Source organism: Oncorhynchus mykiss, chromosome 21, assembly GCF_013265735.2.
Source record: "Oncorhynchus mykiss isolate Arlee chromosome 21, USDA_OmykA_1.1, whole genome shotgun sequence".
NCBI lineage: Eukaryota > Metazoa > Chordata > Actinopteri > Salmoniformes > Salmonidae > Oncorhynchus > Oncorhynchus mykiss.
In genome coordinates this window covers 24,561,872-24,628,607 of record NC_048585.1, presented here as the reverse complement: position 1 = coordinate 24,628,607, position 66,736 = coordinate 24,561,872, and the positions used below count along the sequence as shown (strand labels likewise).

General features: G+C 43.3%; 2 protein-coding genes across 4 annotated transcripts; one reads left to right on the top strand and one right to left on the bottom strand.

The window, feature by feature from the left end:
• The first annotated feature begins 6,012 nt into the window (after window positions 1–6,012).
• Window positions 6,013–23,716, top strand: LOC110500110 (podocalyxin). The gene is made up of 8 exons (XM_036957393.1): window positions 6,013–6,482; window positions 19,712–20,449; window positions 20,657–20,871; window positions 20,974–21,000; window positions 21,945–22,077; window positions 22,288–22,331; window positions 22,466–22,588; window positions 22,749–23,716. Exons 1-8 carry the CDS (start codon window positions 6,407–6,409, stop codon window positions 22,941–22,943), a joined length of 1,551 nt encoding a protein of 516 aa, XP_036813288.1. The 5' UTR covers window positions 6,013–6,406; the 3' UTR covers window positions 22,944–23,716.
• Window positions 23,717–25,212: 1,496 nt separating this feature from the next.
• Window positions 25,213–52,800, bottom strand: mkln1 (muskelin 1, intracellular mediator containing kelch motifs). Of its 3 annotated transcripts, none has more exons than XM_021577280.2 (18): window positions 52,681–52,800; window positions 44,582–44,651; window positions 42,793–42,935; window positions 42,612–42,700; window positions 42,333–42,442; window positions 41,453–41,645; window positions 40,926–41,060; window positions 40,665–40,730; window positions 37,276–37,388; window positions 36,667–36,879; window positions 36,068–36,289; window positions 35,514–35,643; window positions 31,337–31,484; window positions 30,442–30,556; window positions 29,090–29,229; window positions 28,655–28,757; window positions 28,343–28,397; window positions 25,213–27,988 (listed from the first exon to the last, which is right to left on the bottom strand). In XM_021577280.2, exons 1-18 carry the CDS (start codon window positions 52,758–52,760, stop codon window positions 27,867–27,869), a joined length of 2,247 nt encoding a protein of 748 aa, XP_021432955.1. In that variant the 5' UTR covers window positions 52,761–52,800; the 3' UTR covers window positions 25,213–27,866. The 3 variants fall into 3 exon arrangements, with proteins under 3 accessions (XP_021432955.1, XP_021432956.1, XP_021432957.1); XM_021577281.2 differs by having other exon boundaries at window positions 40,944–41,060; XM_021577282.2 differs by having other exon boundaries at window positions 40,983–41,060.
• Window positions 52,801–66,736: the final 13,936 nt, after the last annotated feature.

Below are 66,736 nucleotides of genomic sequence, written 5' to 3'. Positions count from 1 at the left end.
TCGGTGTCTGTGTGTCTCACAACACTGCTTACACACACACAAAATCACACACATCCTGACCCCCTTGCCATGTCTCCTCTCTGTGTCTGAGGAATTATATTCTGCATATCCACCTTTCAAACACACACGCACCAACCTCCACCCTTTCCCTTTCCCTGTTTTCTCCAGCTTCATCCCATCCAAGACATACTAAAAATAACAAGACTATATCCATCCCATCCATCACACAGTGGGAAGCCTAGTCCAGGCCTCTCCCCAAGACACGTCCAGAGACTGCTCGCGAGTAGCCTCTCCTCAAGAATCTCAACCCAGAAAGGGAGCTTCATTGACAGTCAAATGGAGACCTGGTGTAGATATGGCTGTCCTGTTTACTATCTGTAGTGTCAGTAGTGATGTTTGCATACAGTAGCACCTCCAGATAAGCCCTGGGGCTGTAGGGGTCACCTGATACCTCCTCAGCTTTGATAGCTTCCTCTCAGACCCCAGGTCTTGGAAATGTTCCATGGGACCCACAAAGATGTCACCCACCCCTAAACTACTAACCCAACTCCTCACCCTCAGATACCAACCCTTCACCCCACTACTCGCCACACAGGTCATCCTAAGTCACATCCTTACCTCCAGAAAGAGAGGAGGGTGAGCAATTTAGCGTTCAATAGTTAGAAACCAGCTAAAAACATCCCTCACACATTCTTATGTATACCAACAGGCAGAGATATCAGGAGCGGCTCCGGTTGGAACCAGGCTTCTGATAAGGAAGTGTGGAGTGTTCTGTGTCCTGTCACTGAGCCTGTAGTGTACCTCCTCCACACAACGACACTACGAGCTCACACACACACACACACACACACACACACACACACACACAGTTGTCTATCAACAATGACAAGCCACTGGGGTCTGACAATCTGGATGGAAAATTACTGAGGATAATAGCGGACGATATTGCCACTCCTATTTGCCCATCTTCAATTTAAGCCTACTAGGTGTGTGACCTCAGGCCTGGAGGAAAGCAAAAGTCCTTCGACCCAAGAATAGTAAAGCCCTCTTTACTGGCTCAAATAGCTGACCAATCAGCCTGTTACCAACCCTTAGTAAACTTCTGGAAAAACTGTGTTTGACCAGATACAATGCTATTTTACAGTAAGCAAACTGACAACAGAATTTCAGCACGCTTATAGGGAAGGACACTCAACAAGCACAGCACTTACACAACATGACTGATGATTGGCTGTCTTGTTAGACTTTATCGATCATAGTCTGCTGCTGGAAAAACGTATGTGTTATGGCTTTACAACCCCTGCTATAATGTGGATAAAGAGTTACTTACAAACTACCTGCCCTCCAGGACACCTACACCACCCAATGTCACGGGAAGACCAAAAAGATCATCAAGGACAACAACCACCCGAGCCACTGCCTGTTCACCCCGCTATCATCCAGAAGGCGAGGTCAGTACAGGTGCATCAAAGCTGGGACCAAGAGACTGAAAAACAGCTTCTATCTCAAGGCCATCAGAATGTTAAACAGCCATCACTAATATAGAGTGGCTGCTGCCAACATACTGACTCATCTCTAGCCACTTTAATAATGAAAAATTGATGTGATAAATGTATCACTAGCCACTTTAAACAATGCCACTTTATATAATGTTTACATACCCTACATTACTCATCTCATCTCATTTATACACTGTACTCTATACCATCTACTGCATCTTGCCTATGCCGTTCGGCCAACGCTCATTCATATATTTTTATGTACATATTCTTATTCATTCCTTTACACTTGTGTGCATAAGGTAGTTGTTGTGAAATTGTTAGCTTTGATTACTTGTTAGATATTACTGCACTGTCGGAACTAGAAGCACAAGCATTTCGCTACACTCGCATTTACATCTGCTAACCATGTGTATGTGACAAATAAAATTTGATTTGATTTGTCTAACAGAACACAGAGGGTGTTCTTAAATGGAAGCCTCTCAAATATAATCCAGGTAGAATCATGAATTCCCCAGTGTATCTGTTTAGGCCCCTTGCTTTTTTCAATCTTCACTAACAACATGCCATTGACTTTGAGTAAAGCCAGAGTGTCTATGTATGCGGATGACTCAACACTATACACATCAGCTACTACAGCAACTGAAATGACTGCAACACTCAACAAAGAGCTACAGTTGGTTTCAGAGTGGGTGGCAAGGAATAAGTTATCCCTAAATATTTCTAAAACTAAAAGCATTGTATTTGGAACAAAACACTCGCTGAACTCTAAACCTCAACTAAATCTTGTAATAAATAATGTGGAAATTGATCTAGTTGAGATGACTAAACTGCTTGGAGTAACCCTGGATTGTAAACTGTCATGGTCAAAACATATTGATGAAGTAGTAGCTAAGATGGGGAGAGGTCTGTCTATACTAAAGTGATGCTCTGCCTTCTTAACAGTACAATCAACAAGGCAGGTCCTACAGGCCCTAGTTTTGTCGCACCTTGACTACTGCCACAAGAGGTCTCTTCACAATCCCCAAGTCCAGAACAGATGGGAGGCACACAGTACTACATAGAGCCATGACTACATGGAACTCTATTCCACATCAAGTAACTGACGCAAGCAGTAAAAGTAGATTTAAAAATCAGGTAAAAAAACACCTTATGGAACAGCGGGGACTGTGAAGTAACACAAACATTGGAAAAGACACATGCATACACACACTGACACGATAACATACGCACTTTACATACACGTGGATTTAGTACTGTAGATACAGTATGTGGTTGTGGTGGAGTAGGGGCCTGAGGGCACACAGTGTGTTGTGAAATCTGTGAATGTATAGTAATGTTTTTTAAATTGTATAAACTGCCTTAATGTTGCTGAACCTGAGGAAGAGTAGCTGCTGCTTTGGCAGCAGTTAATGGGGATCCATAATAAATACAAAAATACAAACACACACACACACACACACTAACTGAAACTATCAAGATGTCGCCTACAGACACGGCTGCCCTGTTTCTATTTCAGAAACGTTGATTTGGAGAATACCGTGTGTAAGTAAAGAAGGTGACTTCCCTTCAATTATATTTGTGAAACGTCCCTTTCTTCATTTACATTTAGTTTAAATTGCGTGCAATCCTTCAGCTACAGTGGGGCAAAAAAGTATTTAGTCAGCCACCAATTGTGCAAGTTCTCCCACTTAAAAAGATGAGAGAGGCCTGTAATTTTCATCATAGGTACACTTCCACTATGACAGACAAAAAGAGAAAAAGAAAAATGATTTTTAATGAATTTATTTGCAAATTATGGTGGAAAATAAGTATCTTGTTTTTAAGTGGGAGAACTTGCACAATTGGTGGCTGACTAAATACTTTTTTGCCCCACTGTATATGTAAAGTAAATATGTAAAACCTCTTGGATGCTGCACCAGCAGCTTTTTATACTTAGAAAGGCAAATACACACAGAGTTACTCAATGTGTTTTAGCCAAAAAGGACGTGTTTTCTGGTTCCAAGGGTGTTTGTTGTGTAAAAGGTTGTGTTTGATGTGTTGCGGATATCTTAACAAATCGTTACATTCTTGTGTGTCAGGGTGTCTCCCCCACCATACCAGCCCAGCTCTCCCCCTGACCTGCTCAGGCAGGGTGCAGTGGAGGTGGAATATTTTTTGGAGTACGTAGGCCTCAGATGCTGTCTCCCAACAGGGCTTTGGGATTCATCTACCCATGGAAAGGGGGGGGGGGGGGGGAAATCCAAGAGTGAATTATGTACTAAAGCAAAACTTCTTCCTACACATACCTCAGTCTCCCTGATGTTACCGCAGCAGAGGACACAGTGCCCAATTACAGACAAAAATTCCTGTTCTTAAAGTCTTCATCAAGTCTGATTGTTTGATCACCTTCTTTGTTTTCTGGATGTAAATCCGGGGGGAGTTCCATCACTTTAGGATTGGAGACGTCCTGATGGAGATTGAATAGGGAAACATGTTGATGGAGAAGCTACCAAATGAATCCATTGTTGTTAAGCACCTGTTGCGCAATCTAATCTCGGTCAGTGTTTTAAAAGGATCTCATTTTATGGGCTGATTCATTTCATTTCTATCACCAGTGGGCAACAGTGTCCACCACAGCAGCCAATATTCACATGGTCTAGGAAGATTAGGGGGGGGATGAGGAGGAACGTAGTGGGATGTAGGTGTAAGTCGGACTTAGGGAGTTGTAGGGGCGTTTGGGGCGTAAGGAAGGAAGGATCAAAAGGAGGTGTAGGGGTACAGGTGGAGGAAGGGACTGAGGGGGGTGGATGGGATGTAAGGGGGGAGGAGTACCGAATTGAGAAGGGTTGTTGGAAAGGTGTGAGGGAGAATTCGAGGAGAGAACCCGTGCACACATTCCAGGCATGCCCGCTCCATTGTAGGAGGCTAATGAGGCGAGTGAGTGCTGCTCCGGGGCGAGAGAGACAAAACCCTCGGAACGCCTTCCGGCACGGTAAAGTGAGCTAACGGGAGAGGAATTCCAAACACTGGACATGGGAAAGCATGGCTCAGAGCCAGCAGATCGCTCTCTCACACAGACATACAACTCATTGTGGTGAAGTAATCATGTCTTTAGAATGTGTATGAGTTCACATCAACTGGGTGGACACTATCCCTGGGTCGACTTCCCCTTTGTGACATAGAGATAGATGTTGGTACCAACAATCACATACATCACTTGGGACAGACACACAGTCACATGGCTAATCTGACAAACTGACAATGATCTTTGAGGAGTTTTACAATGTAGCTTTTTTCATGTAAATCTAGTTTTAGAATGAGTTATAGTATTTCTATAATGCACCATCAATAGGAGTGGCCAAATGAAAAAGATGAATAGATAATGACAGCTTTAATAAACAAAGACAAATTAAATGTACTAAATGTCCATAGGTGCTCACAGTCCTGGGCAACTTGGCACTGAAGGGAGCTGAGAGACAAAAATGACAGTTCATGGTTACATGACAGCTCAGTCAGCTCCATAGATTCGTACAGGTGTAAAAACACTTGTCGACTCTCTCTGCCACACGCACACACAGTCAGTCACCAACGAACAAGGGCACACACAGCGTGTATGTACACCACTCCACACTCAAAAACTACACTAAACTCTTAAGTGTTCTTTCAATCAAATAAGTTGTATATTGTTGAAGGTAAATGAATAACCCAGGCTGACATGGACCATGGGAGGGAGTACCATTATCATAGCTTTGAAAGCTCCACATCTAAACAGCTTAATAATGACCGACTATTTCAGTCCATAGAAACGCCCAGGAAAACCTCCACACCCCTGATCTTATCTCCACTATTTTCCCCCTAATTTCCCATCACCAGAGCAGCCACTGGATCTTATATCAGACATCATGTATTAAGTAGGGTTTGATGTCGAAGTTATTAAAGATATGAATTAAACATTGTCTAACACATGAAGCTGCCAGTTGAGGCAAATCAAGTATTTTTGCAAAAAAAATAAAAATAAAAATCACATTAACTTGTGGATCCAAATGTCTTTGACTGACTGATCTTTGAAGAGGGCATATCAAAAGCGCTTTCGAAGCAATTCCAAGGAAAGCCTGTGAATACCGTTGTCATGGCTTCTGAGTGGAATTAACTCCGCTCTCTCCTTAGGGTCAAACAGCCTGGCTTGGATCCCAAAATCCCAAAAACAAACATCACACCTGCTGGTTATATGCCACTTTCCCAAGCAAATTCATCTATCCTTGTTGGCTAATATGGTGAATGAATGGGGGACAATAGATATGAATGATTTGGGAAACATGTATTACCATGGCGTGTGTCTGAAAGACGCAGCAAGCTAAGAATCGTCAGTTATTTATTTTCATTGACCATTATTGGAATAAGGCAAACTGAAGGAACATAAGTCTTTGAGAGTCGTTTCCTTTGTTATTCAAAGTGTTGGTCAGTTTGAGAGTCCACCCAAAACGCTTTCTATTGGATCTCCCCTGGCCTCGCATGACAAGCTGGAATGGGCAGTGCCATGGGCCTGTGAGTAACAGCTGAACACTTGTAAAGAAGACTGGGGTCTGGACTGGCCACGGGGCTTGCACTTTGAAAGCACAATACGTTTTCAAGCCACTCCGGGAGAGGGAGCCAGCAACGACAACACAATCAGTGCAGCCAAGGAGACCGGTTAAAAACTTTCCCCCAAATTCCCGACTCAGAGAGGGGGAGAAAAGAAGGGGAGAAGCGACAAACAAAAGCATTCTTAGCTTTCAGCAAAACAATAACTTTGGGAAAATAATTTACTTCAAATACAAATTCAATGAGATAGGCGTGACGGACCGGCGTCTCCAGCAAGAATCCGCTACTTTTATTCAACATTCTGAATACCTAAAACCACGGATTGAGTGCTGCAGCAACACTGAATGAAACAAAGTTTCGTAAAAAAAAAAAACAGAATGGAAACGAAAATGCGAATCACGTGGGCACTTCTTCCACTTGGTAAGTGTCTATTCTTTGTATTTTATTTATTTTATTTCATTTGATCAAAGTTGGTTTTATTTTTGGGGACCCACAAGACCCCATCACCACCTTTCCTTTATTTGAGCAACTGAAGACATTCAATGAGAGAAGTTAACATAGGAGATCACATTTGGTATCATCATTTATCAATTCATAATAAAAGAAAAACAACTAAATAAAACAATGTTGATAATGAGAGTTGTCTGTGTTTCTCCTCAGCAACAGGTGCGCACATCAATAGCCTACAGTTAATGGTGCACGGAAGTTTGTAGCCTAATCAGTAAATCTGTAAAACAAAATGGAATGGAATTTCCATTAAAAATGAAATCGTTTTCGTTATATTCCGTCTATATGATTGACATATTGTTGCTTGGAAGTAATACAAAAATAAAAAAATGTAATTCCTATTAAACCATTATCTTATTAGCCCTCTATCCCACCAATACTAGTGAGAGTCTATACCAGCTGCGCGCTTTCACAACATGCTGCTCTAATTTCGGTATCGAGGAGTGAGTGGGGGTGGGGGGGGGGGGGGGAGTTGCACTGTAAGTGCGAGGCAGAGACTGGCACCTGAGGGAGTGGCACCGGGGAGTCAGTGCCAGGGCCGCGCAGCTGAAACATCTGCCCCCTCTTCACGCCCGGGTCCTCTCCTCATACTGTGCTCAAGAGCCGGGAGGCCGTGAGGGAGACGACGGGACCGCATAATGAAGTGCCCCCGTGACCTGCTCGAGACGACCCTCATGCCTAATGGTGAGGCAGAGTGTTATTCTTTAATTACGCGCAGGTCGCACCTGCCTCTTTCCACTGTAAATTAATGAAAAGTAGAGGCTTTTGTTTTTTGTCGCCGAGCAAAAACAGACTGGATGTTCACGGTCAGCCCTTTTTCCAAAACTTTTTTAGACCACATAATGAGTTAGGCCTAAAACTAACTTGACAAGCATTATTACCAAGCATTTAGGCACTAATAAAAATAATGTCCTCTTTGGATACAAACCAACCTCCATTACCATTTGATAGAACACAAACCATTCATTTATGATATAATGAAACATGTTCAATCTGCAAACTAACCATAGTGCTATTAAAAGAAAAGGTTGAAAAAAGTTAAAAGAAAAGGTTGAATATACCAGACCATATCCTTCCAGAGCCTACCCCACACACACCACTTCCCAGTCCTTTACATCCTCCATTTGGGCTCATGAAGGTCATGTCATGTGTTTTCCTAAAAGGTAAACCCAGCCAGGATCTTTGTTATGATCGGGACGCGGCTTGGCAGCCACGGCTATCCTCCCTATGCCTAGCTTATGGGAGAGCGCTAGCGGAGAACAATAGATAGGAAAAACCCTTTAACAACATCCCTGTTCCAAAGGAAGGTGTGGCACCATATTCCCATCCTGAGAGGAGTCGGCTGTGAGCTCCCACCGTCTCCTCACACGCACACACAGCCTGGTTCACTCAAATGCAAGGACAGGGAGACGGAGTCCTCACTCCTTCACTCCCCTGGAAATTCACCTAATAAAAGTGTGGGGAAACAGGACAATAAACAGGCTTTGCGTCTGAAATGACACTCCATTACCTCTATAGGCCACTACTTTTTGACCTGAGCCCTATGGACCGTCCATAAGTAGTACATTGTAATGTGGTCAGGGCCCATTACAGCGCTGGTCAAAAGTAATGCATTGTAATGTGGTCAGGGCCCATTACAGCGCTGGTCAAAAGTAATGCATTGTAATGGCCGGTGCCATTTCAGAGGCAGCCAGGGGATTTAGATCCACTATCGACATTCAGGGGATTGGGGTTTTAAACAGCAGCGTTGGGGAACAGTACAGGAGAGGGAGGCTTCCCGTTCCTCTAGGGAGTAAGTGTAGTAAAGCCTTGTGATTCATCACTGTCTGATGTGGATGATAAAGCTCCACCTCTATCTTCACCCCAGAGCTGCCTACACTCCTACATGTCCAGTGGCTGGCACCATGCATCACAGACCTTCACTCAGCTCCCCTCCTCCCTTCTACCGCCTCCCTGCTTCATGTCTCTCATATCACACATACAGGAACACACATGTACAAGGTCTCTCCCTCCCACCTTCACTCTCTCCTCACACTCCTTTCTCTGCCATGGCTGGCAACTCCCTTCTACTTTGCCTCTAAGAAAACAGAGAGCGGATGTTTCTTAATAAGAGCCAAGCAAACAAAACATGTGTGTATGTGTGTGTGTGTGTGTGTGTGTGTGTGTATATGTATGTGTGTGTGTGTGTGTGTGTGTCAAAGAGTTGGCCTTAAGTGAAGTGTCGGTGACCACTATATCACTCCAACCTCCTCCATGATGTCAACTATTCCACACTGTTGTCTACCAACATTCCTTGCCTAATGTATTTACTGACAATAGATTAATAGCATACTACATAGCTTAGTTTAGCTCAAAGCCAGCCAACACACAGGACTAAAGACAATAGATTAATAGCATACTACATAGCTTAGTTTAGCTCAAAGCCAGCCAACACACAGGACTAAAGACAATAGATTAATAGCATACTACATAGCTTAGTATAGCTCAAAGCCAGCCAACACACAGGACTAAAGACAATAGACGGGTCGAAATGAGTTCCTTTGATATTTTAAGTAGTAAAAACCTGTTATATTAAAATAGAACTTCTGGAAGATTTGCATACTTTTTACCCAGTAGTTCTGAAAGTAGCGCACAAGAGCAAAAATGGGTCCCCGAAAATGGTATACTACAGTGCCTTGCGAAAGTATTCGGCCCCCTTGAACTTTGCGACCTTTTGCCACATTTCAGGCTTCAAACATAAAGATATAAAACTGTATTTTTTTGTGAAGAATCAACAACAAGTGGGACACAATCATGAAGTGGAACGACATTTATTGGATATTTCAAACTTTTTTAACAAAAAAAAACTAAAAAATTGGGCGTGCAAAATTATTCAGCCCCCTTAAGTTAATACTTTGTAGCGCCACCTTTTGCTGCGATTACAGCTGTAAGTCGCTTGGGGTATGTCTCTATCAGTTTTTCACATCGAGAGACTGACATTTTTTCCCATTCCTCCTTGCAAAACAGCTCGAGCTCAGTGAGGTTGGATGGAGAGCATTTGTGAACAGCAGTTTTCAGTTCTTTCCACAGATTCTCGATTGGATTCAGGTCTGGACTTTGACTTGGCCATTCTAACACCTGGATATGTTTATTTTTGAACCATTCCATTGTAGATTTTGCTTTATGTTTTGGATCATTGTCTTGTTGGAAGACAAATCTCCGTCCCAGTCTCAGGTCTTTTGCAGACTCCATCAGGTTTTCTTCCAGATTGGTCCTGTATTTGGCTCCATCCATCTTCCCATCAATTTTAACCATCTTCCCTGTCCCTGCTGAAGAAAAGCAGGCCCAAACCATGATGCTGCCACCACCATGTTTGACAGTGGGGATGGTGTGTTCAGCTGTGTTGCTTTTACGCCAAACATAACGTTTTGCATTATTGCCAAAAAGTTCAATTTTGGTTTCATCTGACCAGAGCACCTTCTTCCACATGTTTGGTGTGTCTCCCAGGTGGCTTGTGGCAAACTTTAAACAACACTTTTTATGGATATCTTTAAGAAATGGCTTTCTTCTTGCCACTCTTCCATAAAGGCCAGATTTGTGCAATATACGACTGATTGTTGTCCTATGGAAAGAGTCTCCCACCTCAGCTGTAGATCTCTGCAGTTCATCCAGAGTGATCATGGGCCTCTTGGCTGCATCTCTGATCAGTCTTCTCCTTGTATGAGCTGAAAGTTTAGAGGGACGGCCAGGTCTTGGTAGATTTGCAGTGGTCTGATACTCCTTCCATTTCAATATTATCGCTTGCACAGTGCTCCTTGGGATGTTTAAAGCTTGGGAAATCTTTTTGTATCCAAATCCGGCTTTAAACTTCTTCACAACCGTATCTTGGACCTGCCTGGTGTGTTCCTTGTTCTTCATGATGCTCTCTGCGCTTTTAACGGACCTCTGAGACTATCACAGTGCAGGTGCATTTATACGGAGACTTGATTACACACAGGTGGATTGTATTTATCATCATTAGTCATTTAGGTCAACATTGGATCATTCAGAGATCCTCACTGACTTCTGGAGAGAGTTTGCTGCACTGAAAGTAAAGGGGCTGAATAATTTTGCACGCCCAATTTTTCAGTTTTTGATTTGCTAAAAAAGTTTGAAATATCCAATAAATGTCGTTCCACTTCGTGATTGTGTCCCACTTGTTGTTGATTCTTCACAAAAAAATACAGTTTTATATCTTTATGTTTGAAGCCTGAAATGTGGCAAAAGGTCGCAAAGTTCAAGGGGGCCGAATACTTTCGCAAGGCACTGTACATCATATTATGTGCCTCATTGGATAACGCTGGGCAGACCAGGGCCAGCCTTATTTCACTGTGCAACTTATGGGCTGGCCAATCTTGCAGCACTCAAAATGGTGCCACACAGCTTCCAGAAGCTTTCAAACTAGGGATTTCATGGCTAATTGAGATATAACAGTAATTCTGCTAATAGATTATGCATGCGTGAACTACACATTGGCACATCCAGCCCAAGGCGGGAGGTTTTAAAAAATACTTAGGTAGTCGACAAAGTTCCGGATGTCTCTTTAAAATGTAGTGCCTATTAATATAGACCACATGGAACATTCAATGAATTCGATTTTTATTATGAATAAAGTACCAAAATGTTGCATTTTGACATGTCCCTCAAGATTTTGACCCACTTAACCCCCAACATTTTTCCAAGCTTGGTAACACTTTATTTGAATAGTCCATCTGTAACATTTCAACTATCTACTAACCTTTAACCCTTAATAACCCCTATCCTAACCCTTATTCTAAAGCTAACCCTCACCTTAACAAGCAGTTGCAAACCAACAGATGGTTTGCTGATAGTATGATAGTATTTATTCATGTGATTAGTGAATCATTTTAAGGGGGGGGGGGGGGGGGGGAAACTGTCCCTCATTTCAAGGTCATCCCTGTTACGTGAACTGAACTCTCGTTTTAATACGGTGAAACTATTCCTTTGTGAATCTTTTCTAAATGAACATTTGTAAAATCATAGTGTATTTTCTAGTGGAAAAGCATGTTGAGCATAACATGTCTAGCCTGTTACCCGTAGATAGACAGGATAGAACTGTTTTAACAACACTGGCATTGGGATTTATGGCTGATTTATGACTAAATCGTCAACCCTGTTCATTTATTTGTCACTTAGTAGGCGCTTAATATATATATATATATATATATATATATATATATATATATTTAAATGATTTAATCTCAATTAAAACATTTATTAAATTGCTGTTCATGACGGAATGTTAGATTAGGTGAAATCAAACACTTTTTCATTCACTAAGTTACACTACCAAAAAGGAACTAATTTTGTGGAACGACCCAGACCTCTATAGACTAAAGTCCTGTACAAGTGCTGGACCATATGTGCACACCACAGCTCAACATAGACACAAACTAACCCATCACCCTGGCATCACAGCACTAGAAATGTGTCTATGTTTGGGTGTGTGAACCCACGCCGTGTGGCAACTAATAATCTTCAGAATGTCAGTTATGCTGTGGAGTCACAGACAGTTAAATAAAAGGTTAAACAAAATAAAAAATACAATTTACACCATCAGACAGAGACCAACACCCCTTTTCCACCCTCACTCTCCTCTACCCACCTCCCCTATTCCCCATTCCCGCTTTCTCCCTTCTATTCATACAGTGATTTTACATTCACAGCCCCTCTCCTTAACGGAGGAGCCTATTGGATAAGTACTGTGTAAAGACGGCCTCCCTCCTCTTTTTCTCTTCCCTTCATCTCCCTTCCCTCCCCCAGTTCCAAATCTGAATTACCCCTCTCAATGGGACACCCCAGGAAGGCGGGGGACTACTGGGCTCCTAAAAAGCCTGGGCCGCAGCAGGGGGCCGGGGTTGAGGGAGTAACCCCCTCCTGGCAGAGCCGAACGCGGGGCAAGCCAGGCTTTTGTGTGGGCCGTCACCCACTTAACAGGGTGGCTTTGTGCGTCCGGGGCTGGGGAGGGATAGCTACATTTATTTATTTACTCTCCTGCCACTGGCAGCACATGGTGGATGTTCACGCTCAGACGCACATAAATCTGGCCTTATTATGGGATGGCCTGGCTGGCACACATGCAGGGACAGAGATTAATACACACACAGCTAGACAGGATCACATACCCATGCCAGAACACAAAGTAGACCGGCAGACACACACCCTTAGGACTCAGCATAAAGAAAGGCTCTTTTTATTTTTAAGATGTTAACTGATGGTGCCCAGGCGGGTCGCCATAAGCCTCTGCTCCCCTCCCTCTACCAGTAGTAGTCTGTGTGGGGCCTGGGGCCCAGAGGTTATTTTTACAATATGGCTGTCAGGAAGGCAGGACAATTCAACAAGTCTCCACCCTCCAGGCCGATTGTCATTCTGCTTTAACTGTGTACGGATGGAGGCTCTCACACTAAACAATGATTGTGCTTGACGCCCGCCGGGACCCAACAACAGGACCCCCTGTGGGGAGGGCAGGGGAGAGGGAGACACCCCTCTGACCCCATTACTGACTCGTTAGTCACAGTGGGACAGGCCAAGCCGTAACACTGTCACAGGCATGAGTTAGGAACGCAAACACTGGGGAAGTTGAAGAACTCAACCCTATGGTAAATGGCATTTAGAGGCCTTATCATCATCTTGTTGCATTTCCATCTTGAAGATCTGGGAGTAACTGACTGTATTTTACTGGGTTTCTGTCTGTGTCTCTGTTAGTCTTGAGTCAGAGCAGGGTGTGTGTAGAGTGTTTCATGCTCTCTGTGTTTAAGTCATGCACACATGTGAAGGAAGGTGGTGTGAGTAGGGACACTTCAGGCTGAGGAGGAAGTTTCACACATTTACATTTTAGTCATTTAGCAGACGCTCTTAACCAGAGCGAGTGTTTGCTTTTATTCATACTGGTCCCCCATGGGATTCAAACCCACAACCCTGGTGTTGCAAGCGTCACGCTCTACCAACTGAGCCACACATCCCCATGTGCTACACACACACACATTGAGAGAGCAAAGAAGCCCATAACTTATTGCATAACAGAGTCAACAGGAAGGACCCTGGGGTCGGTTCTCACACCCTCTGACTACCGTCTGGCCCTGAGAGGGTCCGGGACACCGGGTCCCCACCCCGTGGGAGAGAGACAGGCCACTGTAGTAGCAGACCCAACAGGACGTAACCGGACCCAATGACCTAGCGATCCATCTTAATAATAGCCTGGTAGAGGAAGAGGCTAATAAGACCTGGCTGCAGGTCAGTCTGTGTTGGCCCAGTTATGCTGTGTAGTCACAGACAGACATCCAATACTCATGGGGAAAGTAATGTAATCCTACTGTGGTATACATGAACCTGCTCTGGTGTGTTCTATGAGTTACAACAAGGGAGCCTATGGCCGAGGAAAGGGAAGCTATGGAGATGGAACTTTCCATTCCCTCTCCTGCCCCCCCCCCCTCCTTTCTCTGGGAGGGGGGGTCATTTTAAGGAATTCATGTTTTTGAGAGACTATAGGTGCCATCCTGGTGGTGTGTGTGTGTGTGTGTGTGTGTGTGTGAGTGTGTGTGTGTGTGTGTGTGAGTGTGCGTGTGTGCGTGTGTGCGTGTGCGTGTGTGTGTGTGTGTGCGTGTCAGACTCAGGGGTGCTGCTGTCACCTGTTAAGAAACAGACACCTGGGTGACAGATGGGGTCAAAGAGGGTCACTCCAAAATATGACACCACAGCTAGAGGAGGTAGAGGAGGGGAGATAGTGGTGCAGACAGATAGAGACACACGTCTCACAACAACACAGAGTCTCAGAGGCAGAACACTGTGTGGAAATCACAGGAGCAGTTCACCAGTCCCAGGTCAAATACATACTGTACATGGAATATCTGCATGATCAGTACAGATGTTTAGAACAGTCCACTCCCAAGACATTGTATAGTGTATGCCAGAAATGAACTGTATCACTCCTGACTTACACATTTTCAAAAGCTGTCAAAAAATGTAGCAAATAAATACTGTCTGTAAAACACATTTTTTTCATTGTCATTCAGTCCTGCTGGGATACTTCCACCTGTTAGACTACAATGTTGAAGCAGCCTCCTTTCTCGAGCTACCCAGCCTGGTCTCATAGACTAGACGTAACATAGTAAATATAAATCTGGGACACTGAAATTAGTCTGATATGTTACATTTGGTATGGTTACATAAGAGAGAAGGTTACTTATTAAAGCAAAAACGAGCGGAGGGTGGTTGGTCGTTTTAGCATTTTAGCTAATTAGCAAATGTAGCAAACTACTTACTACTTTTTAGCTACTTTGCAACCACTTAGCATGTTCGTTAACCCTGCCCTAACCATTTTATCTAACTTTTATCCTAACATATTGTACGTTCCGCAAATTCGTAACATTTATGATTCATAATTCGTAACATATCAAAATTAATGTGGTGTCTTGTATTTACGTAAAGAATAATACGAAATGCTCTGAGACCAGGTTGAGCCACAAGGGGGCATTACCAATGCTGAAGCAACCTCCTTTCACTAGCTACCAGGGGACATTGCCAATGCTGAAGCAGCCCCCTTTCACTAGCTGCCAGGGGACATTACCAGGAGTGTAAAAAACAGGCTGGGCCCAGGGGGAGGATTCAGAGTTTCCCCCTCCTATAGAGCTGTCCGTGTCTCTGGGTTCTCTCCTCATAGTGACTACTAAGCTGCTTAATGGAGCCTGATAACAATTGGCGTGTCTGCAGTTTAGGATGGCAGCCACAGTTTAGGCTGCCTGTCAAAAGGAAGAGATGGAGACAACAAGGTTTTACCTCTCCCCTCCTCCACCACCCCTCTAAAACAGCCTCTTATCAGACACCGATAAGAGGCTGTTTTAGACATTGTCTCCGTTGCCCCCGACAACCACGATTAATCACCATGACAACCCACCATGTCAGGATTTACATCTTTACATCCTATTTTCAGGTCTCTCATTTACATAAGTATTCATACCCTTTAATCAGTACTTTGTTGAAGCATCTTTGGCAGCGATTACAGCCTCGAGTCTTCTTGGATATGACGCTACAAGCTTGGCACACCTGTATTTGGGGAGTTTCACCCATTCTTCTCTGCAGATCCTCTCAAGCCATGTCAGGTTAGATGAGGAGTGTCACTGCACAGCTATTTTCAGGTCTCTCCGGAGATGTTTGATTGGGTTCAAGTCAGGGCTCTGGCTGGGCCACTCAAGGTCATTCAGGGACTTGTCCCGAAGCCACTCCTGCATTGTGTTGGGTGTGTACTTAGGGTCGTTGTCCTGTTGGAAGGTGAACCTTTGCCCCAGTCTGAGGTCCTGAGCGCTCTGGAGCAGGTTTTCATCAAATATCTCTTTTTATGCTCCGTTCATCTTTCCCTTGATCCTGACTAGTCTCCCAGTCCCTGCCACCGCTAAACATCCACACAGCATGATGCTGCCACCACCATGCTTCACTGTAGGGATGGTGCCAGGTTTCCTCCAGAAGCGACACATGGTTTCATCAGACCAGAGAATCTTGTTTCTCATGACCTGAGAGTCTTTTTGGTGCCTTTTGGCAAACTCCAAGAAGGCTGTCATGTGCATTTTACTGAGGAGTGGCTTCCGTCTGGCCACTCTACCATAAAGGCCTGATTGGTGGAGTGCTGCAGAGATGGTTGTCCTTCTGGAAGGCTTTCCCATCTCCACAGAGGAACTCTAGAGCTCTGTCAGAGTGACCCTTGGGTTCTTGGTCACATCCCTGACCAAGGCCCCTCTCCCCTGATTGCTTAATTCGGCCGGGAGGCCAGCTCTAGTAAGAGTCTTGGTGGTTCCTAACTTCTTCCATTTAAGAATGATGGAGCCCACTGTGTTCTTGGGGAACTTTAATGCTGCAGAAATGTTTTGGTACCCCTCCCCAGATCTGTGCCATGACACAATCCTGTCTCTGAGCTCTACGGACAATTCCTTCGACCTCATGGCTTGGTTTTTGCTCCAACATTCACTGTAAAATGTGGGACCTTACATAGAAAGGTGTGTTCCTTTCCAAATCATGTCCAATCAATTGAATTTACCACAGGTGGACTCCAATCAAGTTGTAGAAACATCTCAAGGATGATCAATGGAAAAAGGATGCACCTGAGCTTAATTTTGATTCTTATAGCAAAGGGTCTGAATACTTAAGTATCTGTTTTTTATTTGTAATAAATTTGCAACAATTTCTATAAACCTGTTTTTGCTTTGTCATTATGGGGTATATTGTGTGTAGATTGATGGAGAAAAAAATATTTAATCCATTTTAGAATAAGGCTATAACATAACAAAATGTGGAAAAGGGGAAGGAGTCTGAATACTTTCCGAATGCACTGTATTTCTATGACAACAGGCGCAACTCAAATATAATCGTTTTTGGGTAAGTTGCCGAAATGCCACATATATCAGTGCAGTAGACATAGCACAAAAAATGTAAAAACACTTTTCTGACAATTAGAGGAGTTTAGAAAAAAGTAACAATGCATATAAACAAAGTATTTTCTTTGAGAGCCGATAAAAACTAGTCTCTAGAGCGAAATGGAGAAAATTAACCGGCAGTTAAGCAAATCGGTCTCATCAGTTGCTCGTTCTATCTATTGTCTATCTAGACATTGACTGTCTCACTCTGTCAACCTAACCATTATGAAACTTCTATTCGGTCAAATAAGCCTCACGTATCACATTACCAATTGCATTTTTGTTGACCAAATTCGACACACTCTCATTGACCTCCATAAAATAATTACTCACGTCGTGGGCTTATTTTCGTGGACAGATTTTGGGTGGAGTAAAACTGCTTCGACCTCTTACTCTCTGATGACACTAAGCATGATGGGTTGTTAATCGCTTAATTAACTCAGGAACCACACCTGTGTGGAAGCACCTGCTTTACATATACTTTCTATCTGTCATTTACTCAGGTGTTTCCTTTATTTTGGCAGTTACCTGTAGATGAAAACACTTGGGTGAACTGTTGGAATCCTAGAAACAGAATGATTTATATTAAAAAGCAAAAAAGTGTCATTGTTGTTGTTTGGAACAATCTGTTGACTGCATTTGACCTAACAGAACAGCATGCAAACTTATAGTGAATCTAAATAGGAGGAGGAGCTGCGCTGCTTGATGGGGCGGGGCTTGTGTGAGTGGGAAGCAGCCACAAGTAAACTATAAAAACAGACACTACACATGGCTGAGCGGTGTTTCAAAAATATTGCATGCGATATGAATCTTCTTGCGACATGAATAATGCACGACAGTATTGCAATTTCGATGTGAATTCGATTAATTATGCAGCCCTATATGAAGTGACAGGGTATGCTGCCTTTGAAATGTATGCTATTTAGTGTGCAGTGTGTTGGTAATGTAATAAAGGGAACACTTAAACAACACAATCTAACTCCAAGTCAATCACACTTCTGTGAAATCAAACTGTCCACTTAGGAAGCAACACTGATTGACAATACATTTCACATGCTGTTGTGCAAATGGAATAGACAACAGGTGAAAATTATAGGCAATTAGCAAGACACCCCCAATAAAGGAGTGGTTCTGCAGGTGGTGACCAAAGACCACTTCTCAGTTCCTATGCTTCCTGGCTGATGTTTTGGTCACTTTTGAATGCTGGCGGTGCTTTCACTCTAGTGGTAGCATGAGACGGAGTCTACAACCCACACAAGTGGCTCAGGTAGTGCAGCTCATCCAGGATGGCACATCAATGCGAGATGTGGCAAGAAGGTTTGCTGTGTCTGTCAGCGTAGTGTCCAGAGCATGGAGGCGCTACCAGGAGACAGGCCAGTACATCAGGAGACGTGGAGGAGGCCGTAGGAGGGCAACAACCCAGCAGCAGGACCGCTACCTCCGCCTTTGTGCAAGGAGGAGCAGGAGGAGCACTGCCAGAGCCCTGCAAAATGACCTCCAGCAGGCCACAAATGTGCATGTGTCTGCTCAAACGGTCAGAAACAGACTCCATGAGGTTGGTATGAGGGCCCAACGTCCACAGGTGGGGGTTTGGGGGGCCGCACAGCCCTCCATGTGCTCGCAAGAGGTAGCCTGACTGCCATTAGGTACCGAGATGAGATCCTCAGACCCCTTGTGAGACCATATGCTAGTGCGGTTGGCCCTGGGTTCCTCCTAATGCAAGACAATGCTAGACCTCATGTGGCTGGAGTGTGTCAGCAGTTCCTGCATGAGGAAGGCATTGATGCTATGGAATGGCCCGCCCGTTCCCCAGACCTGAATCCAATTGAGCACATCTGGGACATCATGTCTCGCTCCATCCACCAATGCCACGTTGCACCACAGACTGTCCAGGAGTTGGCGGATGCTTTAGTCCAGGTCTGGGAGGAGATCCCTCAGGAGACCATCCGCCACCTCATCAGGAGCATGCCCAGGCATTGTAGGGAGGTCATACAGGCACATTTTTGTGTGATTCTGTTGTCAGCACATTCAACTATGTAATGAAAAACATATTTAATAAGAATATTTAATTCATTCAGATCTAGGATGTGTTATTTTAGTGTTCCCTTTATTTTTTTGAGCAGTGTATGAACATGTGAGATAAGAGAGGTATGAGTGTTTTTAGTGTGTGACTGTCCACCCAGGTATGTGTATGACTGAGTATGAGGAAGCAAGTAGTCGTCCTAATGCTATGGTGTTACGTGTGTGTGTAGGTTGAGGATCCTATAGAAGCCGTTGTTCTAAATCCCTAGGGTCCCAGCCTAAGAACGTGGTCCAGGATTGTTTACGGTGCGCTAGGGCAAGCCCATAGGTTGGGTGTGGTACTTCCTAGGTTATTGTGTGGAGCATCCTGTCCTGTTTACTATAAATAGAGAAACAAAGAGAACGACTACTGTACAGCTGTCTGGAGAGAAGGAAATAAACCACAACAGGTTTACACAGAGTTCACCACAGAGGCTCCTCAATATCTCATCGCTGATATTCTCTTGGAAATACAAAATATGTATAAAACTGTATGCAGCCCACATGGACGATGGACCATGTTCTAGAGATGGCTCAATTTAAATGGAAAAAATGCCAAGTAGATTACATTTAGTTAGGCATATGTAATATTTGTTTTAGATGAAACCGTTAATTCTGTTTTATATCTGTTCACTCCAGGTTTTCTACTTCACTGTACTCATGCTGATCCAATACAAACAACCTTTATCTCTTCGGCCCCCAACTCCACACAAAATGGACCCACCCATACAGTTACCTCCTCCAGTCTAATCAATGGGCCCGGGACTACACTAGCCGACCTTACCGTACCAAGTGGGGCGGCGTTGAGCACCTTTACCGCTGGGAGGTCCAGTGGTAATGTGGAGTCCACCACCATGACTACTGCTGGACTGGACTCCACTAGCTCCACCGGAACCCACACCCAGACCCCCACTAGCTCCACTGGAACCGACGCCCAGACCACCACTAGCTTCACAGGAACCGACGCCCAGACCACCACTAGCTCCACCGGAACCGACGCCCAGAACACCACTAGCTCCACCGGAACCGACGCCCAGACCATCACTAGCTCCACCGGAACCGACGCCCAGACCACCACTAGCTCCACCGGAACCCACACTACCGTGCAATTCACTAGCTCCTCAGGAACCCTCTCCCAGACCACCACTAGCTCCACCGGAACCGACGCCCAGAACACCACTAGCTCCACCGGAACCGACGCCCAGACCACCACTAGCTCCACCGGAACCAACGCCCAGAACACCACTAGCTCCACCGGAACCGACGCCCAGACCACCACTAGCTCCTCAGGAACCCACACCCAGACCACCACTAGCTCCTCAGGAACCCACACCCAGACCACCACTAGCTCCGCCGGAACGCCTCACTTCACTGCAGGCGAGTCTCTACCTCCACCACCATTTCACCTCAAAACACCTATCACTCACCCAGCATAGAGTTTGGCTGTAGTCTAAAAGCTGAACAGTTCTTATAACATGCACCTCATACATGTTCATATGCGGTCATGTGTGATTACATGATGGAAGTGAAAGAATATTCCACTGACAAAATTGTCCATTCTCTTATTTATGCTTCTTGAAACAGTCACACCGGTGGGTAGGCGACATACTCCAATCCTTACAACCCCATGGTCAAGGTCGTCCTCTCCATCCCAGCAACCTTCCACATCCAGCCCTGTGGGTTCAGGAAGCAGTTTTGCTATCACCACAACCCGTGCACAGGGAGGAATGGTGTTAACAACCATGGCTGAGACTACAACCACGACGGCCACTACCACAAGTCCTCCCATGAGCTTTATGGTAGGACAGAAAGACTTTTACTTAAAGAGACTTGTCAGGCTGGTTCAAAAAACCACAACACAAATATGACCTTAACTTTGTGATTGTTTCTGCTTTTTACAGTTTGTCATGTCCAAAAGAAATGAAGAGGTAAGGTTTTCTCCTTTCTAGATTTGCTTACGAGTTTAGGCCTGCGTTTACATTCGATGTCAAAAGACAAATGTAATGACAAATCTTCAGCTGCAGTTAGATCCATCTTAGAGCGCACCGTTAGCTGACAATGATGTGCATGCATCAACGGGACAGAAGTCAGTGTGTTGTTGTGGTTCTGGATGGCCAGATGGCTAGCAACAATGACAAGAAGCTGCCATGTGGGGAATCGTAGGTGGTGCGTTTCAGCTCGTTGTATCTTATTGATACCATGTCTTGAAGTATTTTGACTGATATCATTTCTATTCTAATATGGCAAATATTCACTTGCTAGCAAACCAACAACTGTTCATTGTGCAAATATATTTATGTTTTCAATAAACATTTGGAGACAGAGTTGACATGTTGTCAACAATCTAAGCAAACCGTCTGTTTTGACCCATAAACAGTCTATTCTCAACACAGAACACAGAGCGACACTTCTCTGTTTCCAAAGTCAGGACAGGAAGTAGTGCATCATGTCATCAAAAAGGATTCTGCAGGCATTGGGTGGAAAAAAGTCTTAGTGGGAAACCTTCCTGACATTTCGCTAGATTCCATCTTTCCCACACCTCTCTCGCGTTCTCCCTCGCTTTCTGACTATGAACAGCTGCTCTACTTCAGAAAGGCCAAGAATAACTGACACCTCACTGCACGGGAAACGCTGACGTCCCACCTTTGACCTTTCCCTCGACTCACCACAACCAGCATTGTAGTGATGGCTGTAATGATGTCATGGTGAAATTACATCAGCTAGATAGATTGAGATTCACTAAACAAGGCATGTTGATTGTTTTTTTGTCCCGTTCATAAACTATGAAAACATTTGCCGTAATCTACTAGAAAAAGTTTAAAACTAATGAAAAGCTTGATGGAGTCTTACAAACGTGTTTGTTTTCTCTCAGAATCATGAGAAGAAGGACCTGGAGGCGCTGTGTCGACACCTGATGTCTCAAATGCACGACGCTAACTGTACTCTGGCTGCGAGAGAGAACAACGGACAAACCACCGTTGACAGCGTGGTAATTACCGGCAAAGGTATGTAAACTACCCAGTCACCACTATTCATATGCTTCCAAGGCAATTAAATAGATCACACCTAATGTACCCCATTTCCTAATGCTAGTCTTGGTTGTATGAGTTGTGTTTTTGAATACATACTATTTGAGAGGGGTTGAGCCAATTGCTGTCAAGGTCAAGTACCAGAAGTGAACAGTTGTAAATGAAAGTTTCCTCTGATTCTTTTAGTGGACAATGCTGTCGTCCAGCAATACTATGAGGAAATCACCAGAGTAAGTCTAACATTGTCTACATATCTCCCTGAATGTCATCATAAACGGGCTACTGGAGAACTGGAGTAAAGGTTGTATTTGGAGGGAGGCGTGTCAGAGTGGGTCTTTATTTACTTTTTCATCTATTCTGTCAGAAACAAAGTGACAACATGACCCTGATTGCCATTTTGGCGTCCTGCGGAGCTCTGCTGGCCATGATTGTAGGCTTCGCCCTTTACGCCGCATACCACCGCAAGTCCTATCGGAAGAACCACCAAGTAATCCATTAGAAAATCAAACCTGAAAATCAAACTACTCTACAATCAATAATGTCTGTCCGTGATATGTCCACATTCTTCCTAAAATACTTACTAATAATAGTTGATCTATGCTTTCGAAGGGTCCTCACCAAAATCTCCCCTTATCTTCTTTCAACAGCAACACCTGACAGAGGAGATGCAGACGGTGGAGAACGGTTACCACGACAACCCCACGTTGGAGGTGATGGAGGTGCAGCAGGAGATGCAGGAGAAGAAGGTGGCCCTGAATGGAGAGTTCAACGACAGCTGGATTGTCCCCATCGACAACCTGCTCAAAGAAGACATGCCAGATGAGGAGGACACTCACCTGTAGAGGGGGACCGGAACAGACAGGGGTGCTACTATATTCCCTCGACCAACTGACTCTCCCTTCCCTGCACCGTTACAAGGGCCCTGTTTAGTAGAGGGTTCTAGCTCCAAACGTTGCAGGTAGAAATGTATTCTATATAGAATATATACAACCTTAAATAATGGGATTTGAGAAATCGCACAATTGTGACAGTTCTATGCAATGCATTTCTATCCGCAACACTTTTAATGTTCCTCCCCATTGAACCAGACCCAAGGCAACAACACACAGACACCACCTGACAAATCTGGAGAAAATAACACCCAGAGGATGAAACTGGAAACCCATCCGGCCTAAACGGGTGTCTGAGTCCCATCGCTGTGGCCATGGAAAAGTAACAGGCCATTTGGAGAATACTACACCAATCAACATTGTGCCTAGTTTTAGGAGATATTCAATAAATATTTGGGAAATGTAACTCTCAAACATACACAATCCCATTTTAAGTGCCATTGAGTGTTTAAGATACTTGATGTACCGCTACATAGTTATTGATTTAATTGGGAAAACCAAACACTCAAACCACCAATATTTCAGGGTGGAGTGTATGAACTAAAATCTGCATGTTCTTTATGCTGTAATCAATGTAATCCACAAAAGTGCATTGAATTGTACACTTGAGCACCTGTACATAGTATTTTCTTATATTTTCAGAGAAAATGGAAGCTGAAACTTTGTAATACTGTAACACTACTTGCCTTTATGGTTAAATCTCAATAGTATTGATTTAAAGAAAATGACCTCAGGATAAAGTGAAATAATCATCCTGGTGAATGAATTAAACTACTAGTGAATCTCAGCTCTGACGACCTGGCAGTGGCTGCTGTATAGAAGCCATATACTGGTGAAACAACGGGGTCCCTGGAGACACTGCTGGGACAGGAGCTTCTACAGATATCAAGGGGAAAAACACTGTAAATAGTCATTTGAAAGTTCTACAGAACTTTACCTAGGGCCGGTTTCCTGGACATAGATAAAGCCTTGGACTTTAGAGCCTTTTCAACTAGGCTTTTTAGTCTAGGACTGGGGTTACTCTATCAGGGAGGCTGGACCCTAAAGATAGTTGAAGTCGGAAGTTTACATACACTTAGGTTGGAGTCATTAAAACTCATTTTTCAACCACTTCACAAATGTCTTGTTAACAAACTATAGTTTTGGTAAGTCGGTTAGGACATCTACTTTGTGGTCCGATCTCAATCCCATATAAAACTGGGGCAGAACTGAAAAAGCATGTGCGAGCAAGGTCTACATCCTGACACAGTTACACCCGCTCTGTCAGGAGGGATGGGCCAAAATTCACCCAACTTATTGTGGGAAGCTTGTGGAAGGCTACCCGAAATGTTTGAACCAAGTTAAACAATTTAAAGGCAATGCTACCAAATACTAATTGAGTGTATGTAAACTTCTGACCCACTGGGAATGTGATGAAAGAAATAAAAGCTGAAATAAATCATTCTCTACTATTATTGACATTTCACATTCTTAAAATAAAGTGGTGATCCTAACTGAGCTAAGGCAGGGTATTTTTTACTAGGATTAAATGTCAGGAATTGTGGAAAACTGAGTTTAAATGTATTTGGCTAAGGTGTATGTAAACTTCTGACTTCAACTGTACATATGTTATTGTTTGCTGATGTTAACGTTGTGTGGTAATTTGTTAAACACCAGGGATGACTTGTTACATAGGCCTCTGCACATTTTCATTTTTGTTTGTTACCATTTTTTGTCAAATCAACTGAATAGAAATGTATTTAAATATCCAATGTGATTCTGGCAAAACATATTCAAATTCATGTAGAATTCACATGGACACAATAATTCCCAATTATATTTAAGCTGTAAAATCAACCAACACCAAAACAAACCACCACTTATTCTACACATTCCTATGTACTGTTTGTCATTAGTTATTGTGTACAGTCACTCACTTGTATTAGATTTATTTTTCACCAAAGTATTTAGCAGTTATTGTATATATTTATGGTTTGTTTGCTGATGAAGCCAAACAACAGGGGGTCTGACACACTGGAAGCTGTGCCTCGTCTATCATGACCAGGGCAGCCATGTTTTCTTATACCAATAAAGATTTGCCAATAAAAACACACTTATTTCAAACATGTGTTGTATTTTTTGTAACTTTTCACCAATGGTAAATTGATGAAACAATCCAAATACAAAATGTATAGTTGCATCCCAACTGGTTACAAACAAATCAAAAGACCGGAGTCATTTATTTATGAAAACCTGAACAAAATACAATCTTTATTCGTTATGTACATTACATACAATGCAATTCTACAATAGGCTCTCTACACATTCTCGTTATCCACAGAGTAGTGCTCATTCACGCACTCTAGAGTACTCCACATACTCCTGAGTCCCAGTTGGGGAGAAGAGGGGGCAGATGAAGAAAACAACATTCCATCATTTTCTGAAAATTATAATTTCCTTCCCCTCCCAAAAATAAGAAAAATAATTACTTGGCATTGTGTTATATATATATATATATTTTTTTTATATTTTCTTCCAGGGGTGCCTCTTTATTTCATGTTTTCTTAAGCTTATTTTTTTCTGACAGAAACTAATGCAAACATCGCCAAAGTCTTCTGTGATAATGACCATAAACGAGTCCTTCCTAAATAACGGGTTTTACTACAAAGCTATGATGGTAAGTATGACACTCCTTTCTCTCTGGATCTCAGGTCAGAGAGCTAATATTTATTTAGGTTAATATGATGGCAGCAGAAGACATACAATAGCAAACAGACACAAACAAGCACACAAACTAGTTAAGCTCACACACTGTAAGCAGACCGTGCACCGTGCACACAAGCAGCAAACGCACACAGTACTGATGGATTCAAATTAAGCTAATACTGATTACTGAGGACATGAGTGCAAACGAACAGAGAAATCGGATCTGATCACTCATCTTCTAACAATAAGAGCAGATGTCTTCATGTGTATGCCTGTATGAAGAAACCAGATGTAATGAATCTATTGGGACGTAGTGTACAATCTGCCAATTTGATTAGGATTTTGATCAAGGAATTATAAGGATCTAACAAGAAAAAATATCTCTAAAGTTTGACTACCACCCTTGACAGGAGTCAAGCACTAAGTGTTTGTCTCCCTGAATGTGAATAGTCCCTCCATCTCTGGTTATCTGATAGTGGAGTTGATTGATCTCAAAACAAAGGGGATGGATATTTCACATAGGCCTTTTTCACATAGGACTCCATAGGCCTTTGCCTAGAGTGTACTCTGCATACTGTACAGCTGTCTCAGGAAAATGCTAAATATATAGACAATACATACACAATGTAATGGAAGGCTGCTACTATTCTTGAGAAGGAGGGGAAAGGGGATCACTTCAATCATCTCTCCTACTGAGATTAATGGAAGAACAATATGAGGCAAATGTTTGTGTTATGTTACACAGGTGGACTAGACAAAATACCCTGGCGATCCGAGACAAACACACACAAGCTATATCAAAGGGCATCCTCAGTTCCAGCATAATGATTATGAACCAATCAAAAACATTTATTGTACATCAAAACTTTGGCTGGAGCCACAAGACAGATACCATTTGCTAACTTGGTGTTTAGAGATCACTTGTGAATGCTCCTATCGCCTTATTCTGAGTAAGAATGAAATCTAGTGTTCTGTATTTCCTTAGGTTAGAATTGAAGAATGTCTAGTCATCACTGTTTGCATAAGAAACAGAGAGAACAGAGTAATCAGGCCATAGCTGCAGGGGGAGACTGGGCGCTCTCTCAATGAAAGCAATCATTCATTCTTCCTTTACCCATAAAATAAACTCCCATCGTCAAAGGAAGATACATCCCAGTCAATGAGATTATGCGAGTATAGATGTGTGTTTGTACATACAAAAATCTCCCTCTGATACAGCAGGAACATCATTTTGCAGTTCTTACAAGATGGGGAGTTTTGAGTTTAAAAATAATAACATTCATACTTGGAAACTACATTTCCCAACATGCCTCAGTGACAGATCCATGATTACATCACACTAAAGCTACAGTAGCCATTACCAGAATCACAAGCTTGACAACTTGACAATGTTTTCCCCCAAACCCATGATTGATTTTTTTTTTTTACATCGATAGGATTTAAATTGACATATATATTGTCTCTTAGGATCATTATTCTATTGTTTCTATATAACAAAATTAACATTTTGACACGTAGTGTGTAACAGCATGGCCGTCATAATTATAAATATGGGGTATATAATATGGCACCAATAATACAGGCAGAGCAAGCAAAAATCATGAACTTGGTTGAAGGTATATTCAGCGTACAATGTGCTGACAGGGTGTCATTAAGTAACACAACTACTTTCACAAGCAGGTTTGTGTGAGTGAGTGTCAGAGAGAGACGGATGCAAGGCAGAGTGGAAAATAAGAGGAAGAGAGACTCCTCCTTGATCTAACAGGCTACTAATGCCAAACAAACTCAAACGCAGCACGTAAAAGCATCATGTAAACCTCACAAATCAAATGAGTTGACACAGAAGATATGTTTGGCAGAGTTCTGGGTTATTTTAAACTGATAAATCAGTTTATTCAACAAAGACCATTAGGCCCGGGGGAGTTTGTGTTTTTTTTTATTTTTCCCACACAGTGACATTCAGTATCAACCCCTTTAAATCGCAAGTGGTCTGACCCTCATTTTCCCTTTTAGTTCAGTTCCGCTGTGGAAGAACCAACGTCCTAAAGAGGGGGTCAACAAGTGCAGTCCGCAAGCAGAGCACCCCTGAATTTGGATGGGTCAAGTGTAGAAAAATATGAAGTTTGGCTATGGGCCAGCCAATCAGTCTTATTGGCATATGGTGGTGGTGCGTAGGGTTCTGGGGCGGGGCTAGAGTGTGATGAGGTCAACGAGGTTACCCTTGGGCGGGGTCATGCTGTCCGGGAAGAAGTTGACGAGCGTGTCAAAGAGCTGCGTGCGCTGGGCATACGTCTGGTCCACGTCTGAGAAACCTGAGAGAAGGAGGGGGAGATGAGCGTGGGAGGGAGTGTGACAGAAGGGAAGAACAGAGAGGGGAAGAGGGATGGAAAGGAATAAAGAGAGCGGGAAAGAAGGACAAGAGAGAAGGTGAAGGGGGAGAGAGTGGGAGGAAGAAAAGACTCACTTCAATTGCTCCACAGGAAGTCATATGAGCTCATAAAAGGTCACATACGCGCTCAAAAAGTTCATGTGGGAGGATCAAAATGAAAGTACGTCAGAAAGAATGGCTGAAGGGGGAAAAAGGAGGAGAGAATAATCCTTCCGTTCATTGGTTTTCATCTACTGTGTGTCCAGTGAAGTATGCAGATAACACAGCAGGCTCTTACCCAGAGGGATGAAGTCAGAGCTGGACTTGAAGAGAGCCGAGGGCAGGAGCTGGAACTGAACAGTCACATCGGAACACAACCTCTCAGTCACTGAACACTAACGCAACACCGCCAACAAATACACTGCCATTTCACTCCTGAGTAACTATGGTAATAATATCAAAACAATGAACATCAACAGACAGGCTTTGAATGTTACATTCTCAAATCATTTAATCCGTTTACTTGATCTAAAAGCAGTTGAATAAATAACACTGCACAATGTGCAGGTACCCCTCTCCCCATCAGTCAACCCTCCCTCCCGTCCCTCACCTCTTTGGTCTCGTCAGGGTTGGTGTGGTCCACGGTCAGAGAGAGGTCGTTCTGCAGGTACTTCAGAGCATTCAGAGGCTCCGACTGGGCCTTCTCCTCAAACCTAAAAAAAACAAAAACACACACACAAACAAACATATCTTCAGGAATACCTACAGAGAGCTAGAGAAAATCGTTTAGCCTAACCTACAGAAACTCTGTACCACACAAGGTGAAAAGATCACTGCAAAAACTGCAAAAACTGCAAAATGAGCGAGGAGAAAACCCTTCCCTACAATGGCAAGACATGGCCACTAGGTGGAATCAGTGTCAAAGCAGAACCCAAAACTAGAATTGTGTCATAACTCCTATACATTTGTATCCACCGTTTTGCTATATGGTACAGAGAGGTTACGGTTCAGTTCCAGGTGTATAGTCCATTCTCTGGTTGTGTACCTGTACTTCCTGATTAGGTATCTGCAGTGTCGGAGCAGGTACTCCTTGGAGGGGCGACACAGCTTGAGGGACCAGAAGTCATCCAGACGCATCTTAGGAGAGCACGACTTCCCTGGGTTTCCTCCAAACAGGTAGTGTACCTGGACACAAAGAGGACATATTCGATATTATCCATCAATACCCTCAAAACTGCAGCTGGTCTCAGATCATAATGATATCCTGAAACAGTACTTAATTAAGACTTTTGTGCCCTTATGCTTATAGCATTTTGTAGAAGTGTGTGTGTGTGTGTGTGTGTGTCCATGTTCTTCACTGACATGCTGCTTGTTATATTGATGTACAGTGGGGCAAAAAAGTATTTAGTCAGCCACCAATTGTGCAAGTTCTCCCACTTAAAAAGATGAGGCCTGTAATTTTCATCATATGTACACTTCAACTATGACAGACAAAATGAGGGAAAAAAAAAATCAAGAAAATCACATTGTAGGATTTTTAATGAATTTATTTGCAAATTATGGTGGAAAATAAGTATTTGGTCACCTACAAACAAGCAAGATTTCTGGCTCTCAGACCTGTAACTTATTCTTTAAGAGGCTCCTCTGTCCTCCACTCATTACCTGTATTAATGGCACCTGTTTGAACTTGTTATCAGTACACCTGTCCACAACCTCAAACAGTCACACTCCAAACTCCACTATGGCCAAGACCAAAGAGCTGTCAAAGGACACCAGAAACAAAATTGTAGACCTGCACCAGGCTGGGAAGACTGAATCTGCAATAGGTAAGCAGCTTGGTTTGAAGAAATCAACTGTGGGAGCAATTATTAGGAAATGGAAGACATACAAGACCACTGATAATCTCCCTCGATCTGGGGCTCCACGCAAGATCTCACCCCGTGGGGTCAAAATGATCACAAGAACGGTGAGCAAAAATCCCAGAACCACACGGGGGGACCTAGTGAATGCAGAGAGCTGGGACCAAAGTAACAAAGCCTACCATCAGCAAGGGCATTGAAGATGAAACGTGGCTGGGTCTTTCAGCATGACAATGATCACAAACACACCGCCCGGGCAACGAAGGAGTGGCTTCGTAAGAAGCATTTCAAGGTCCTGGAGTGGCCTAGCCCTCTCATCTTTTTAAGTGGGAGAACTTGCACAATTGGTGGCTGACTAAATACTTTTTTGGCCCACTGTATCTTGGTCTGGTTGATGTCATGTGTCTGAAACTGATGTGTTGATGCTGCTGTCTTCGTACAGGTCTCTCTTGAAAAATAAATGTTCTCAACCAGACTAATCTGGTTAAATAAAGGTCCCAAAAATGTTTAAGCATGTGTGTGCGCGCGCGTGTGTGACCTTGTGCATTTCATCGTAGACCAGCTGGTGTGCGAAGCGTGGACAGGGCTCCTCCTCCTGCAGAGCCTTACTGGGGTTCTCCTTCACCGCCTGGTCATTCTTATACACACACGACCTGCAGCGCGCAGGGGCGCGCACACACACACACACACACACACACACACACACACAGTACAACAAGTTAGTACGCACATAGCCTTAACCCTGAAGAGGAACACCCATTGTGTTTCTGTACCTTAAAAAGGAAACACGCCCACACACCCCGAAGCAAATATTGGAACACACTACTAGACAGCCTCCTACGGAGAAACACACACACAGCTTGAGCCGTTACACTGACTTAATTTACTGGACACTCAGTAAAAAGAAGGACTGGAGAAAGCAGTGTACCGGAACCAGCAGCAGGCAGCACTGACAGCCTGTTCTCTCACAAGCACTGTTTCAACTGACCAAATTAGCTAGGCCAGAACAAAGACTTTCTCCATGAAGGTGCAGCGGTACAACACACACACCCTCTGAAAGAACATTTAGTTCTCTTTTGAAGGGCAGAGAGATTATGAAACTCACTTTCAGGTCAGGAAAGCCTTTGAAATAGGATGTTACTGCTTGACGATTGTATCAAAGTGTCTTACTGTGTGCGTTTGCTGGTGTGTGGGCGTGTTCAACTACACTTGTGGGGACCAGAAGTCTCCACAAGAACAGTAAACAAACATTTTGTTTGTCCCCACAAGATCAAATGCTATTTCTAGGGGGTTTTGGGTTAAGGTTAGAATTAGGTTTAGGAGCTAGGGTTAGTTTTAGGGTTAGGAGCTAGGGTTAGGGAAAATATGTGAATGGGACTGCAATGTGTGTGTCCAAATGGTTAGTTATACAAGACTGTGTGTGTGTTTCGTACCAGTTGTTGCGTGCGATGTCGTAGATCCAGAATGAGTTACGGACGTTCTCTTCTCGTTTGTCCTTGTCCTTGCTGAGGCCAGACAGGACGTGGATCTCATTCAGCTCTGGGTCTATGGTGGCCCTTTGGGTAAAGCCCGTCATCGGCACTGTGGGACGAACACACATCAGAGAGAGGTTTAAAACATAGATTGATGCTTCTGAGAACACCGAGAGATAATAGCAGGCTACATTGAGATAACACAGAGAGAGAATGGCAGGGATTCAGCATTTTTCCTGGTCACAGAATTCTGGGCTCTATGGTTATTTAACGCTATCGCACATTTTTTCCATCAGAGGCCAAGTTTAAAAGACTAGAGAGAAATGGGATAGACCACAAAAGCAAAAGGCTGCTCACATAGCAACGAAATTCTCTGGAAACAAACAGGACACAATGCAAATGTATGTTTGTTTTTCTACGGATTTGCATTACTGACAGAACAGGATGTGTTTGCGGTCACAGTGTAAACAGTATGCAACTATCCATATGCATGTTGTTTTACCCCGATTTACGTACATTGCTTGTCTGAAGCAATCCCCTGATTGCACATGATGCGTTTGTGGTCATGACACGTCACAGTGTATACAGTATGCTCCTATTCATACGTATAGCGCACATATATGCCAAGTACTTCCGCTTTGTGGTCATCGGCTGCTTATTCGTCACGCGTTTCAGTACTTGTAAGTAAGAAGCAGGTATAAGCTTTCGCAATGACTTCATAGTGTATCAAACCTATGTGGGTCGTTACCATGGCAATGATAGTAAGAACAGTGTCAAAACAAAGAAGAGGTGTTGTGCTGGGAGGACATTTTTTAAATCACTTAGTACTACCAACTTGAACGAATACATTTTTATGGAACCCACCATATGCTTCCAAGGAAAATTAGGACCATTTCTCAAACAAGCTCCATAGACAGTTTGCCAAACAGCACACAACATGAATTATGCGACAACGTCCTGTTCCAAGACATTAAGCTAGGCATTAACTTCTGGATAAATAAAACGGGCCCCTAGGTCAACCAGCCTGTGTAACTTGAGTAGAGAGTACAGACTGTTTTAGAGAATCAACAAAACAAAGAAGTTTATTTGAAGAACAAGAAAAAACCCACCAGAAGGACAGAGCCACTAGAGACTGTGCTCTGCCCTTCAGACATAGGGTGCTATTTGGGATGAAAGCTAACACATATAGTGCACTACTTTTGACCAGGGCCCATGTGAGTCCCAAATGGCACCCTAACACATATGCAGTGCACTACTTTTGACCAAAAGCTATGGGCCCTGTTCAATAGTACACAATATAGGGAATAGGGTGTCATTTGGGATAGATATAGAGCTTATTAGAGCACAGTTCTAAAATGGAAATGAACAGGAAGATGTTTCTGTGGTACCGGAGCAGAACACAGAGCAGTTGTGGCAGCGATAAACATTCGAGAATTATTACAAGAGCACTGTTTGGGCTTGCTACTTCCTTCCTGCCAAAATACATTCTGTTCTTTCTCGCTCCATCTCTCCTGTTCTTTTGCTCTCGCTTGCTCATTCTGCATCTTTCGGCTTCTCCCTTGTCTCTTACTCGCTCTCCCTTTCGGCCTCTTCGCTCCCTCTCTTTCTACTTCTGCCTCCCTCCACCTTCCCTCCCCATCTCTCGTTCTTGCAGGATGACACAGATGCGAGAGGCACACAGACAGAGGTCCTATTAATACTCTGCCATCATCACGCCAGTCCAGTCCAGCTCTGCCCATCCAGAGATCTTAGACAATCTGTTTCAGGACAACAAGCATCTCTTTCTCTCTCTGCTGCCCTGTGCCTTTTAATGAGCTGCACTGAAAAGTCTGTCACATGTCACTTTAATAGAGGAACCATGAGATGGTATCTCCTACAGCCATCTACTGCATCTGAAACCACAGATTCTATTAGATTCTTTAGTCTAAGGGTAGATGAAGATATATGTGATGGGGAGTTCCGTAAAGGTAGTATCACTGAGTCACAAGCTTGAGGGGAAAAAGACAGATTAGGCTACACACAAAGCATCAGCTGATAGCGACTAAACAGAGTGCAACGTTGCGATTTGCTCAGGTTAGCATACAGACTGTGTGTGTGTGTGTAGGGTTGCAAAGGGAGGGTACATTACTGGAAACGTTCTAAGTTTACCAGCAAACTACCAGAATTTTGTTATCTTTCAAGGATGTAATTTATCACAAGACATGTACAGGCCCTTTTGGGTACTTCAGATTATCACAGGTGTCTAATCATCTCTGGCCCTCTGTGCAGCCTTTTATCACATGTAAAATATATGAAATAATGAACAAGATGATGATTTTTTTTTTTTACCCCTTTTTCTCCCCAATTTCGTGGTATCCAATTGTTGTAGTAGCTACTATCTTGTCTCATCGCTACAACTCCCGTACGGGCTCGGGAGAGACGAAGGTTGGAAGTCAAGCGTCCTCCGATACACAACCCAACCAGCCGCACTGCTTCTTAACACAGCGCGCATCCAACCCAACCCGGAAGCCAGCCGCACCAATGTGTCGGAGGCTACACCGTGCACCTGGCAACCTTGGTTAGCGCGCACTGCGCCCGGCCCGCCACAGGAGTCGCTGGTGCGCGATGAGACAAGGACATCCCTATCGACCAAGCCCTCCCTAACCCGGACGACGCTAGGCCAATTGTGCGTCGCCCCACGGACCTCCCGGTCGCGGCCGGTTACGACAGATCCTGGGCGCGAACCCAGAGTCTCTGATGGCACAGCTGGCGCTGCAGTACAGCGCCCTTAACCACTGCGCCACCCGCCACAACGTCTTGACTAAACTCAGCAAAAAAAGAAACGTCCCTTTTTCAGGACCCTGTCTTTCAAAGATTCTTTGTAAAAATCCAAATAACTTCACAGATCTTCATTGTAAAGGGTTTAAACACTGTTTCCCATGCTTGTTCAATGAACCATAAACAATTAATGAACATGCACCTGTGGAATGGTCGTTAAGACACTAACAGTTTACAGATGGTAGGCAATTAAGGTCAATTGGTGGAAGAGTGGGGTAAGACTCACAGCAAGAACTGGCAAATCTGGTGCAGTCCATGAGGAGGAGATGCACTGCAGTACTTAATGCAGCTGGTGGCCACACCAGATACTGACTGTTACTTTTGATTTTGACCCCCCCTTTGTTCAGGGACACATTATTCCATTTCTGTTAGTCACATGTCTGTGGAACTTGTTCAGTTTATGTCTCAGTTGTTGAATCTTGTTATGTACATACAAATATTTACACAAGTTTGCTGAAAATAAACGTTTCCTTTTTTGCTGAGCTGATATGATAACTTTGGTAATTTATGTTTGAATATATATTTATTAGACAGACAGACAGTATCAGTCTAAAGTTTGGACAAACCTACTCAAAGGTTTTTCTTTATTTAAAAAATAAAATACTATTTTCTACATTGTAGAATAATAATGAAGACATCAAAACTATGAAATATCACATATGGGAATCATGTAGTAACCAAAAAAGTAAAAGATCCATCCTGAAAAAGGGACGTTTTTGCTGAGTTTATGTTATCTTTTCTGTTAATGATCAAAATTACTAAAGGTTCCAGTAACTTTGGTGAAATACCAGTAGCTTTGCAACCCTGTGTGTGTGTAATAGAAAAAGTAGAGGATGAAAGAGTGTGGTTCTGTGAGAGAGTGAGAATAAAACCTAAAGAGAAAGTGAATTGTGAGAGATTGAAACAGTGTGTGTGTGTGGTGTGAGAGCGCAATCTAATTAAATGTTCCTGTGGTTTTGCTAAATACCACAATAATACGGGGGTGGGAATTTCTAAGAACCCCACTTGCACATGACAAAAATGCTATTCTCAGAAGCTGATGACATCAACTGCTCACTTTCTAATCACAGCAAGCAATTATGAATTCCAACTTTGTAAAGAAACGCACTACGGCCACGCTACTGGAATCTCTGTTGCCCTGCAGAATGGTCGGAACCCAGGGAAAGCAGTAAAGGGGACTTCCACATGAAAACCTAAATAAGTTTAGCCTTGCAACACCCTTGGCATTAGACCTGCCAATCTGACCAGATCCATTTGGAACAAAATGTTGGCACTAAACAATTAAGGTGCTGGTTGTACTATACTAAGCGGACAGTCTTACCCATGCCGGAGTCTTTCTTGGTTCCGTCTGAGATGATCTCCACATGGTCCCCGTCCACGTCGTAGCTGAAGAAGTCATTCAGGTACGTCTTTGACCTCTGACCTCCGAACACATACAGACAACGATTCCTCTGGAGAAAGGAAGGGGGGGATGAGAGAGAGAGAAGAGCAAAATCTAGTTCATGGTTCATGCCAACACTGAATGGTTTACATTCTTCTGTGAAACAAGATAATAGTCTGAACAATTTTCCTTGGCTTCATAAACGTCCTGAGAGTAAAATTGGTGCATATTTGTTCTGTTATGTCTTTTGCTTTCTCTAAAAACACAAAACAGAAAGCGGTGAATTCTGAATGCTTCAGTCATGATTGTGTGGGTATTGATTTGTTTCGGTCAATAAATCATTCTGGTGTTTGTGCTGAATTCTATAAAGAATGTCACTGCAATGTTGCCACATTGTGTGTTGATATGTGTGAGTGTATGAGCACAGTTCAGTAACATCCAGGCAACATTAACCTAACATCAACACCAGTTATGGTACTACTCCCATAACTCACAGTGTGGAAGAGCATGCAGTGTCCGATGCGTGACTGGACATCCTCAGGCCCAGCGTTGCAGGAGTCTTCTCTGAGCAGGCTCCATGTTCCGGCCTGGCAGTGGAAGGCATACAGCCCACTGAACTGGGGCTCGGACGTCCTGCTGTCCTCCACACTGCCGTTACACATCAGAATCCTTCCGCCAAACGTATAGATCATGTGCTTCTCCGAGTCCATACACATCTATAAGGAGAGGGAGGAAGGATGAGAGAAAGGGAGAGAAAGATTGGGTACGAAGAGAGAGTCATGAGATTCAACATTTGGATTTCAGTGTTGGGCTTAGAGCAGTGGAAACAATATGCAAAAATCCTTGGCATTTACAGATCAATTTTTAGCTTAAAAAGTGGGACAGGAGGAAAATATGTCAAGACTATAGCACTTCATCATCAGTGCTCTGGTCTCACCTCCAGATGGCTGAGTGGACCAATTATTTAACCAACAAAAACTCTGTAACCTATTTTTAATGAGGCCCAAAGTGTTTAAATTCACTCCTAGCCAGTTTGGTCCAGTTTGGACGTGTGTGTGATACAGCTGTGTGAGGGGCTAGATAATGGGGTAACCTGGTGGTCAAAGACGAGCTTGGGCCCGCCGTCGGCTGACGTGTCCTCGCTGAGCAGTGTCCAGGTGTTGGCATCGACGTCGTAGCGGTAGAAGTCACTCTTCAGAGACTTGCTGTTCCTGACGCTGGAGTCTAGGTAGCGGCCGAGTGTGTAGATCTGCCGCCGCTGGCTGTCGATGCACATCTTGTGACAGGACCGCGCACTGGGACCACTCTGGGAGAGGACAGGGGGGGGGGGGGGGGGGGGGGGGGTAAGCCATCACACCAACTATCTATAAAATGGGAGAATGAGATGACTCGGCCCCCTGCTCCCATGTGGTGACAGCGTTGCTACCATTTACTGAACTTGGTTGATATCCAGGTCCTAATCAGAAACATTACGCCTTTGTTATATTTTCCTATAGTGAAACGTTCAACTATTATCTTCATTATAATCATCCGTTAGATAGACATTACCTTCACCATCATGATCATTTCTATAAACAATTTAGTGTTCTGCACATTAAGCAGCTGTAACAATCAGTATGGACCATTTAACAGTGTTGTTCTGTGTCACCATAACTCCTCTTTTCCACCATCCTTCTGTCTTTCATACATCTTGCTCTCTCACCTCCTTCTCTGTGTCTCTGGAGATGCAGACCCACTGGTTCTCTTGAACACTGTAGGCCCAGAAGTCAGCCAGGTCCTGTGTGCCGTCCCAGCCCCCAAAAAGATACACCGTCTCTGTAGGAAACAGGGAGCCAACGCTGGTCAACACCTGGGATGCATTCAACATGACTGAACTACTCTGGTGCCTATACTGAAACACCAAGAAGACTACCGCAAAGCAAAATGGTCCTGAAACTATCCCCTCACACTCAAACCTGTATACTGGTTGAAAATGGCAGATTTGGTCACTGATAAGCACTATTGTAATGCAGTGGCTATACAGTAACATGCTGTACAAGACGTCAGAACTCAGGGTCTCCACTACAGAGCTGCATGGGATTCAACAGACAGGCGTTGTAAACAGCAGTTATAAGCGCAACAAGAAGATACACCCGCCCCTCCCGCTAATTGGGCAAGTTTTGCACATGTTTAAACAGAGAGGGGAATATTGTAGATCAAGAGGATTTGATTTGTTTTGAAAGATGAGACGTTGTCTATAAATACTGCTTTGATGTCATACAAGCAAACCACGCACCCACAAGTCCAAATGTGCGCTTTGCTTTTCCATATGACGAAACTCAAGTCCTTTACATTATCAACGTTTATGATCGCTATATTTGATGTACAGTTACAAGGATGACATGGCATCATACCCTGGGTCATTTTTATCAGCCCGTTTGTCACATTGTGAAGAAAATTTACCAGCAGAACACGCACCTGAATGTACTCAATAATCCATTCTATGCACACCAAAATGACTATCCTTATCTCTGAAAAGTGCCGTATGAAAGCCTAACACGAAGATAGTGTTTTATAACTTAGCTAGTCATGTTGGCAAGAGAATAAGCTTTCAAAATTGTGCCAATCTGACAGAATGCAATTTATAAAATGGACCAATTCTGGATTGCGAAAAGAATAACTGTGTGATGGGGGATGGAGGGCCGTGCTTGCTTCAATTCTTCAACGGCACAGCTAGGAGAGCTAAAAAACACACCTAATAGCTGAAAACCCTTTCCTTGAGCCATAAAAGTGAATTGAAATTATTTAGTAACTGTGCACACTTCGGAGAGCTGTGTGGCCACTTCCATACACCAGTTAGACGTCTTAATCTAACGCTTGACTGCTGTGTCCTCACCTTTGGTCCGATAATTTCCCCATATTTTGAAAAGTGGTCCCTTTCAATTGCTACCATGAGGAGTAGAAAAAGGCTATTCAAGAAACACTTTGACTACATACTGCCATACTGAGTGCAATCATGAGAATTTTGGGAGGAAATCATCATTTCAACTGTAGTAAACAGAGAGTTACATTCCATTCCAGAAGTCCTGAAGAACCCCTGAATTGAGTAGCTTGAGTGCATAATTAACACAGCGGTGCACAGGTTCAATGGGCCGTAACCATGGCAAATCAGCAGAGCAGCACACAGGGGTAATGTTTGCATGGCGTGCAGACTGTGGAGGTTTTGCTAGGTTGGGGGGGTGGTTACTCTAGGTCATCTGGATTGGCCAAAAACACAGTACTCAGTGTCTGGGGGCCTGAGAGACAGACCAGTGAGGTGCAAGGCTTCTCACAGCCTGTATACACACGTGCACAATACAAGCCTTTGTCTTTACAAACCCCTACAGGCAAGTAAGCCACCAAAACATTACAGAGCACTAAAATAACCACTGTGTCTTCTACAAAACAGCTTTAAAAAGGCAATAATATGTCTTATACGCCCACAGCAGTAGAAATCCACTTTTTTCGAGTTGAAAGATGATTGCAAGAGCTTACCTACGACGTTGGACAACACAAAGTCAATAAGTCATTGTTTTAATCAAAGTAGAATATTTGGGCTTGAAGTGACAACCCCAAACTGCCCACTTCGTGCCAATGCTGTGTCCTTTCCTATGAAATGACGTGCACACGTTTCATTTCAGGGCTGGGTTTTACATCAAATGGTACCACCCACCAGCATGGCATTGTTTATTAATCAGAAACACCTGCAAAGTTTGCAAGTCGTAACTAAGCTGAGCAATATAGAGAATATTTGGCTACAGCAAAGATGGCGGATAGGCTGTTTACATTTTAAAACACTGTCAGTTCCGGGCTAGTTAATAGGTTGGGTCTCCCACAGACACCAATGCAACAGCAGCTGGGACTGGTCTACTTACTTCATTGACTTTTATTGAACCAGAAAGAAAGAAAAACAGTGAGTGGGGTGTCTCGCGTCCTCTTCCTTCTCTGGCTACAGCTTTTAACCATAGGCAGTCAAGTGTAGGCTGAGCCATGGCGCAAATTAAAATAGGGGGTACAAATGTATGTTTTTGCACCTCCACTTTTTTACCAAAATTCATTGGATAAATTGCGTGTGATATGATTGCATTTTGGAATCACGCTCCCTGCAAGATGAATGGTTTTGAACACACTCCACTGCTTTGAATGGTGCTGCTAGAAATCAAGTGTCCACAAACTTGTTTATCTAGCTTGTGCTGTTGTTACATCAAGTATCACCAGTGTCACCTCCACTAGCTGTGAGAACTATGGCAAGAGCCTACCAAAGGTTTCCCTGTGTCCATTACAATGTAGAACATTGTGTCTAGTCCACACCGTTCAATAGTTGGCAGGAACGCAACTTTGGTCTTAACCAGTTGGATAAACACTCCAAACAGCCTACACGACCGCTCGGAGGCATCCGCATGGTCCTAAAGCACACCGTTGCCTCGTTTTGTATCACATTCTAATGATAAAACTGGAGGGGACAAAAATGGGTGAGGGGGGGGGGGGGGCCATCCCCAGTGAAAGTTGCACCCCTGATAGTTAGGCTATCCATATTACCAGAGCGTCATCTTATTCTTTCCAGATTCCCAGCCACAATTTATGAACAATGACAAACCTTTGGAGATATAATAGATTGCAAAGACACTGCTTTACCCTATCCACCTGTGGCAAAGTTTTCCCTACATTCTTATGACAAATCCAACTCCAGAACCAACCATAGCCTAGCTGCCTAATCTTTTGAACGCAGTGTAGCAACAGATAACATTAGTTAGCCGGATAAGGTTAGCATGCTAGCTAGCTACACTGACAGCTGTTGGTGCCCTACTTGTTGTTATTTGTCCACTCCATGTGGAAACACCCACGGCATTCCCACCCCCAATTCTTGAATATGTATTATCAGCCTGCGTCATTCTGCAGAGGTGGAACCTAAACGTCAATTTCTGCTAAAGGACAAGAATGACATCGCCCTCTGGTGGGGGCCTTTAAGGCCAGTTGGTAAAACACATTTGGAAGAGGAAGAATTCCAGTTGAAGTAATCGGCGACATTATAGGGGGTGTTGTCTAGGTGTGGTTTTAGCCAGCATGCCTCACCTGTCTGAACATCGATGACCATCTGATGACCTCCCCTCATCCCTGGTCTGTTGTCATCCTCATTACCTGGAGAGAGCGATGGGAGCGGTAGAAAGGGGTTGAGGGAAAGGAGGGAATAAAATGTAGGAAAGGAATGGAGTGTTGAAGAAAAATGGAGGAGCAGAAAAGAAAGGGGGGGGCGGGGGAAAAAAATGGATTAATCGCTATAGACCGGTAGTGTACAGCATACCATAGCATTTTGTTAATGAACACATTTCCTACTTGAGTAGTTTGTCTCACTGTTCATGTCATCTGGGCTTGGCTCTTGGGCGGTTGTACCTTTGTTACTCTTGGGGATGATCTGACTCCATCTTGGCTTGTACTCTTGCTGGCTGATGTACTGGTTAAATAAACCGTCTACAGAGGAAAAGGTCAAACACGGGAAGATTGTCCAGATTATTTTAGCCAGGAGATAGAAGTGAATAGTTTTGTTACCTTTTCAACCTCAAAAAGAAAGTATGATGTCAGGATGACATTGCCATGCCCTGTGGTTTGAAATCAATCTGATAAAATGAAAAGGTAATGTATAGATACATGGGTCTATAGTGTAAATAATGAATCACTATGGTATCCACTGAATTCATGAGCTAAATATAAGCCGAGCTAGGTTTTAAGTTCTCAGTCATGGGATGGTAGAGGTCTGTAGTTAGTATGATGATTGAGGTCATGTAGTTATATTGAAGTTGATATGTACAGGGCAGTAGGTCCAGCCCCCATCGGTCTTTCTGAGGAGGTGTGGGTGTCAGGACCTTTGACGGCTTTGTCGATGAGCTCCTCACAGGCGTCAAAGTCTCCACGGAGTACCAGGCGGTCGTGGAGGTGTGTCAGCATTTGGTGTTCCAACGCGATGCGTGTCTTCTTCTGCAGCGACTCAAAGGCCTCTGTGTAGTTATGCTGCCGGAAGTGCTTCAGGCACAGGCGGATCGCTTCCTGTTCCCGGTACTAGAGGAATACAGGGGAGGGGCCAAGGGGGGAGGGAGGGAACACACTCACTGTAATATTGGCTCCATCTTTGTTCAATGTTTTTCATCACAAATGTTATACTTCATATTATAAACTGGGTGGTTCGAGCCTTGAATGCTGATTGGCTGAAAGCTGTGGTATATCAGACCGTATACCACGGGTATGACAAAAAAAAAAATGTTTTACTGTTCTAAATACGTTGGTAACCAGTTTATAACAGCATTAAGGCACCTCAGGGGTTTGTGGTATATGGCCAATATACCATGGCTAAGGGCTGTGTCCAGGCAATCCGAGTTGCATCGTACCTAAGAACAGCCTATAGCCATGGTATATTGGCCATATACTGCACCTCATCGGGCCTTATTGCTTAATTATAAACTGGGTGTTTCGAGTCCTGAATGCGGATTGGCTGGTATTTCAGACCGTATACCATAGGTATGACAAAATATTATTGTTAATGCTCAAATTATGTTGGTAACCAGTTTATAATATCAATAAGGCACCTCTGGAGTTTGTAGTGTATGGCCAATATACCATGGCTAAGGGCTGTATCCAGACACTCTGCAAATACCACACCCTCTCTGGCCTTATTACTTAAGTAACACACTCAGACTGATTCTCTCCCTTAACCAACTGTGTATGTGAGCGTCTCAGAGGCAGGCTCACCTTGCTGTACCAGTTAAGGCAGGGCTGCACTACATCAGGTTCCTCTATGCCATGCAGCTCAATGTACCAGATACTGAAGTTAAAACTGGGCCCCCAAGACATCAGCGGCACTGAGAAAGACAAAGAGAACGGTCTATAATTTAAGTTATCAACTATTTCGCCAGTTTGACTTATTTCCATCTCCAGCCATGTAGCATCCCTTCACTACAACCATTTTCAAGCTGGACTGAGTACAACGCGTAGGCCCAAGCCTTGGGCCCATTCCATTTCCAGACTCACCTATTTTAACAAATCTGCAGGGAAACATCTGTTCGTCGATCTTGTGTTTCAAGGTGAAGGTCTCCTTGTTGTAGTCATTCTTCAGGCCACTGCAGAGGAATAAATATGGTACAGACAGGAAGGTAGGTTATTTATACAGTAAATAATAACACTTCACTGTCCCTCTGCCCTCGCCCATTACCTGGACAGGAGTTCTGTCATGTTCTCTTCACTCATCCCACCAAACACTTTGAACTTCTTCAGGTTGCACACGTGAGTCTTCTCATACTTCCCAAATGTGATGCTTTGAACGATCGCTGGCCTTTCCATTTTCAACATTAAGTACTGGAGGGAAAATAGAGGGGAGAATCTGATCAGCGGTCTCTCACAATAACTTATAACGCAGTGTCCGATCTATATTATCAACACATGACACTGCAGTTTTCATTCTACTGCTCTCCGAACATGTTTCACAACACTGCAGATGGCACAGACCGCAGAGGAGAGCTGCTGTTCACAGGTCATTGGAGTGGTAACTAGCCTGGGCATATCTGCTACCGACAGGACAGGGCACTGACCTGAGCCCTCTGGGAGAGACAGAGGGGATAGAGCAGCACAGATGGAACATCGATTAAATCTGCTTTCCTGGAAACCAGGCAACCCACAATCCCTGGAGACCCATGTTTCTACAAATCCTGTAGGTTTAAATGGCTGTGTGAGTGAGCAATAACCATCCACTACCAGAGTGCATCTGCTAGGCTTACTAATGGGTCCTCTGATACGGTTCCATCTTCAACAGTTTTCATCAATAATAAGGCAGACATATTGCATCTCATTAGATTATCGCCTAGGGTACATTTAACACAGAGGGATTACTCCTAGGCTTGGGTATATCGATCTTTCTTCTCCAAAACAGTCCTGTCCCGTCACCTAAGAACATGGCACACTTGATAATGAAAAGACCCGTATCTCAATGATTTGTCGTTTCTTGTTGCCACAGAAACCATTATAAAATATTTAAATGAAAAGACTCAGTCTTCATTTACTGAATAAAGAAAATAAGCTTTGCGATGGGGTATAGCTTTATCATTTGTTCAGTAGAATTATTTTCATGGCTTTACCTCTCCACAACCTCTCTCTCTTTGAAAGGATAAAAGGGGTTGATGAGAGTTCAACATCTTTATTGTTTGAGAAGTATTTGACTTAAACAGATGCAGTGGAGTTTTGCCTCTGCCACACTTGAATGTCTATCTTAGGTGGTTAAGACGGACATGCTTAGTTTCCTCTTGCTGCAAAAGCAAACTTTCAATTTCCTCTGCCCGTAACCACAACACAGTCAAACACGCTACGCTGGGCAACATCCTATTCCCAAAAGTGCAAATGCAAAATGCATACTGAAGATGCGTGCGTTGTCAGCTAACACTTCAATGGGGCAGAAGTCCGTGGATTTTATGGCTGGATGGCCAGATAGCTACCAACAATGACAAGAAACTGCTATGTGGGGAATCGTAAGTGACTCGTTTCAACTAGTTTAATATTTTTTCTTGAACTATACCATGTCTTGTTTTGAGGTGTTTTGCCTGATTTCATGTCAATGCTAAAAAGGCTCAAATTCACTAGCTAGCTATCCAACAAGTGTAACAATGTATTTGAGAGGCAACATGTGCACATTGTGCAAATGTATTTATGTTTCCAATAAATGCTGGAGACTAAATATAGTTTACATGTCGTCAATCTAAGCCAACGCAGTCTGTTTTGCCCCATAGTTGAATGCTTTTGTTGCTAGACAACCAACCCGTCTATTAGGCGCTACTATTTTGCAGCCACCAGTGAATTGAGAATACGGATGTTGTATGCAACTGGGCACAGACCCGCTACTGAAGAGCCCCATCCCAAGACAGGTAATGCACAAGGCATGGAAGGTGCGTGAGTGACAGGTAGGCCTGAGTATGAGACAGGTGTCTATGTGGGTGGGGCACAGCAGACGTTACCTGTGGAGGGTAGTTGCTCTCAGATGACCACCTGGAGGACTGGTCATTGGGTTTGTCCACCAAGATGTTTCTACACACAGAAAGGGAAAGATGGGAGAAAGGACATGTTTCAGCCAACATGCAACCATTTGTTGTGAGCAAAGGGATAGGGTAATATCCATGTAAAAAGGACCCATGAGCACCACATGTGCAGGGAGTTCATAGCAGCATATCAAATTGGGAGTCAAAAAAAGCTAAGCGTGTATATTTTGGGGAAATTAAGGCATAGATACATTTTCAACCATTTTCCATCTTAAAAATACGTCACATGTATGTGCAACATGTCACTGCTCTCTCACTCGCTCTGCCGTGCGGGTATCTTGTGTATCTTGCTAGCTGTCTCATATGGCGAGGGGCTGAAGCTCATTGGTTGAACACGAATTGCTAGGGGGCAGATCCACTTGGGGGAAAATAGCACAGCACAGCTTCCAGAAAAACAGTTCCTTTCGAACTAGGAATTTCGTGGCTAATTGAAGTGAGACAGTGATTCTGCATGTATGAACTAAACATTGACACATCTAGCCCAAAGCAGGAGGTTTAAGTAGTTGCCAAAGTACCGGAGCATGTCTTTAAAAAGGTATTAGAAATACATCAAAACACAATAATATTATTGAAGTTAAGAACTTATATCAACACACATTTAGTTTAGGAGAAATTAAGCTTAAGAAACATTGCCTTGTGCCTTGTAATTCTGTTACCAAAAACCCACATATCTTTAAGATAGCTTCTAATTTCTCTTCTGGGCTTGACATTAAAAAACATTTTTTTTTTTTTACTTGTCTGAAAGCTCAAGACCCCAAATCCCCCCCCCCCCCAAAAAAAAAATGGGAACCACTTTGCAAAATAACATTCATTATCACTGGTATTGACAATGGAAGGATGCTGCTCTCTGATCCCATGTATTATACAGTAAACTGGCAACCTGTCATTCGGGGCAGAGCCTGCTTTGCTTTTTGCATGTTATTGTGTCACATATCAGTTTGCAAACAATGTAGAAAAAAAAGTTAATAAAATGGCATACTTAAAGCAGCTCCAAAATGCAGGTGTTCATCCTAGTTCAGTGCTTTCTGTGGTGGTGGGGCAAGCCAGCAGAAAATATGGAGTGTTGCACCGTGATTGGTTCAGTGTTCTGTCACTCATGGGGACACTACGTCACCGCCAAGTCTAAGAGTAGAGCTAGAAAATTCAAGCCCCCTGGGTGCTGCCATGGAGTTACATTTGAAGTGCCCATCCAAGAAGGCTCAAGGTCATTGGCCACAGATAAGATGTGGTTTGATGTTATTTTATCTACAGTAGCTTTGACTGGACTGATTATGTCAACATCATACTTTCAAAATCTTAGCTGGCCATCATCATCAAGATTCAAGTTGTCAATCTACTGGCAAATCTTTTTTAATCCTTGTCATATGAAGAGAAATAATGAAGAGAAATTAAAGGTAAAACGTATCGGTGCTCCTCGGCTATTGGACATAAACATTACACAACAAGTTGGAAATCGCAAATTCAACAATGAATGGTTTAGAAGGAATCAGTGGCTAACTGCTAGAGGTCGACCGATTATGATTTTTCAACGCCGATACCGATTATTGGAGGACCAAAAAAGTCGATATTGATTAATTGGGCCGTTTTTTAAATGTTATTTGTAATAATGACAATTACAACAATAATGAATGAACACTTATTTTAACTTAATATAATACATCACTAAAATCAATTTAGCCTCAAATAAATAATGAAACATGTTCAATTTGGTTTAAATAATGCAAAAACAAAGTGTTGGAGAAGAAAGTAAAAGTGCAATATATGCCATTGTAAGAAAGCTAACGTTTCAGTTCCTTGCTCAGAACATGAGAACATATGGTGGTTCCTTTTAACATGAGTCTTCAATATTCCCAGGTAAGAAGTTTTAGGTTGTAGTTATTATAGGAATTATAGGACTATTTCCCTCTATACCATTTGTATTTCATTAACCTTTGACTATTGGATGTTCTTATAGGCACTTTAGTATTGCCAGTGTAACAGTATAGCTTCTGTCCCTGTCCTCGCTCCTCCCTGGGCTCGAACCAAGAACACAACGACAACAGCCACCCTCGAAGCAGCGTTACCCATGCAGAGCAAGGGGAACAACCACTCCAAGGCTCAGAACGAGTGACGTTTGAAATACTATTAGAGCGCACCCCGCTAACCATTTCAATTCAGTTACACCAGCCTTATCTTGGGAGTTGATAGGATTGAAGTCATAAACAGTGCAATGCTTGACGCACAACGAAGAGCTGCTGGCAAAACACACGAAAGTGCTGTTTGAATGAATGCTTACGAGCCTGCTGCTGCCCAAAACAAAACAACTGCTAACCCAGAACTGCAAAATCTGACTTCAGTGAGTTCAAGACAACTGGAAACTCTGGAAAAACGAGCGACGTCTGGGAAGAAACGTTTTGAACTTTCATCCAACCCGGAATTGTGAAATTTGGAACTCGGGCCTCTTTCTAGAGCGACGACTTGAAGATTACTGACGTCATCATGATTCACAACCCCCCCCCCCCCAGCTCGCTCATTAATGTCTTAACAGAAATTACGGATTGCCTCTTATCCGCTTGTCGTGCAAACTATGGTATAAAGGGACATGTCAGTTGTCAGTAGAAAACACATTTGTTTAAGCAAGTCAGCCATATGAGCTGTTTTTTTTATAGGGCAGTAAATGAGGCTGAATGAACTGTTTCGCTGCCAGACAAGCCTACACTGATAGCCAGATGTAGCAGTGGTAAGGTGTTGGGACTGCTGTTGGGACTGCTTTATGTAGGTCCTAACAGTTTGTGGACACTGTTTGTCACCGTTAAAATGAATGTATTGTTTAGTGTTGCGTCTTTGTTGGCATGTATCCCTCGTTATTTTTTTTCCCCCCACCAAGATTTACATGCTAAAACCGCCACTGATATAGCATCTCTTGCCATTGTGGCCTTAACCAAGGCACTTGCATCTTGAGCTGGCCTGAATGGCCACATACTCTTATAATCTCCAACTGGCACAGACAGGTGAGGACTGACTGCCCCTCAGAGCCCGGATCCTCCCTAGGTTTCTTCCTAGGTTCTTGCCTTCTAGGGAGTTTTCCAAGCCATCTTCTTAGCTGGCTGTTTGGGGTTTTAGGCTGGGTTTCTATAAAAACACTTTGTGACATCTGCTGATGTAGAAAGGCCTTTTTAAATAAATTGTCTTTTATTTGATTGACTTACCCCTCAAAGTAAAATACTGCACCGATAGGCTCATGTATAAAACATGTGGTCTGTGGTTCACAGAAGTAACAAGTAAAGGTAGACCTAACAATTAGGTTAGTTGGTGTTTTTCCTGATATACATTTCAGTTTATGAATTATTAACGGATTAAAACTCGTAATACTGTTACTAAGTCAGAGTAGTCACAAACTACAGTTGGGTCACCTACTGTCCTCCCTTACGTTCAGCTCATTTGTTTTATTTTTCTGTCATCTGGTTGTCAAAGCAAGAGGGTGAAAACAGTCTGGACAACAAAAGGTTGAGTAACGTAGAGCACACTAGAGTAAGGTATAATGTACTGTACTATATGACACTACTGTACTAAACTCTACTGTACTGTAATTTGATGCCTAAACTTCTGAAACATAGACGTCCATGATTAGATCAGATTTGGTTCAGTCCGGACCAACCAAATTTGGTCGTGTTTGGGAGCGGAGCTCATTAGAATAATAGCCAGTGTGTCAAATAATACCTATATATGCAAAGGATGATATTGCATATTTCTACCTTTGTGTAGAACTATGCATTTCTATGTAGTACAGATCAGAGACCAATGATCAGGGTTCAGCGGTATCCAGATTTCCATACCATGCCTGTGCCATTCCGGGATAGACTGTATTACGGTAGTGCACACAAGTTATGATTTAATTTTTTCAAAAGTAAAACAAAGCCCCAAAGAAAGTACTTGTTAGCAATCTGGTAAGTACAAAGAAATTCTTATAGCGGATGCTAGGTAAATGCTAACAAATACTACAGAATTGTCATAGCGGATGCTAGGTAAATGCTAACAAATACTACAGAATTCTCATAGCGGATGCTAGGTAAATGCTAACAAATACTACAGAATTCTCATAGCGGATGCTAGGTAAATGCTAACGAGCGCATGCAAATATTTACTCCTTGGACAGACAACTCAGCTCAAAGTTATGCAAGTATCTTAAAACGCAGTTTGCAGCACGCACAAAACAAATATTAGGCAGCAGGGGATTCTCTGCTGCTGCTACCAAGAAGCTTGATCTTGCAAGCTTAGTTAACATGAGCTATTTAGCAACATTCACAAGTTATGTAGCAAAACCCAGCTGAAGAGAATTTATTTGGTATATCTTAAATAGTTCACTTAAAACTTATTTGGGATAAGGGGCAGCATTTTCACTTTTGGATGAATAGCGTGCCCAGAGTGAAATGCCTCCTACTCAGTCCCAGATACTAATAATAATAATATGCATATATTAGCATTGGATAGAAAACACTCTGAAGTTTCTAAAACTGTTTGAATGATGTCTGAGTATAACAGAACTCATATGGCAGACAAAAAAACAGAGAAAAAATCCAAACAGGAAGTGGGAAATCTGAGGTTTGTAGTTTTTGAACTCACCCCGATTGAATACACAGTGGGATGGATATTGGTTATGTTGCACTTCCTAAGGCTTCCACTAGATGTCAACTGCCTTTAGAACTTTGTTTCAGGCTTCTCATGTGATGAGGGACCGGATGGGAGCTCTTCGAGTCAGTGGTCTGCCTACAGCCTCGTTCTCAGTCACGCGCTTTCACTTGAGAGGTAGCTGTCGTTCCATTGCTTTTCAACAGACAATGGAATTCTCCGGTTGGAACATTATTGAACTTTTATGGTAAAAACATCCTAAAGATTGATTCTACACTTAGTTTGACAAGTTTCTTCAACCTGTAATATAACTTTTTTAACGTTTCGTCCGAATGGACCAGATCGCGCATTTGGATTTGTTTACCAAACGCCCTGACAAAAGAAGCTATTGGACATAAATGGACATCATCCAGAAGGCGAGGTCAGTACAGGTGCATCAAAGCTGGGACCGAGAGACTGAAAAACAGCTTATATCTCAAGGCCATCAGACTGTTAAACAGCCACCACTAACATTGAGTGGCTGCTGCCAACACACTGACTCAACTCCAGCCACTTTAATAATGGGAATTGATGGGAAATGATGTAAAATATATCACTAGCCACTTTAAACAATGCTATCTAATATAATGTTTACATACCCTACATTATTCATCTCATATGTATACGTATATACTGTACTCTATATCATCTACTGCATCCTTATGTAATACAGTATCACTAGTCACTTTAACTATGCCACTTTGTTTACATACTCATCTCATATGTATATACTGTACTCGATACCATCTACTGTATCTTGCCTATGCTGCTCTGTACCATCACTCATCCATATATCTTTATGTACATATTCTTTATCCCCTTACACTGTGTATAAGACAGTAGTTTTGGAATTGTTAGTTAGATTACTTGTTGGTTATTACTGCATTGTCGGAACTAGAAGCACAAGCATTTCGCTACACTCGCATTAACATCTGCTAACCATGTGTATGTGACAAATAAAATTTGATTTGATTTGACATAAATGATTGACATTATCGAACAAAACAAGCATTAATTGTGGAACTGCGATTCCTGGGAGCGCATTCTGATGAAGATCATCAAAGGTAAGTGAATGTTTTTAATGCTATTTATGAATAATGTTGACTACCCAACATGGCGGATATTTCTCTGGCTGGTTTGGCCCTGAGTGCCGTTCTCAGATTATGCTTTTTCTGTAAAGTTTTTTTGAAATCTGACACAGCAGTTGCATTAATGAACGTTTGAGTTTAAACGAGTACATTTAGCGTAGCGCATTTGCATTTCCATGTGCCTAGTTGAGACGTCTGCGTCTCAAGTAGGATCAACAGGTTAAGGAGAAGTGTATCTATATTTCCATGTCTAAAAATAGTATTTTCATCGACATTTATAATGAGTATTTCTGTGAATTCATGTGGCTCTCTGCAATATCACAGCATGTTTTGGAACAACTGAACGTAACACGCCAATGTAAAATAAGATTTTTGGATATAAATATGAACTTTACCGAACAAAACATACATGCATTGTGTAACATGAAGTCCTATGAGTGTCATCTGATGAAGATCATCAAAAGGTTAGTGATTAATTATATCTCTATTTGTGCTTTTTGTGACTCCTCTCTTTGGCTGGAAAAATGGCTGGGTTTTTCTGTGAGTTGGTGGTGACCTAACATAATCATTTGTGGAGCTTTCGCTGTAAAAGCATTTTTGAAATCAGACACTGTGGCTGGATTAATGAGAATTTTAGCTTTAAAATGGTGCCTAATACATGTATGTTTGAGAAATTAGATTTCTGTTGATTTGTATTTGGTGCCCTGCAATTTCATTGGCTGTTGGCGAGGGGTTCCGCTAGCGGAACCGGTTAATAGTTATAAGATATATAGCTGGAAAACATTAGTAGTGAATTTCATACAAGTTTAACTTGATGCAGGAGTGACTCACCATGCAAAGCTCCTACGTGACTGCCTCAAACCACTGTTCTGCGAAACTAGTACTGGTAAGCTTTATAATAAAAAATTATCTAACATGCGAAATTATGAATGCGATCTGCATTATCCATTGCTAGAGCTGGGCGGTATACTGGTATTGATGCACGGACCGGTTTGGGTTTTTACTTCACCTTCTATAACGGTATTTGAATGTTTTTGTTTGTTAAATGTGATACGCAGTGTGTAACGTCCATTTTTATAGTTTACTTCGCTACTTGAGTCATCTTTCACCACTGTCACTCTCCATCCACTTTCCACACAGACCAACATGTGCTGTCCCTCGACCACGAGACACTTGCATTCAGTCTGCGTGGTCCATGCAGCATATGCAACAATGTTGACGACAACGACGCAGTTGTCACTTTGCTTCTTAATATAAATCTACTATCATTTTGTAATTACACTATTAGCTTGTGTTTCTTACATCTGAAAACTAAATGGACTGTGACCTGAATGGCGTTCCTAATTTGTTCCGGCATTGGCCAGAGCAAATTAGGCCTACTGATGATGACCTCTCACATCCCTCATCATCATCAAACATGGAATAGTATTGTGACAGAGGCAGTGGTACTACTGTCTTCAAGGCTGCAATTACAAAGGCAGACCAAATCTGGTATTTTTTTTCACTAATGAGTCTTTTGACCAAACAGATTAGCTTTGAAAAATATTTATGGGTAAGGACAAAATACCCATTAGTGGAAAAAAATATTAGAATTGGGCTGCCTGTGTAAACGCAGCCCAAGACACATTTTCAGCCAGTTCCAAGCTAACTAGTGCTGAAAATTGCAATTGCACGAGTTAAAAGAGCGGGATAATAAGTTCCATAAATAGCTGACTGTACAGACATTTCCTATGGTGTAAGGTTACCCAAGCAATGCCATAGAGACATACTAACGTTAGCTAGTTCTCCCTTGGGCTTTGCACGAACAGGTACAGAACAGTCAGACTAAACATGCCTACAAAAAGTGTAGGTGAAAAAAGTAGCTATGATTAGTAAACTATTTAGCTAACTAGCTAATATAAAAAGTCATGAGTGGTTTTGGCTACTAACTTAGTGGTGGTCGCATGCTCGTCTAGTTTGCGAGCTCGCTAACTTAACTAGCTAGCTTTTTTTTGCCAACTCGTTAGTATAGCTGTTAGATAGTTAACAATATCGGCTTTACAGTGCACGACAAAACGTCACACAGTACACAAAAAAAATCTATTTAGCTGGCTATGCGTGCATTTTGTTTACTCAAGTAAATCTAACTAGCTAACGTTATCCCCGTTGCCTAACGGTGGAGTAGTTAGCTCGCAGTCAAGCTAGGCCGTGGAGAGACGATTCGATGCACTGTGGCAGTTAACGAGACCTGCAGCCACGAAAACAAATACATACATGTGGTCAACGTATGTGTGCATTACTCACTCTGGTAAATATGTGGAGGAATAAGAGCTCCATTTAAAAACACTGAAGGAGAGGACTCTGTTCTCTGGAACGACCGCCATCTTGTTGCAGAAAATGACAAGCAGCAAAGGCTCGAGTGACAGTTCTTAAAGAGACAATACACTTTAATTCGATTAATGCTTTTGGTTACATCGGTCAAGTTCAATAATAGACAAAACTGTTCCAAATATTTATGAGGACATGATAATGATTAGTGACCCTGGAAATGTGCAGGGAACACTTGGACCAAGTTATTTCAACCAGACTGCTTCCATTTGGCTTAGTGTTTGTGTGTGTGTGTGTGTGTGTGTGTGTGTGTTATCATCGCAATAGGTTTTTCCTGACACCTATTTTACCTGCAGATATAATATAGTTTAGAAACTTTTAGAAACTATTCAGTATAGGCTTGTCTCATATTTGTTGCACGTTGAGAGACTGAACAGCATCAATAGAATTTAGAATATGTTTGAAATACTGTATCTCTCAAAGATATGCAACCGGTATTACCTTACACAAGCAGGACTGATGTTTCCTCCTGTGTTTGGTTTTCCTTATTCATTTTTAACATAAGCCCATATCTTTTAGTTCCCAATGTGTTTCCCACCAAACTCCCGATGATGAGGATATCACAGGATAATAGAGTCACTGCTTCATTTTTATGTCATCTTCCCTGATGATCTCAGTTCCAGCCTGAAAGTCACAGGGCACATGAATCCTCATCACCCTTTCCAGTCAGCATGAGATAATAACTGCCCCCCCCCTCCTCCCCCTCCCCCTCACACACACACACACACACACACACACACACACACACACACACACACACACACACACACACACACACACACACACACACACACACACACACCTCTCTCTTTCTCTCTCCGTGACTGTCCAACCTATGGGGCAATTACTGCACTGATTCGATCTTGATTTCTTGATTCTAGTTTCTGATTATTTGTGTGGTTGTTTGAAATTGTTCTGCACTGTTAGGAGCTAGTAAGACAAGCATTTTGCTGCACACGCTATAACATCTGGATAACTGTGTATGCAGAACAGTAAACTATTTAGTGGTTTACTATTAGGCTATTATATTATTGCAACAACAATAATCGTATTATAAATAAAGCCTCATATAATTGTACATCAATTACTGAAAACAATAATAGCCATGACTTTCTGAGCGTCAACCAGGCTTTGATCATCCCATTTTTCGAAAGGACCATCTGCGTGTCAAATGCAATTTGACACAGGTGAATCATTTCCAAGTGGATTACCAGGAAGCTTCTTGATGTAAGAAATGTAATTTCTTCTAAGTGCACGAGCAGCACTTGGCACAGGAACCTCTTAATTTACCATAAATGGGGTGGAGGGGCACTTTTTATTAGTGACCTTTTTTTGTCCAAAGCACAGCGGACAAGGGATTATTGAGTGACATAGAGAAGTATATGCTACATTAAATTATGACTCATTTTGTAAACTATTCTATTTAATTTTCACTTACTCAGTTAAGTATTCGAAATTTGGTAAAATTATAGGCTACATGTTTATCATGATAAAACATATATTAACCTATAGGCCTATCGACCACGAGGTCACTAGACACTGCATTGGTCCTATAATAGCAATAAATGCACCTGCTCATCTCATTCCTGAGTCATGGTCATGTTGATGTTATAGCCTACACATGAGCTCATATGTGCGGGAAATAACTCACTATGTGAATATTTTGGAGACTTATATAATTATGTAGGCTAGCTTATATTATATGGGCCAGAACGTGGACGCTGTAGTCTTTATTATGCGATTAATGGCTCATTGCTGTTTACCGAGCGCAGTGGACTTCCCCCTGCCAAACAGTGACTGCGCATGGACTGGATCACGTGGGAGGTCCCTTTAAGTTTCCATTGAAAGGCTTGGCCATGTCACATGATGGACATGATATAATGAAATAGCAGGAAAACAGAGACCGAGTGTACCCTGAGCTGATAAAAAAAAAAATCTACGCACTCATCTGCAATAGCACCATCGCAATTGCCTCGGAGCAACTGGGGACCATGTCGGGGACAGGGGCGGTCCAGAATACGTCCCCATCAGACGGGACATGTCTGTCGATTCGCGATTGTACCTGCAGCTATTAAGCACTTTTTGAAGGGAAAGTGCGTGTTTATTCCATCCATCTACCTGGGAGCGGAATCGGTGCTCATCTCACGTGAGTTAACTTATTTATATAATGTCCCAGATGGTTGATACGCAGCTGGGTAGAGGCACTGTTTTCTATGCTCTTCTCAGCTGTCATTTATGCGCGTTACCGCAGGTGCTTTCCGCGTGTTATTTTGTCTTTCTCGTGTTGATACAGCGGAAGAATCGCATTGTGTTCTGTGTTTTCTGTAAGTGCGTGATACGAAAATTCGCCCCTGCTTTTGTGGCTGAGCAGATTTAAAAAATAAATAAAAAATCCAGATTTTTGCTCTCTATAGCTTTGTCAATGTCCGCATTCCAGTTTGTGTTGCGCATATTGAACTTTAAGTAAGCTCGACAACTGGGTCTTTGCTTTCTACACATTTGATAGCCTATTGCATGTATGTTGTTTAGAAAATAATGCCTATAGGTCGTCCATCTCACCCATATCTTGAAGGATGGCACCGCAACAACACACAGACCGCTGTCTGGTCCAATGCTAGAAAATACGAGCAAGAACATGTTTTGTTTAAACTAAAATTGAAGTCGCCACTATAGTCTGATTTTGCGTTGTCGAGACAGGTTATTTGGAGCTTCGAGAGGGCGGCATTTTTATGAGGACGCACTTTCATAACTTGTGATGTTCAGATCTCCAATCGTCATCATTACGCAACATAAACAGAACATAACTACTCATCTTTATGAATTATAGCCTGTTGTGATGTAAAATATTGAGTAGCAAAATCATTCATAACCTGGTTAAAGTTTCTCTGTGAAATAATTGTAAAGTTCTAGAATTAACCAAATACTGGGCTATAGCAATGTGATTGGGGTAGCCTTTATATGTCCGATGCATGGAGAACTTTCCACTGTCAAATCGGAAACTGCGTAGCTGTAGGACCGTACGCCAGTGATACAGCCTATACCCCCCCCCCCCTCCCCCCCCTCCCCTGCTAGCCTACAGGTGGGGCCAAATCCTTTATCAACATGTTCTACAGTCCCTCTGTCGGACAGGGACGGGATGTTAAGGAAATGTGGCAATAACATTTGACGTCACTGCCTTGTACAGTATGTCGGAGTAGTGTAAGGCGTTCAAAACAGGTAGGACCTCGAAAATCTCCGCTTTCAGTGTGTTCATGATAACTGGGAACTCGAAAAAAAAAACTATCTCTGGAAGGGAAAATCGTTTTGAAAGTTCATCCAATTTAGAATTCCAAGTCAGAATCTCGGGCATATTTCTTGACCTCGGATTTACAAACCTGAATATTTTTTATTTTATTTTATTGAACCTTTATTTAACTAGGCATGTCAGTTAAGAACAAATTCGTATTTGCAATATATATATATATATATATATATGTGTGTGGGAGTGCCTTTTGCCTTTTGGTAGGCCATCATTGCAAATAAGAATATATATGTATGTATATGTGTGTCTAGATTAAATTTTAGACTGCAGCTGTAATATGTGCTGAGAGAAGGATAGTGTAGCCATACTCCCAAGTACTTGTATGAGGTGACTACCTCAAGCTCTAAACCCTCAGAGGTAGTAATCACACCTGTGGGGAGAGGGGCATTCTTCTTACCAAACCACATGACCTTTGTTTTGGATGTGTTCAGAACAAGGTTAAGGGTAGAGGAAGCTTGTTGGACACTAAGAAAGCTTTGTTGTAGAGCATTTAAAACAAAATCCGGGGAGGGGCCAGCTATAAAACTGTATATCACCTGCATATAAATGGATGAGAGAGCTTCCTACTGCCTGAGCTATGTTATTAATGTAAATTGAGAAGAGCGTGGGCCTAGGATTGAGCCTTGGGGTACTCGCTTGGTGACAGGCAGTGGCTGAGACAGCAGATTTTCTGACTTTATACACTGCACTCTTTGAGAGTGGTAGTTAGCAAACCAGGCCAAATACCCTTCAGAGACACCAATACTCCTTAGCCGTCCCACAAGAATGGAATTGTTTACTGTATCAAAAGCTTTGACCAAGTCAATAAAAATAGCAGCACAACATTGCTTAGAATCAAGGGCAATAGAGACATCATTGAGGACGTTTAAGGTTGCAGTGACACATCCCTATCCTGTGCAGAAACCAGATTGCATACCAGAGAGAATACCATAGACCTCAAGAAAGCCAGTCAGTTGATTATTGACAAGTTTTTCCAACACTTTTGATAAACAGGGCAAAATTGAAAAAGGCCTATAACAGTTGGGATCAGCATGATCTCTCCCTTTAAATAAAGGACTAACCGCGTCTGCCTTCCAAGCAATGGGAGCCTCCCCAGAAAGGAGAGACATGTTATAAAGGTCGGAGATAGGCTTGGCGATGATAGGGGAAGCAACCTTTAATGAAGAAATGGTCTAAACCATCTGACCCAGATGTTTTTTGGGGGTCAAGTTTCAGGAGGTCCTTTAGCACCACGGATTCAGTGACTGCCTGCAGGGAGAAACTTTGTAGCGGTCAGGGGAAAAGAGGGAGAAGCATTGGGGCTAGTCGCATTAGAAGGGGTTGGAGATGAGGAAATGTTGGACAGGCAAGGAAGCATGGCTGAGTCGGACAAGAATCCTGACTTAATGATGTGGTGATTAAAGAGCTCAGCCATGTGCTTCTTGTCAGTAACAACCACATCATCAACTTTATGGGACATAGGCAACTGTGAGGAGGAGGGTTTATTCTCCAGGTCTTTAACCGAATATCACTGACACCATAATTTGACATTGTTGTTTTCCGAGTTCCCAGTTCTCTTGAATACACAAAAAAATACTTGCAACTGACCGCCTTTGGAACGAGCACAGAGTGCAGGAACGTGCATATCCATCCCCTTTGCACGTATGTGACAAGACCTAGACATACCAATGGCCAATTGATAGATTGTAACATTGCCCGGGCCAACTACATTTTATCATTGTTTTTGAGTGTGTATAAGAAAAGAGCATATCAGTCCAGTCTAAATCTCTATCCATTCCATTTATCCACAAAAACTAGCCTAAGAGCCAAAACACAGGTGGCATGAACTCTCCTCCTGTCACAGCAGAGCAGGCTGACATCCCTCTGTAAAGTATAAGAAAATATGCTTTCTAGAGATGGGACTCTTTAACCCAGCACTATTAGTAAACACAGCCATAGCTGCAGGAAGTAGGGGTGCTGAGGGTGCTGCAGCGCCCTCCTAAAAATTCAGAATAAAAAAAGAAGAAGAATTAAAAAATAAAATAAAAATAGCGCAGCACCCTCAAACTACTTCCCGTGGCTATGAACAGAGCTATGAAAATGCTCTCATGTCCTGTCCTGTCAGCAAAACTAGTAAGATAGTAATGTACACATAGCTACATGCCCTTTTCCACTATAGTTTACCAGGCTTAAGGTTGTACCTACTGCGGTCCATTGTCCATTTATGACTTTATTTGTTGATTGAGACATTGCCAGCCTGAATCACTTTACATAAAAAGAGGAACCATTGAAGGACGTGGTAAATTTCACAGGAATCGAGCCCTTTTTCGTGTAACACCTTGGGGTGTGTGCGTGTCTGTGTGCATGTCTGTTTGTGTGTGTCACGCCCTGACCTTAGAGAGACGTTTTATTTCTCTATTTGGTTAGGTCAGGGTGTGATTTGGGGTGGGCATTCTAGGTTGTTTGTTTCTATGTTTTGGCCGGGTATGGTTCTCAATCAGGGACAGCTGTCTATCGTTGTCTCTGATTGGGAATCATACTTAGGCAGCCATTTTTTCTTTTGGTAGTTGTGGATAGTTGTCTTCGTTTGTGCATGTAAAGACTTACGGAGCTTCATGTTAGTTTTTGTTTTATTATTGTTTGTTGGCGACATTTGCAAATAAAGAAAAATGTACACTCACAACGCTGCACCTTGGTCCATTCCATACGACGATCGTGACAGTGTGTGTTTTGGTGTAGGTTTCCATTTCTGTGGTATTACAGGTTTGTTATTCTAGAGAAATGTTGATGTATTTTCCTCTTTAATTAATATGTTTCCTTTAATCTTGTGTTGGACCAGCATTTAATTAATTCTGAGGGATTTTGTTTTTGTTCCTCATACCCTTGTCAACAAAGTGTCAAATTAGCCTAAATTCTAGACCTCAGCTCAATTTGATAATTCATAATCTAGCTATTGATGTAACGGTTTTCGTCCTCCTCTGAGGAGGAGAAGTAGGAAGGATCGGACCAATGCGCAGCATGGTAAGTGTCCATAATATAATTTGAATGAAATGTAACTGAACACAGAAAACAAAAGAATAAGAGAATAAATGGAAACCGGCACAGTCCCGTACGGAGCAAACACTGACACGGAAAATAATCACCGACAACCAAAATGGGGAAAAAAGGCTACCTAAGTATGATTCTCAATCAGAGACAACGATCGACAGCTGCCTCTGATTGAGAACCATACCAGGCCAAACACAGAAATACAACATAGAAAAAAGAACATAGGACTACCCACCCCAATTCACACCCTGACCAAACTAACACAAAGACATAAAAAAGGAAATAAGGTCAGAACGTGACAGTACCCCCCCCCCAAAGGTGCAGACTCCGGCCGCAAAACCTGAACCTATAGGGGAGCGTCTGGGTGGGCGTCTGTCTGCGGTGGCGGTGGTGGCTCTGGCGCGGGATGTGGACCCCACTCCACCATAGTCTTGGCCCACTTAAGTGCCGCCTTTGGAGCGGCGACCCTCGCCGCCGACCTCGTACTGGGAACCCTAACAGCGGGCCCTGAATAGACGGGAGACTCCGGCAGCGCCGGACAGGCGGGAGACTCCGGCAGCACCATAGTGAAGGTCGGCTCCGGCAGCTCCTGACTGACGGGCGGCTCCGGCAGCTCCTGACCGACGGGCCACTCCGGCAGCTCCTGACCGACGGTCGGCTCCGGCAGCTCCTGACCGACGGGCGGCTCCGGCAGCTCCGGACCGACGGGCGGCTCCGGCAGCTCCGGACCGACGGGCGGCTCCGGCAGCTCCGGACCGACGGGCGGCTCTGGCCTGGAGAGAGAATCTGGAGGGAGGAGACGGAGAGACAGCCTGGTGCGTGGGGCTGCCACAGGACCCACCAGGCTGGGGAGACCTACAGGAGGCCTGGTGCGTGGAGGAGGCACCAGATGGACCGGGCTGTGGGGGAGCACTGGAGCTCTGCTGCATACTACATGCACCTCTCCCTTAGGCTCAATGCCTACATTCGCCCGGCACGGGCGGAGCGCAGGCATAGGACACACTGCACCCTCCCAGCGCCCCGGAGACACAGCACGCAGAGCCGGCGCAGGATACCCTGGGCTGAAACGGCATACTGGAGACCAGACACGCTGAGCCGGCACAACACACCCTGGCTGGATGCCCACTCTCGCATGGCACTTGCGGGGGGCTGGCCTATAGCGCTCTGGGCTATGAGCGCGCACTGGTGACACTGTGCGCACCACCGCACAACACGTTGCCTGACCAGTACAACGCTGCTTTCGCTAAGCATGAGGAGTGGGTTCAGGTCTTCAACCTGACTCTGCCACACTCCCCCCCCCATAAGTCTTTTGGGGCTGCCTCTCGTGCCTGTCGCGCTGCCATGCTACCTCCTCATGTCGCTGCCGCTCAGCTTTCGCTACCTCCAGTTCTTCCTTGGGGCGACGATATTCCCCAGCCTGTGCCCAGGGTCCCTTGCCGTCCAGTATCTCCTCCCAAGTCCAGGAGTCCAGAGCCCTCTGCTCCTGGTTACCACGCTGCTTGGTCCTTCTTTGGTGGGAGATTCTATAACAGTTTTCGTCCTCCTCTTCTGAGGAGGAGTAGGAAGGATCGAACCAATGCGCAGCATGGTAAGTGTCCATAATATAATTTGAATGAAATATAACTGAACACAGAAAACAAAAGAACAAGAGAATAAATGGAAACCGACACAGTCCCGTACGGAGCAAACACTGACAGGGAAAATAATCACCGACAACCAAAATGGGGAAAACAGGCTACCTAAGTATGATTCTCAATCAGAGACAAACGATCGACAGCTGCCTCTGATTGAGAACCATACCAGGCCAAACACAGAAATACAACATAGAAAAAATAACATAGACTACCCACCCCAACTCACGCCCTGACCAAACTAACACAAAGACATAAAAAAGGAACTAAGGTCAGAACGTGACAATTGAGCAAGTTGAAGAGACTACATTTCTTGGTGTCACCTTGGATAGTAAACTGTCATGGTTAAAACTTATTGGTTCAATTGTTGTGAAGATGGGGAGAGGTCTTTAATTGATAAAGAGATGCTCTGCTTTTTGACACCACACTCCACAAAGCAAGTCCTGCAGGCTCTAGTTTTATCTTATCTTGATTATTGCACAGTCATATGGTCAGTTGCGGCAAAGAAGGACCTAGAAAAACTGCATCTGACCCAGAACAGAGCAGCACGTCTTGCTCTTCACTGAAATCAGAGGGCTAATATCAATACTATGCATGCCAGTCTCTCTTGGCTAAAAGTAGAGACTGAATGCATCACTTCCTGTTTAAAAAAAACCCAAAGTGTTAAAAATTCTAAATTGTTTGCATAGTCGACATACACACAGAACTGACACACACACTTACCGTACCAGACTTGCCACCAGGGGTCTTTTCACAGTTCCCAAATCCAGATCAAATTTAAGAAAATGTACAGTATTATAAAGAGCCATGATTGCTTGAAACTCCCTTCCATCTCAGATTGCTCAAATGAACAGCAAACCTGGTTTAAAAAAACAGATAAAGCAACACCTCACCACACGCCTCTCCCCTATATGACCTAGATATTTTATGTGTCTGTACTTTACTGTACTGTACCGTTCCAGCCATTATTATAAGCCGTCCTCCCATCAGCAGCCTCTACTGATATACTGATATGTAGGCTATGTGGGATGTTTAAAATGCATGTAGTTCTGTTCTTGAGCTGTTCTTGTCTATTAATATTCTGTATATGTCATGTTTCATGTTGTATATGGACCCCAGGAAGAGTATTTGCTACTATCACAACAGCTAATGTGGATCCTAATAAAATAACCCAAATAAACAATTATTGTCAACAACAAGCAGAAGAAATGTGAATGTGAATGAAGCACGTTTGAGTTTGAGCAGGGTTGACATTCCAAAGCAAAGCATAACTCACGTTATTATAGTTGTTAGTCTAACATCCCATTTCAAAGGAGAGGTTCAGGGATATAAGCAGTTGTTTCCTCTGGAGGGTGCATTACTTTTTAATTTTATTTATTTAACTAGGCAAGTCAGTTAAGAACAAATTCTTATTTTCATTGACAGCCTAGGAATAAGTGGGTTAACTGCCTGTTCAGGGGCAGAATGACAGATTTGTCAGCTCGGGGATATGAACTTGCAACCTTTTGGTTACTAGTCCAATGCTCTAACCACTAGGCTACCCTGCCGCCGACTTAACTAAACTATGCGCTGCACTTCACTACAGAGGAAGCAGCGAGATTAGTGACATGTTTAAAATGGCTAGAGTGTCACTCAAGTCAGCTCGGGGATATGAACTTGCAACCTTTTGGTTACTAGTCCAATGCTCTAACCACTAGGCTACCCTGCCGCCGACTTAGCTAAACTATGCGCTGCACTTCACTACAGAGGAAGCAGCGAGATTAGTGACATGTTTAAAATGGCTAGAGTGTCACTCAAGTACTGAAGTATATTTGTGTTTGTGTGTGTGTGTTTGTGTCTGGTGTAAGTCCATGCTGAAACTGACATCGCAGTCTGCGTCACAGGCCATGTATTAAGTCCAGTGTTGACAGTCTCCCTGTTACAGGCCAAATGGGTCTGTTCTTGTCCATTACAACAAACATACCATTTAATTTAATGATATGTTGTTGTGTTTGTCTTTTAGCCACGGCTGTATTGAAAGTTGAAGCATGCAGACAGAGCCTGTGTCTGTGTAATTTGCAGCAGACTGCAATTTAATTCCTGTCCTCTTTCCCCTCCCTAACTCCATAAGCCATCACTACTGGTGAGTCAACAGTAGCTCAGCAATTGTTACTTGAAAACACTTGGATTACAGACTGATTTGAGTACAGAGATCATTGAGGTTGGTGGTTTCACTGTGTGTGGGATGTTGTTGAATTATTGCATTTCCTCAGGCAGGTGTGTTGTACGCAGAGTGTTGGTGTGTGTTTCTAGTTATACATTTGTCTCTGTATGTATCTGTGTGCCTCTGAGTGGGAGACAGCTGGTTTTTAACCCAGCTGTTAAAGTTTTATTTCCGCTTGTGGTTGTGATGAACTACTCCTGTGTGTGTGTGTGTGTGTGTGCCTGTGTGTGTGTGCGTGTGTGACTGTGTGTGTGTGCGACTGTGTGTGACTGTGTGTGTGTGCGACTGTGTGTGTGTGTGTGTGTGTGTGTGTGTATGTGTGCGACTGTGTGTGTGTGTGCGCTCATGCAAACGAGCATGGGTGCGCTTGTGTTTACATCTCACAATGTACTATGAGGGGAAGTGACGCAGGAAGCGGCAGAAGAACAAGAGCTGCAGACATTAGGCTACACTGCTGCAGAGAAACAGGGGGAGAAACGGAGGGAGAAAGAGAGGGAGAAACTAGCTGTATGCGCAGTGCTGCTGAAATACTCCATCATTTGCCTCTGCTCACAAGAAACAGACGTAGACAAGTTTAGTGTGTCTGTTTGAGTGTTCGTCTGTTGGAGTGTGCGTCTGTTGGAGTGTGCGTCTGTTGGAGTGTGCGTCTGTTGGAGTGTGCGTCTGTTGGAGTGTGCGTCTGTTGGAGTGTTCGCCTGTTGGAGTGTTCGCCTGTTGGAGTGTTCGCCTGTTGGAGTGTTCGTCTGTTGGAGTGTGTGTCTGTTGGAGTGTGTGTCTGTTGGAGTGTGCGTCTGTGTTTGATAACAAGATGTTAACCGTAACGTGGCATGGCATTTGTTTCACCAGAGCCCTCCCTGTTCCTGCTCTCAGCAAACTCTACTGTTGCCAGAGCTACAACAGCTCTAACACAGTTCTAAGTCTCTCTTGAACACTAATCTAGACTGTTCTAGAATGGAAGGGTTTTAGCCCTGAGGTGAGCAGCTGGCTCTAGTCTAGAGCAGGTTGATTCCAGAGCCGAGCAGTCTGGTGGATGGGTATGCAGTGTCAGTGTGTCTGGGCTGGAAGAGTTGGCACAGGGGTGGCCTGGGGAGGGTATGAAATGAAACCTCATTAGGGTATTGGCAAAAGAGGGGAAAACTCCTGCCCACACCTTTATTTAATGAAAAATTAGATGTCTACAAATTGCCTGAAAACCTTTTTTAAATGTCCATATCAGTTATTTATCATTCTGACAATAACTGCAGTTGCATTCGGGTCTTTGTCAGTGGGTAAATGTTATGTGAAAATGATAAAATAACGCTGGCAAGGCTGTCTAAATGTGTGGGCCCACCAATTAAGCATACTGGAATTTGGATGAGAGAGGGAGGGAGAGGGAGAAAGAGACCGAGAGATGAATAAAGAGAGGTGAAAGAAAGAGCGAGCGAATGAGTGAGAGGGTTGGCTGTGAAGCTGACTGGCAGAGGGGTGGGTTGGGTAGGGAGCAGGACGCATTTTCACACAGCAGTCACATGAGCTGTACTTGGCAGCTGCCATTTGCTTTGATTCTGTCCAGCCAGGGAGAACAAGACGTTCTCATTCCGGAACCCATCCCGGACCCTGGCCTGCCATGAGGAAGTGGAGCAGTCGTCAAAAGAGAGAGCGAAAGAAAGCACGGAGCCTCATTCAACCCAGAGTGAGAGTTAGAGGGGAAGTGCAGAATGCTACGGCTAGCTAAGTAGGCCACAGGCACAGCGACTGTCACATGAACGCTGCTGCAGCGTTAGCCATTCTCTAGTGTATGTGTTGCCACAGAGTGGAAGAGAGAGTTCATCATTTACTGTACATTAGACCTAATGAGGTTGGCTATATATGGAGAAAGACAGAGTGCTTTAGGTAAAGCAGGGCAGTGACTAGCTACGTCAGAGCTTCCAATATCTCGTGAAAGACAAATATCGACAGTCAAACTTTGGTATTTGATTAAAAAAAAGAAAAGGAAAATTCAGATGTCTTTTTGATGACCCCCCATGATCACATGACCCTTGGATCTCAATAACCACTACATGAAGTGGAAGTACTATGGTTCCCTTACAGATGAAATCCACAGTAGGGGAAACGGTCCGCCCCACAGCCGTTGTTATTGTATTTGTTTTGTTGTCAAAGCAGAGCTGGGAAGCATCATGGTAAAAGGATTCCAGCTTTAAACACTAGTTGATTATCTCTCTAACTCACCTAGTTAAAATACAGAAAAAACCCTGAGAATAAATCAAATGTTAAGGGATTGTGTCCATTCAGAGAGGAAGAGGCGAAGCAAGAGGCTCCGTTCCCATCCAATTCTGTCTACATGAGAATACAGCGATAGGCAGACCAAATGAGGATTTTTTTGTATGGTGGTCTATGAGAGAGTGTTGGATTTGGTCAATAAAATGTTGCATTGCTAATTTGCAAAGTGAGGCTTATTTAATCCAATAAAAGTTTTGTAACGTTAAGGTTGTTCCGAATGTATTGATATACACCGAGTGTTCAATACACTAATATTGAGTTTCACCCCCTTTTGCCCCACAATTCATCGGGGCATGGACTCTAGAAGGTGTCGAAAGCGTTCCACAGGGATTCTGGCCCATGTTGACTCCATTGCTTCCCACAGTTGTGTCGAGTTGGCTGGATGTCCTTTGGGTGGTGGACCATTCTTGATACACACAGGAAACTGTTGAGCGTGAAAAACCCAGCAGCGTTGCAGTTCTTGACACACTCAAACCGGTGCACCTGGCACCTACTACCATACCCCGTTCAAAGGCACTTAAATCTTTTGTCTTGCCCATTCACCCTCTGAATGGCACACATACACAATCCATGTCTCAATTGTCTCAAGGCTCAAGGCTTGTCTCAAGGCTTCATCTACACTGATTTGAAGTGACATCAGTAAGGGATCATAGCTTTCACCCGGAAAGAGCTGGTGTTCCTGATGTTTTGTACACTCAAATAGTGGATATTGGAGTTGTGTCTGTTGTTCACATGAGTATCTGCCGAAACAATGTGCTAGTCTAGTGCTAGAATGTTCCCACCTGATCTCACCTGCCTTTTCGCCTTTCTGACAACGACTCCCATTGTTAGGGCAGAGACAAGACAATTTCGACATTATATAGATTATCTCTGGTCCAGTTCTTATCTGAAGTCACAGGAAATGAGGTCATCGCTTCACTCTAGTCTGGTGGTGAAACAGCGTCTGCTGCTCCCTGAGTCCCTGCTCAAATTCTCAGCTATCCCTCATTACCCTGACGTTCTCTCACCAATCAACAAGTCACACCACTACTGTAAGGAAGATAGCACTATCCCTCTCTTGTGTGAGGATCTAACATATAGAGAGAGAGAGAGAGAGAGAGAGAGAGAGAGAGAGAGAGAGAGAGAGAGAGAGAGAGAGAGAGAGAGAGAGAGAGAGAGAGAGAGAGAGAGAGAGAGAGAGAGAGAGAGAGAGAGAGAGAGAGAGAGAGAGAGAGAGAGAGAGAGAGAGAGAGAGAGAGAGCAAATAAAGCAACAGATCGATGGAAGCCCATTTTGGGGCCGCTGTCAACAGACTTGTATTTGCATTTGGATTTATTCCCTGTTCTGTGAACACCCGTCTCTGAGTGCTACTGCTGCTGCTGGGAGATTTGCCCCCAGCCTGTCACCTGTCTTTGTATGACTCTCCCTCTCTCACTCTCTCTCTCTCTCTCTCTCTCTGTCTCTCTCTCTGCTTCATTCTCTCGCTCGCTCTCACTCTCTCTTTCTATCTCCATGGAGCTGTGTCGTCTCCCAGAGACTACATGAAATGTGATGACTGGGGAGGACTTTGGT

Excerpts from the sequence above, each read along its gene's own strand:
- LOC110500110 (XM_036957393.1), top strand. The coding sequence starts at position 6,407 with ATGAAACAAAGTTTCGTAAAAAAAAAAAACAGAATGGAAACGAAAATG. Across the intron at positions 20,872-20,973 it reads GTCCTCCCATGAGCTTTATG|TTTGTCATGTCCAAAAGAAA; the intron begins GTAGGACAGAAA and ends TGCTTTTTACAG. Across the intron at positions 22,589-22,748 it reads CCTATCGGAAGAACCACCAA|CAACACCTGACAGAGGAGAT; the intron begins GTAATCCATTAG and ends TTCTTTCAACAG.
- mkln1 (XM_021577280.2), bottom strand. The coding sequence starts at position 52,760 with ATGGCGGTCGTTCCAGAGAACAGAGTCCTCTCCTTCAGTGTTTTTAAA. Across the intron at positions 40,731-40,925 it reads CAGTGAGACAAACTACTCAA|GTAATGAGGATGACAACAGA; the intron begins GTAGGAAATGTG and ends CGCTCTCTCCAG. Across the intron at positions 36,290-36,666 it reads AGCTCGTCTTTGACCACCAG|ATGTGTATGGACTCGGAGAA; the intron begins GTTACCCCATTA and ends CTCTCCTTATAG.